Source organism: Gracilinanus agilis, chromosome 5 (assembly GCF_016433145.1).
Source record: "Gracilinanus agilis isolate LMUSP501 chromosome 5, AgileGrace, whole genome shotgun sequence".
Lineage (NCBI taxonomy): Eukaryota > Metazoa > Chordata > Mammalia > Didelphimorphia > Didelphidae > Gracilinanus > Gracilinanus agilis.
Genome location: NC_058134.1, coordinates 139,216,643 through 139,288,731, shown reverse-complemented (window position 1 = coordinate 139,288,731; position 72,089 = coordinate 139,216,643). Strand labels below are relative to the sequence as shown.

Sequence of the window (72,089 nt, the reverse complement as noted above, 5' to 3'; positions counted from 1 at the left end):
GTGCCAGGTGGTGAAAACAGAAACACTCTATTAGCAAGTTGTAGATATAAGAGAAATAATATTTTGGAATGCCAAGTCTAGCATTCCTATATCTTTCAAGGTTAACTTTTTTTTTTTAGAGAAAGCATTGTTCTCTTCTCACCTAAAAAAAAATTTAAAGTAATTAAAAAATACTTTACATAATTAAATTCCTCTGAAAACTTCCATCATCCTTAATGGCATTGAATGTGGCTCTGGGGTCTAGATAGCATCTGTATAGTTTCACCAACTTGACCATTAAATAATTTTTTCTTGCTGATTGTAACCGGTCACCCCAATATCTGTCATTCTTAATCAAATCACATAACGACTATGATGATATTATCTCAAGTGTTTTTACCAAACCCAACAAGATGTACAGGGTATAAAATAATGAAATTTCTCATCAACTAACTACCATTGACTAACGGAAAGTCCATACATTTGAAATATAGGATGCTTTGTCAGTTCATCTTAAGATAAAACAGTCAAGGCCACCACACATTCAGTTCATTATTGATGGTTGCCTTTTTAGTAACTTGACCACTTTTTTAAATGAACTAATCAATTAATTCAGTCACGACATTTGAAGTTTCACATAGAGACATGGTCGCAGACACAAAATATATGGAACTGAAAGAAAGGAATGTTTTAACAAATTTTAATTGAAAAAAGGTGTCATTGAACACCAATTTGGGGAATGAGGAAAATTCATAATACATATTAAATAACAACATTATTGCCACATACTTTCCCATTCTGTGGCAGCATGAAAGTTGTTTCCACAGAGATATTCTTCCTTCAGCACAAGGCTGAAATGCCTTTTGTGGTTACCCTTTTGCCTTTTTTACAGACCACACCTTCCCACTGAATTCTCTAAACATCAGAATTTTTGTCTTTACTTCTCTTCAGAAATCCAAAGGTTCCTCAGAATTCTTAGATGGCCTCCTGGCTGATGTCAATATGTTTCAAGCTACAAAACTTCTCTGCTCTATGTTTAAGACATTTCATATTTGTCTTTATTTTAAGTTCATTCCTTTTACTTTAGTAATAAGCAGAAAATATTTCATGTTTTTATTGAAGAAGATCCCTAGGAAACATGATTATTACTGAATCCTCCACACCCAATTTTTAAAGCATAAGATTAGGCTTCTTGTTAAATATTAGCATAATATTCTTTCAGAAAAGTGGAAGAATCTATACGAGTTTAATGAAGGGGTTGCTTTAAGACGATATTCCGTCTTCAGAAAAGAGAAAAGGAGAAATAGACAAGAAAATAGTGAAGCACAAAATATCCCAAGTCATGAGGGAAAACAGGTTTTCTTTTTACTTTTTTTTTTCAGAAGAAAAAGGAATGAGCAACATGTTTACAATTTACTCTGCTCTAAGTTGGTAGTAGACCCCATGTGTCCTATGAAGGTCCAAGGGATGGCTACTTGTCTGTCAGTGGCCAGGCCATTTTCTCTCTTTCTCTTTGGTCACGGTACTTTTGCCTTATCTGGTCAAATTTTGAACCTTAGAGAACCAGGGGTGAAAGTTCAAACTCCTTTGCTAAAATGTAGTCATTGTATAATAAAATATCCAAGATGATTCATTCAGTCAACCTAATATCTACTCATCAAGCGGGAGAACAAGCTAAGGAGGTATTATATCTTTCTCTAGCATAACACGTTAAGTGCGGCATTCCAATCTAAAAGGTAGAATTGTTCCTTTGAGTAAAATAATTAATGAGCCCAACAAAAAGGAAAGCTGTTACGAGAGAGACCTCTAGTGGCTAAAAAATGCAAGTGACCTAAAAAATGGGGGTTTTATTGTTCAGCTTGGCTCATCCTTAACTTAGTACTTTGTGTTGGTTAGGGAGGTGTTAAGGCAGCATCTTCAAAGATGGAAAACCAGAGTCATGTCCCTGGTCAAACAGGTGGTTCCTTTCCACACTAATTTCACAGACAAGAGACTTCAGAGAGAAGAATCCTAAAGAAGGCCAGAGAACTGAAATTCACAAAACAACAGGTTTTGTGAAAGGAAAGGCAGAAGAGACCCTCAAAGACAACAACAGAAAACCAGTGGTGGTGTATCTGCTAGGAAATCTGGCAAATCGGATAAGACCTTGAAATAAAAATTTGAGTTTAAGGAATTTCAAGATCATTTGCTATTACAACAAGCTATCAAAGCAAGCAAAAGCAATCATTTGAAATTCTGGAGGGCGAGGAGGGATTTCTCGGTCTTCTTTCCAATGTAACCCCTTTACCGAATGAAACATTTTGCATGGGTGAAGTTAAATTTATTTTAGTGAATAAATATAACATACAAAGGCAGGTATGGAGATGAGAAACACATAAGAGCGCCAGGGTACATTTTTTTCCAGACTCTTGCTAGATTACATATAGTTTCACTTGACTAAAGCTTCATGGAAGATTAAACTTCTTTTGTTCTCCATACAGTTCACATAGATCAGTTTATGACATGCAGAACAATTTTAACTACATATTAAATAGTACCTAATCTAAAATAATGATAAGAGCAAATATGAAGAATGAGGAGCATTCATTAGTTACCGATTCAGACTCCTGGGACAAAATTCCAGCTGAGTCTCTCTCCCCCCCACCAAAAAAGTTTGTTTTTTATGCCTTGCTTTTTGCCAAATAGGTAGTCATACAGCGTCTAAATTTAAATGAGTATTTTCCTCCTTAATTTCTCTGAACAATCACCCAGAACCACATAATTTGAGAAAGTGCTCCGGGCATAGGAAATAAAGCAGGTAAGCGATATTAATCTAGGACTCTGAGCTAATTTATTCACTGAATTACAGCTGCATTTTTTTTTCCTAAAGAAGAGTATCATGGCTATGGGAACTAGTGCCGCCAATTACAATTCCTTGTATAGCAATATTGTAAAATCATTCATTGCCAATGCCAATATATCATACTTCAGGCTTTTTGTTCACTACCGTAGACTTTTACAAACTGCCTTATTTGTTGTACTTTGTTTAATCTTTTTCATCCTAACTAGAGAACTGACCTATGAGGAAAGCCCAAATTTTTAGGGTTATTTTTATATTCTATTTTTGCCGTGTTCCTATCTCCATTTTTAATTTTCCCCAGTGTCTTTAACGAAGCTTCTTCAAGCTCTCCTCAGGATGATGAAATTTTTAGAGCCTATTTGCAAGGCAGGTTATTCACAGCCTTTCCATTCTTCATACTAATATATCTCGGTTAATGCTGAAGAAGGACTATCTTTCTGGTTGTTACCAAAGTCTGAACGTCCCATAAAACAGGACATCATAATTCTGAGGAAGTACGGTTCATGAATCTACTGAAATTTGGGCTAGGAGCTGGCAGTATATTAAATGAAAACTGGTGAGGGTCACACAAATTCTGTCTTGGTTGCCAGGATAAAATTGTTCAGCCTCTTACCTCCTTAGGTGACTGAAAAGAATAGACATTGATTAGAAGTTGGGCTTTTTTTTTGTTTTTTCCTTTCATTAAAAAAAATTATATATAGTAGCTGAATCAAATCTTTAGGTGGAGGTGGAAATGCTCTGAAAGGTAAATTCTTTCCTGGTTTGCTGAGGTTCACCCCTACCTGCCCAACTCCATGAAAAGCCATTTGGAAATTAAGAAATCCCCAAGTTTCTGTGGATTCTTCCTGGGGGAAAAATACCTTAATAACAATTCAGTTGTATTATAATTCTTTTTATGACTTCTTATTGTATTTCCATCAATAGGTGCATCTCTTGTTCTCAGTTTCCTTTGTGCCCAGCTATTCACCAGTTATTCCTGCTTTTCAGACAAAAAATTAATAATAGTAATAATAATTCCCACAAATAATCAAATGAAAGCAGAGCCAGGGATGGAAAGAAAAAGAATTCAAATGGTTCCCTCACCTTGATTGTCAAATTTCCACCCAATCAGCAATCTGGTTTTTGCTTAGGAGTAAAAGCCCAGAGGAGAAAGCAGGAGGGAACATGAAAGAGGAAGAGGGGGCAGGACTGAGCACCAGAATGTCCTTCTTTTCATTCCCCAATTTGATGCCCCCCCAATCATCTTCCAACTTATGTGATAATATAACAGCCCTAGGTCAGAGTTTCACAACCAACTCATCAGGAACTATCAGTATATTTGGGGGATCTCTAAACCAGCCCCAGCTGCCATGCTTCCTGTCCTACCTTTGCAACACATCGATTGCCATGAAGGCTGCTGGCAGCAGCACAAGCCAAGGATGTTTTACTATCTACCTTTAAGCAATACCCTTGCCTCCATTTATAGGAACTCACCCCTAGTCACCATCCAAGTACATGCATGAACAAAAATGCCCCCGAACAACCATCAATAGTAAATCTCAAGGAAAATACAAAGTAGGTTCTCTTCCCCATAAAATTGGGAATTCCTTTTCCAAATTTTTGAACACATACTCCTTTTCTTGAGGCTGCACGAGTGTGCCAATGTGTGTGAAAATGTAGTGAAATGACCCAAATAGGATCTGATATCCTTTCCAGAGTAAATATATACATAATATATAAGCATTTACTGTATCAATATATCTTTGTAGTCATCTTAGTTGTATATAGAGATAGCTCTATATTTATGTATCAGGTCTTGCCTCCAAAAATTATGTAACCACTGACATCGACTTAAGATACAATGGATGGAATGCTGGGCATGGAAACACATTCAAATTCTGCCTCAGATACTTACTGAGTGTATGACTGAACAACACACAGCCTCAATTTGCTCATCTGTAAAACAGGAGCTTGGATTTGATGACCTCTAAGATCCCTTCCAAATCCAAACCTAAGATTCTACGACTTTGGATCCTTAGTTTCCTCTTATGTAAAATTGATATTGTAATATCTGGTTGATAAGATTCAAATGAAATTATATAAGGACCTTTGCAAAACTTTATGCACTATAGTTCTTAATTATCATCAGTCTACCTTTTGTTTTCTGGCTGTGGGTACTGCTTACATGGCCCTTACTTAGATGAGAAAGTGAGGTAAGGTAATGATATTTTCCTTCAAAAAGAGATACCTCTGCACTCTGAGACCTTCTTCCGTTTCCCACACTTGGAGAGATAAAATAAGCTTCATGCTTTCAATAGACATTTATTTCTTATTGAATTAAACATCCATTGTGTGAAGAAAAGGAAGTGAGCTACAGGGAAAAAAAGCATTGAACTGAGACTCATAAAGACCTCAGTATTTTTTCTTCAATTTTCAAGAATTTATTAGCTAACATGTATCTAAGATGGGTCATGAATCATTTTTTTAGCACACAAAATGGAAAAGAAAATGGAAAGATAGCCAAAACATTATAGCCAAATGCATACATTTAGATATTGGCAAAATATACTCATACACATGCATATATATCATATATAAGTGTATATATATATGATATAATACATATATAACATCAGTATATATTATAACAAGTATAATATATGTATTAATATATTATAAATACTTACATGGGATATGTATTATAAAACTCTATCTATAACTATCTCTATATATACTTAGTCCATAATTACATGTGAGAATAGGAGAGAGGGGGCAAAGAAAGCCCCAGACAAGTCCCTCTTCTTTCTTTATTTTTTTTTAAAGCCCTTACCTTACATCTTGAAGTCAATACTGTGTATTGGTTCCAAGGCAGAAGAGTTTGAAGAGTAGGCAATGGGGGTCAAGTGACTTGCCCAGGGTCACACAACTGGGAAGTGTCTGAGGCCAGATTTGAACCTAGGACCTCCCATCTCTAGGCCTGGCTCTCTATCCACTGAGCTACCCAGCTGCCCCCCAGACAAGTCCCTCTTGATCTAAGGAAATAGAGCTTTTGCATTATCCCATAGAATAACAACTCTTTGAAGGTCTTGTGTTCTAGTTCAGCTCCTACATAAAGGAGCTGTATCCCCTTGCACATATATCACTCAATCTCCCCATTTTCAAAATACAGATGTCAATATTGGCCATCACAATGGTGGAGGATATTTGTGAACATTAAAAGACTTTCAAGAAATGTAAAATGTTGTACAGATGCAGAGTATTATTGCACATCTGATACAGCAAATTGCAGTGAGGCATTGTTTTGAGAGTCCCTTCAGTTGGTCGTAATAGGATTTTTCTTAGTAATGGTATTTGAGATCACTCTAGATTACATGTCAACCGCTTTGGGATCTTACTGTTGTCACTTTAAATTTCATGTACAGATGAATGAAGTTGAGTTATAACAGGGACTAACTAAGCAGACTTTTGAATCTCCCTAACCTAATTTCTTTTTCTTTGCCAATAAAGCATCTGTTTCTGATTAGTATTCAGCACCAAGATCTTTTAGGCTCCAAGTGATGCCCAGAATTTTTTGTTGTTGTTCCAGAAGCTGCCAGTGCTTAAGAGGAATGGAACTCTAAGGCCCAGAATCCAGGGCTTATTAAATCTCAAAGTACCAACTATCATTTGTTCATTCATTCATTTCTTCATCCAGTTTGCAATTGTTAAGGTGCCTACTATGTAGAAGTTTGTCAACAGGAAAATTTATAATGGAAGAGATATTATAGGATTTTGGATAATAGGGTTGATTTTTAAACAATTTGCTGAGAATAATTGTCTTCAAATTTCTTGCCAAGTAAAGTGCTAGACTAGGTGAAATGTACTTGCCCCATCTCAGAAGCAACTTTCTCTTAAACAATATTCAAACTTGTATTGAAAATTTCTAAAGTGATTTGGCAAGAAGATCATGCCACCAATATTAGACAGTTCTTTCGAGTAGAAAAAGAGTAATTTGGTTCAATTTAACAAAATAGTCATTAAGCAGAGCACTATTCAAGACACTGGGGAAGAATCAAAGGCTAACCAAATATAAAAAAAAATCAGGTTTAGAATTGATTCCTACAGCTAGAATGGATTCATAACAGCTTAAATTGCCTATTCTTTGAGGCATTTTCCATTGCTCATCCCTACTGCCTCCTCTTTACCATCATCCCTTGAACCACTAGTGTCTTCCCTCTGAGATATCTCCCATTTACACTGCATATATCATATATATTTATATCAGGTATATACATACGTATGTATATAATCGTTTGATTGTTGTCTCCTTGGCTAGAATAAGAGTTCCTGGGGCCAGGGACCATGTTTTGATCTTTCTTCACATACCCAGCACATACCCCGTGCAGAGTCACTTCCTTCTAAGTGATGACTCATCCTCTCATAGAGTTTGTGAGAGAGAAGAGGAAAGCTGGGTATAGTGTGACATGTATCCTAGATTTCAGGAGAGACAGTTTCAAAGAGTTCAGAGGAACCTATGTTCTTCAGTTCTCCAAGGGAGATCATATAAGGAGGGACGAGAAATTCTCAAAAATAAAATTCTGAAGATAAAAAGGAAAACAATTCCAATGAGAAATAAAAAAAGAGCTGCTTAAAGAGATGAATACAGATGTACCAGGCAGGTTAGATTTTTAAAAGCTATATACAAAAGGTGGAAACAAGGACAAATAACACAAAGTAAAGGAACATTTCAGGGGTCCTGTTTAAAAAAAATGTTTTCAGGAGCACAAAAGCTCAGGATGACCTGAAGAGCTATGAACAACAAGGAATTGCTTGTTTTAGCTATATGGGAGAGGAAATGGAGGAGCAACAAAGGCAGAGGACTGTTGCTTGGGATGAATGGGACAATGATAATCTCCAACATGGAGAAAGCAAAACTTCTTCCTTCTTCTTTTGCTGCTGCTTTTTCTATTAAGGACCATGACCCAAGAACTGTCAATAGCAGAACAGAAACAGCTATCAGGGAGTTGATGCCCAAGATAAATAAGGTAGCAATAAAGTAGGTCCTAGCAGCCTTTGATGAATTCAAGTTACCTGACCCAGGTAATTACCTCTTTAGTTACTGAAATAAATGGCAGATGTGATTGTTGAGCATGTCAGTAATATTTGAAGGATTATAGATTATGAGTGAGGTAACTCAGAAGTGGATAAGCACAAATCTGCTTTCAATTTTCAGAAGGGGGAAGAAAATAGGACATGGAAACTATAGGCCAGTAAGATTAATGTGAATTCTTTAGAAAATCCTAGAATATATCATTAAGGAGATGGTAAGTGAATATATAAGAAAGAAAACCAGATTTATAAAAGGGCTAGTCAAATAGCTTTGCCAAGAAATGTCATGCCAGGGTAGCTAGGTGGCCCAGTGGATAAAGAGAAGGTAGGTTCTGGGTTCAAATGTGGAATTAGATAGTTCCTAGCTTGATGACCTTGGGCAAGTCTCAACCCCCATTGCCTAGTCCTTACTGTTCTTCTGCTTTGGAAATAATACACAGTATTGATTCTAAGACAGAAGTTAAGGGTTTAAAAAAATAGAAATGATTTAATATCAATAGGGTACAAAGTCTCCAACGTAACCCTTTCAACTTTTTGTACTGTATAACATTTTTAAAAATGATTTTGTTGAAAGAATAAATGACATATTCTTTTAGTTTGCATATGAAACAAGGCTGGGAATGATAACTAATATATTAGGTGGTAGATTCTTGAACATGGGGTTTAATATAATGCTCAATTCAGTAGGACAAATGTACAATCTTATGTTTGGGATCAAAGGTCAACTTCAATAGTGAAAGAGAGAGGAGGCATTATTGGAAAGCAATATGTTTGAAAAAATAAGGAGATTTTAATGCAAGTTCAGTCTGAGTCACAGCCCAGCGTGAGAGCAGCAGCCAAAAGAGCTGATGCAATCTTGGCCCACATTAAGAGAAGAACAGCTTTCAGAAATAAAGTGATACTCTTTCTGTCTCTTTTCTGCCCGGCTCAGAACACATCTGGAGTGTTCTGTACAGCTCTGGCTGTCATAGTTTTGGATGACCATTGATAAATTGGAGAATATCCAGAGGAGTGCAATGGGGATGGTGAAGAGCTTTGAGTTCATGTAATTCATATAAGGATTAGGTGAAAGACCTGGGGATGGTTAGCCTAGAGAAGAGTGTCTTCAAATGTTGAAGAGCTGCCACGAAGAAGAGGGATTATATATGTTCTATCTGACTCCAGTGTACAGAACCAAGAAAAATAGGTAGAAATTACAAAAAACAAGCAAACAAAAGAAATACAAAAAAATGAAGCTTGAACTTTAGGGGGAAATTTTTCTCATAAGTGCTACTCAGAAGTTGAATGGACCAAATCAAAAAGGTCATTCCACATTAGTAGTCTTCAACGAAAGGTGTTATATGTTAGAGAGGGGATTTGTTTTTGATCTGGAATTGAGATTCATTCTAGCTTTCTGATTTTGTGATGTTCTAATATATTAATATAAAATATTCGCTCAACACTCTTAGAAACTTAGATGAAACAGGACAGACAGGAATCAGATTTGAGCAATTATCTATTGTGCCCCTCTAACTCTCATCTTAGAGTTGGAGTGGAAAAAAATAAATTCCAGTAATCTAGTAGTTCAATTCCTCTCATCTTAGAGGCAATAAAAGTGAGTTCCATTGAAGCTGAGGGATACACAAGGTTGTATAACTAGTTAGTATCAAGGCTAGGACTAGGGTTCAGTTCTTTCGCTGGATGATTTGCTAGATAGAATCCTAAACTAGGAGTTAGGAAAATCTTGGTTCAAATCCTGCTTGAGTCACTTAATAGTGACCATGGACAAGTCACTTAACCCAGTGTAGCTCAATATCACAATAGATAGAATATTGAACTTGGAGTCAGGAAGATCTAAGTTCAATTCTCACCTTAATATACGTTCTAGCTGTATGTTCTTTGGCAAGTCATTTAACCTTTCTGTAATATTTTTTCATGTATAAAATGAGAATAATAATACCTACCTCTCAGTGTGGTTTTGAGGATAAAATGAGGTATTTCTAAAGCTCTTTGCAAACCTCAAAGCACTATATAAGTGCTAGTTATTATGATTATTATTATTACTAATACTACTGCTACTTTACCTGTTGTGAGGATGGGATTGTTTGGGCAAGTTTGTTCTGGTACATGTTTAATAGCTTGTACTCCCAAAAGTAATCAAATATCTGATACACTTTTTAAGTTTAATACTTGTTATCAGATATGATATTTGTAAAGCCCTTAGCATAGTACCTAGTAGTACCAAGAGGGTGATAAATAAATATTAGCTATTATTGTTCATCATTATGACTTTTTTCTATTGTTTTCATAAGTCTTGGCAATCAGCAAAACAATAATTAAGCCCTGATTTGTAACATTTGCCAATTTCAGAGACGTAAATGCACCTACTGAAAATTTTACAGTCTGCACTCCTGACCTGGAATAATCTGGCTCAAGGACACAACTGTCTATAGAACTTGTTTTCTCATTTTTAAAACAATGGAGTTACACTAAAATGCTTCTAAGTTTCTTTCCACATCTAAATCTATATCATTCTACTATTCTTCCATTATACAAGTTCAAGTCAATGAATGTTATTCAGTTAGCTCGAGGGGCTTCCTAGTAGCACTAGAATCAAAGATTCTGTTTGCCATTTAAAACTCTTCATGACCAAGCCATTCCAGCCATTCTAACTTTCTTCAACCTTAGTCTCTTCCATAAACTGTAATAATCTTGTCCTTTGCTGAACAGAGCAGTCCATCTCTAGGTCTTTGCGGTGGCTGTTTCAAGCCTGGAATATTGTATTCACTCACTTTTTGTTCTTTGACTTCAAAACTTTATTCAAATCTTCTTGTTTTTGGTTTTGTTTGCAGGAGGAGTTTCCTAGTCTCCCCATCAGCTGTTAATGCTTCTTATTTTGTGGTGTTTTCCATGTACTATGCATATAACTTATAAGTCCCTCCTCCTCTAGGCTTTATGGAGAAAGGCGGTGATTGGTTTTTGTCTGCCTTTGTATCCCAAGTGTTAAACATTATTCCGGACTAATAGTAAACACTTAATCAATATTTTTCGATTTACTGACTGATTGATTAGCATCTACTACATAGGTACGATGCTAGACATTGAGGATTCAGGCTAAAAAGGAAAAGAGAAATTCCTATCTTCAAGGAGTTTAGAACCTACTGAAGGTAAGCAGCATGTATAAAATAAGGTACGGTACTAAAAAAAATCAAAAACAATGGCCAATCCTAGATAAAGCTACCAAAAAGAAATAAAAGATGAGGTGGTCCATTTGAGGCATCCTGTGTAGTAAAGAATTAAAAGGTGTTGGTTTTGGTGCTGGGAAGGATCAGACTTTTTTATTGCTTTCAATATGTAGGGATTTTGTAAAACTATAGCTGCATCTCAGATGATCATAGATTTAGATGTAACAGAGATATCCAACTCATCTGGTCCAGCCTCTTCATCGTATAGATGTGAAAAATGAAGCCTGGAGAGGCTCAGGAACTTGCTCCAGTCAGTTCCTTCAGATATTAAGTGGCAGATATAGAATCTGAACTTACGTTCTCTGAACTTTTAACTGTACCACAGTGCCTTTCTCTTGCTCCAACCCTCACGTAATACTGTTTGTTTCCCCAAAATTAAGATTTGTAATAGACTGATCCTTTGAGTAATAGAAAAACACCAAAGTCTTGATACCTGAGTCTTTGAGGTTGTAGGCTAGAAAATCCAGAACAAAGTATATTTCTTGCATTAATTCCTTTTTGAATGAAAAAATAATAATTAAAAAAACAAAAAAGAAAAATAATAAAGATGAGGATAAGGATGATATATGCTATGGATATTTAATCCTTGGACTACAGTGCTGACAAGATTATAAACCCTCTAAAGATAGAGATGCCATAATCATTTTTATATATCCAATAATGATTAGGACATAGTTGAAACTTAATAAATATTTGTTAAATGAATTACCATTGAGTTCCCAATTCCCATAGTGCCATTATAAAGCAATGGGCTTTGTTCCGCAATCCAACAAATCATACACTGCCTCAAAAAGGGTTGAAGAAAAATGATCCACGACAAATCCATCCCTTGCATCAGGAAGTGCAGCCTTTCCTAATCAGTAGACAAAGTACTTAATCGGTACTCAGTGATCCCTTGAATACATAGGTCTGGGTATAACATTTTCCTTTTGAACAACATTCAGTGGCTTCCAGTGGCTTCTCCAATTCCTGACTTGGATAGTCAAAATTCTCTACATTCTATTTCCATCCTACCTCTCCAGCTTGATCTCATACTACTTGCCTCATGTAATCTACACTCCAGGCACATTATATTATTACTGACCAGTCTAGAAATACATCCTACATTCTCCTTCCTGAGGCTTTAAGAAATACCATTTCCTGGAAGGTCTCCCTAGGTCTCAGTTAATAAAATCTCATACATACTTCAAGAACTAGATGAAAGAGTTTCTTCATATGGTTTCTCCTTTCTTTGGATTTCTTTGTAATATTTTTATATATTTGTTTTATATAGTTTTTTAAAAATTTTATAATTGAGACTAAATATTGATTCCAAGGGAGAAGAGTAATAAGGGCTAAATAATTGGAGGTAAGTGAGGACCTGGCTCTCTATCCACTGAGTGACTGGACTTCCTTTGTTGGACTTGGGTCTTCTGGCCAATCCTCTATCCACTCTACCAATGAATGAAAGAACATTTTATTGATGGTTGGTCAAGATCACCATTTTGGAAATAAAGACCAGGTCATGGTTACTGACTGTTTCTAATTGTGTACTAAAATAATGAGCTCCATTGTGTGATGGGTAAGGCATGCATTGGTTCTCACCAGGATAACTTAACCCTGTGCTATTTGTAGCCAAAGCACATAGCCTCAATGTTTTGTTTGGGTTTTATTGGGTTGACAGGATGCTCTGGATTTTATTCTCACATACCGAAAACACCATTTGTTTTAGTGTTCCACATATGACATCACTTTCATTCTCTAAACATGATTGTGCATTCCATTTGCAATGGAAAAATAAGCATGCAAAAGAAATATTTTGCTCCCATGCTTTGGTCAAACATTTTTTATACTTAGCTAAAGTTTGTACACATGGTGTTTCCAAGAATGCTTACAGAGGCATTTTCAGTTGAGGAAAGTTGACATAATGAATATGACCATTCATGAGAAAACCTAGGAGCTCCTTGAACATATTATTTCCTGTTTGTGAAACGAAATTTCTTAAACTTTCAACATCCAATAAAGCACATAATTCTGAGGGCAGAGATTAATCTATTATAATTTCTATAAAAATCAAGACATTTTTTCCCCAAGCCCAGCAGAGTTTGGTAATGAGATTGGTTTCCTTTTTTTCTTAAGAATAGCCATTGCGATCAGGAAAAATAAAAGGGAGAGGGAAGGAAATGCTATGTCAATAGGAGAGATAATGGAGAAAAGAGGGATAGGCAGGAAACAGAATGGAAGTCTGGTAAATGGGGGCGACTTTATAGCTTCCTCTTCCAAAGCAGGTCAAGTTGTTTCTTGGAGCTATTACTGTCATCTGAATGGTTTATGAGGCAAGCTAGCCCTGAATGGGTACTTGAAGGTGCCAGAGGGTAGATCTCCTCTAATGTAGGTTATTCATAATTATTCAGAAAATAAAAGGTAGTATGTGGTCATTCCTTTAAGTACTTTTAGAAAGCTCAGGTTACACCATTCTAGTAGTTGCCTGAAATCATTTCCTGACTTTCTATTTCCTTGAAAATAGGCAGAGAAAGTATTCATTTATTGTTGATGATTGTGTTGCCAAAAAACTACACTTCCCAACTATTTTTTAGAGCAAGGAATCCCCAGAAGTGATCCAAAGAAATGGGCATGTGATTTTTCTTTCTCTAGATTGTAACTTTTAATTCTAATTAGACACACTTACAGAATGATACATGAGGCGGAGTCCTATTTTGAAGTCCTTGACATACATTATCGCATTAAGTTGAACCAGGCAAGTTTTCCATAGAGATTTCTAAATCAGGTTTGTATATTTGCTTTAAGTGAATTCTACAAAGGGCAAGGGACAATGGGGGGAGGAAGCAAAACAATATGTTGTCTTTGGATATAAAATGAAATCTGTTTAATATCTGTCTTCTAGTTGACCCACAGCAGAGGCAGTTCTACTTCAGGGTCCTGATGGAAAAAACTGCTTCTTGTCATATCGCAGATATAAGAGATTTTGAAAAATATTTTCCTGTGATTTCTAAGATGTTTAAAATAATGGTGTACTCCTTTAGTGGCTATTTATTGATGTATTTTACACCATTTGTTAGCTATAATCTTCCATCATTTGAGTACATCGAGCCCTAATCTTCAACTCTGTCAGTCCCATTTTGCATTACAAATCATTTGTAGTTTTATAACTGTCATTTCCAAGGACATCTGGAAAAGATGGATTTATGAAAGGTTACCATGCATTCTAAGAAGGCCTAGAATTAGCATGACTTTGTAAAGGTTCTTGTAAATTGTGCAGCAGTCCTCACTGCCAATAAGCTGGGTTTCTTTTTTTCCCCCCTCTAGTTAGAGTACATTTATTTAAATATTAAGGCAGGGGGATGACCTTTGGCCTCAGAGATCACTATGACACAGCAATAGCACAATCTATTAGCTGTCAATGGAGTATTATGGCCTCGGCTCTCTCAAGACACCTATTTGTGGACAATGTTATAATAACCCTTCCATTAGGCATCCCCAAGGCAAATAACCTTGGCTTTAACAGAGTCAGTTTCAAATTCCTTAGAGTCACATTAAGAGACTATCTGGTTTGTGTCAGTTTAGGATCAACTACTCCTGCATTAGGTCAATTCAGTAAATTGTAAGGGACTACAGTTTTATTAGAATTATTTTATACGTGCCTACAGGTAACAATTAATCACGAAGATGTAAAAGGAATCCTTCACTTTATTTTTTGGTCTTTTTCTGAAACAGCATCTTTAAGAATTATTAGATGATTGCTTGAAATGGCATTTTATTCCTTACATATCCTTTTGTTGCTAGAACATGTACTATGTGACACAGTTAAGTGGTAAATTTCATCAGAACCAGTAAAACAAGTCCCCTGGCAACGTGAAATAAACTATCGCAAATGGAAGAGAGACGATAATGTTCTCCAGGAAAGAGGCACATGTATCTGTTTGAATGTAGTAGTGATGACAACACCAGGAGAACAATTTATACAATAATATCCCCGTAAACATAAACAGCTTTGAAAGCTGGAACATCTATCATCGATTAAATGGCCATCCATAATTCCAAAGGATTGATGATGAAATGTATTATTTACATGCTGGCAGAGAGGTAATAGATTTGAGAGTGTAGAAAATATATATATATGTATAAAATTATATACATATATAAGTGCAGAATATATATAAATAACTAGACAACTATATATAGTTGTGTTTAAGTAAATAAAATATATGTAAAATAAAATATAAAAATATAAAAAATATAAAAATAAAATATAAAATATTTATGTAAATAAAATAAAACAAAAATATAAATAAAATATATGTAAATAAAATATACAAATAAACACACAAACAACAAATTAATTAGTTGATTAATATATATGTATATATTTATATTTATAGTTCTTTAGTTATTTTTTTTCAGGCATATTCAAATCTTTATGATCCCATTTTATTTTTTTTGGCAAAGATACTAGAGTGCTTTGCCATTTCCTTCTCCAGTTCACTTGACAAATGAGAAAACTGAGGGAAACTGGATTAAGTGACTTGCCCAGGGTCATATAATAAGTGCCTGAGGCTAGCTACATTTAAACTCAAGTCTTACTGACTCCAGGGCTAGTGCTCTATCTACCATACTCCCTATCTGCCCATGTGTACACATACACTAATACAGAGACACAAGGCATACTTACATATACATATAGCCAATGAGGGAATTTGTTTGCTTGACAATGTATACTTGTTACAGGGAATTTATTTTTCTTTTCTTTTTTTAATGGGGTAGAATAAGTATAATAAGAAGAGAAAATTGATTTCTATTAGTTAAAAAATAAAACCTACAAAACAGAGAAGGGAATTTTGCATACATTTAAGATAAGATCATGATATTATTAGTCTTGCTCAATTAATTTCCTTTGTTATAAGAACACCCATAAATATGTGTAATATAAAAATAAATGTCAATAAACTTCAAAAAAAGCGAAGAAAAATAAAAGTGTTTTTTAATTTTACTATTAATATTTCCCCATGCCAGAGAAGTAAATCTGATTCTGCCCAGATGAAATTTCTGAATATTTTTAAATTAGAAATTATTATTTCTATCTCTAACTAGGCATAATCTTTACTGAACTGACAATATAGGGGAAATATCAGATTGAAATACATTTTTGTGCTAACAAAAATCAAGATCAAATTCTTTTTAAATTGCCTTCAAAAATCACAAATGTTAATCTAGGTTTTAAGAATAAACCAGTGGAAATCTGGACTCAGACACTTCCTATCTGTGTGACCCTGGGCAAGTCACTTAACCCCCACTACCTAGCCTTTACTGCTCTTCTGTAAATAGTATTTGTACATAGTATTGATTCTAAGGTGGAAGGTAAGGGTTTAAAAAAATAAAATGAAAAATAAACCAGTGGAGATTTTATTTAAATTCATTTTGCCCAAATTTTTCCTATTACTTGCTATTAAAATAAAAATAATTGATTTCCAGGGGGCTAAGTCATATTTTTTTCTGGAAAGGGGCGGTAGGCCAAAAATGTTTGGGAACCACTGGTTTAGATCAATGTAATTCTTATTAAAGAACAAAACAAGTGTATCAATTGTAAGGAAAAGATGCAAATTTAAGAGATTTCTCAAGGATATGCCACTTCCATAAAATTATAGGCTTAGAGTTGAAAGCATCAGCTTAAAAATTGGCTGGTCTAACCACTTCCTTTTACAGATATGAAGGCTAAGGCACACAGTGGGTTAAGCAACTTGCTCAAAGTCACATAATAAGTGATGAGACATTTCATCTGGGCATAATCAGATTTACTTCTCTGCCAGGGGGAAATATTAATAGTAAAATAAAAAGACTTTTAGTTTTCTTTGCTTTTTTGAAGTTTATTGACATTTATTTTTATTATGCATATTTACGGATGTTCTTATAACAAAGGAAATTAATTGAGCAAGACTAATAATATCATGGCCTTATCTTGAAGTGTATGCAAAGTTCCCTTCTCTGGTTTGTAGGTTTTATTTTTTTAAATAATAGAAATGATTTTTCTCTTCTTTTTATACTTATTTTACATTTATAAGCCCCTTGATTCCAGGTTCAGTCTTCTTTCCACTATCTCACACTGTCATCATTGTTAACTTTATTTGGATTATCATTATTTTATAGGAAATAGTCAATCCTGAGTTGGAATTATTTGAAAAGTAGCAAAGTCAATCAACAAATAAGATATGCAATGAACAAAGTGCTAGATTTAAATCGGAGGTCTTAGGTTTAGATGCTAGATTTTCTATTTTACTACCTACATGATTTCAGGAAAATTATTTAACCCCACCATTCTTCTGCTTTCTCATCCCCCAAATAAGGGGGTTGGGACAGATGATCTTCAAGGTCCCTTCCAGCTCTGAATTTAATGATCTCACTTACTGAGTTTTGCCTATCTGCATGGCACTAGGGTAGATCTCCAAATCTTCTAATTTTCTTTTTTATTCATATTGCCAAAGTAAGGAAAATGTTGGAATATTATATCTTAAAAAACAAATAAATATATGCTTGGCCTATTTGTGTCTTGAAGCCCTGAGGTGGATATCACAATTATTGATTTATCATATTTTGTATCATACCTGGTTAATTGTTAAGCAAAAAGGGTAAAATGATGACATACATTAAAACTTCAACCCCCATAAACAACACTTAGCTTGTGATTTACAGCCAAATCACGGTGCCCCATTTTCACTTGCTTCTGCCTCTTACATAGCAAGCTGGACCATAGGGCAGTGCATGGCATACTGCATAATAGAAGATGTAATTTAAGGGGTTCTATGGATGCCATAAATCACAAGTAGTCTAGCTGAAGCAGTTTATGAATGGTAGTAAAACACAAAGACTGAATTATATCATTAGAATTATGTACCCCATACAGGTATTATTATTTGTAGTAATTGAGGATAAAATATTTTATATAGATATACATGCACACATATATAAGTACATGTGTATATGTGTCTAAGTATAAACACACACATATGGAGAGAGATCCATTTGTTTGAATTGTTTGATATTTACAGATTTTTTTTAGTCCTGAGACAAAAAGGTATGTTTCAAATATAATATTAAAAGAAAAGGGGGAATGGAACATCTGTCATCTTAGGTGAGGAACAATCAATGAGCTTCTATTATGGGCCATAATAGTTATAATATATTCTGACAGGTCATCTATAAACTAAGTATTAGACACACAGAGGAAATTCCATAAATGGGTTTTTTATCAGACAAGTTTGGTTGTTTTGTTCAAATAAACTATTAAAAATCTTGACAAAACAAAGACTATTCCCAAAAGGTCCCAACAAAAACAGAAGAAAAAAATTATGATATTGGTCAATATGTTCATTTTATCGACCTGGTGCCAAACAATACGTTCAGATTTTCCCACTGAACTCAGTGGTCATTTTGATGTCAAGTACACCATAGCCTCACTGGCTGCTTTGGGTAGGAAGAAGTTGAGATGGTAGTGGCAATGATCACTCAATTATTTAATAATTATTATTGAATTTTAAAATTTAATAATAATTCTTTAATCATTCTAAGTACATCATTGAATATCTCAAAGACTGGATATTTCATTAGCACTTTAGGCAATGAACTAAATGCTCATTATAGTTTTCCCACTTTCCTAATCATATTGGAGTCTATCCTAGTGTGGACCATCAGGTACTTTGCATCTATGATGGATTTTCACACTTCACTTTTTATCAGTTTTGTTCTGCATATTTCACCCATACTATATTGTATTGATGAGACTGTGTTGTATTTACACTCTGTGGCCATTTCATCTTTATTTATTTATTTGTTTGTTGGCTTTGGGGGTTTTATTTAATTAATTAATTTAGGGTGTTTTGACATGGTTACAAGATTCATGTTCTTTCCTTCTCTCCCCCCCACCTCCCGTAGCCAATGCACAATTCCATTGGGTTTTACATGTGTCATTGATCAAGACCTATTTCCATATTATTGATATTTGCAGTAGGGTGACTGTTTAGAGTCAATATCCCCAATCATTTCCCCATCAAACCATGTGATCAAGCAGTTGTTTTCTTTCTGTGTTTCTACTCCCAGAGTTCTTCCTCTAAATGAGGATAGTTTTCTTTCTCATAAGTCCCTACGAGTCGTCCTGGATCATTGCATTGCTGCTAGTACTGAAGTCCATTACATTCAATTTCACCACAGTATATCCTTCTCTGTGTACGATGTTCTCCTGGTTCTGCTCCTTTCACTCTGCATCAGTTCTTGGAGGTCATTCCAATTCACATGGAATTCCTCCGGTTCTTTATTCCTTTGAGCACAATAGTATTCCATCACCAACAGACACCACAATTTGTTCAGCCACTCCCCAATTGAAAGGCATCTCCTCATTTTCCAATTTTCTGCCACCACAAAGATCGTGACTATAAATATGTTTGTACAAGTCTTTTTCCCTATTATCTCTTTGAGGTACAAACCCAGCAGTGGTATGGCTGTGTCAAAATGTAGACAGTCCCTTTGGTCACAGTTCCAAATTGCCATCCAGAATGGCTGGATCAATTAACAACTCCACCAGCAATGCATTAAAGTTCTGTGGCCTTTTTAGCATGTCAGTCAACAAAAATATAACATAAAAATTCCTACTATCAATCTTTTAGTGTTTATAGGGATTATGTCCTTAACAATGACCTCCTTGGGGATCTAGTAATGAAATCTCTGGGCCACACAGTTAAATATTTTATTCATTTTATTTTCATAATTTGAAATTGCTTTCTGAAATATTTCTATGAAATCTAAACAATAAATTACCATGTTTACATTTTTACAACCCTTCCAAACATTTCCTTTTCCAATTTTTTTGCCATCTTTACCTATTTGCTTAGTGTTAGGTAAAAGACCAGAGTAGTTTGGATTTGCATGTCTCCTTTTAGTGATGATATGGAATATTCTTTCATATGTTTCATATGGTTGTTAATAGTTTGCAATTCTTCTTTTAGGAATTATTATTTATTTTCTTTGACCACCTTTGCATCAAGAAATGCCATTTAGTCATATATTTCTGTAATAGCTAGCATATTTTAACATAATCTAACTTAGACACCAAACCCATAATCATGAAATGTTATTAAAATGGAGTTTTATACACCCACTTATTATCTGAGATATATTAATTTTATTAGTACAAATTTCCAAACTCTTGTAATCAGAATTATCTGTTTTATCTTTTGTAATTGCCTCTATCCTTTGCTTGGTTAAGGATACACCCCTACATATGTCTGTGAAAAACATATGGTCTGCTCTTTAAATGTGAGGGTAGGATTCATAGTATTCAGATCACATATCCATTTTGAATTTATTATGGGATATAGTATAAACTACAATCTCTCTTATCTTACATACAAGGAAATCCACTGCCAAATGAATTTTAAGAGTTGACACAAGTAGAAAGTATCAAATTTGGGGAATTTGCACCCAAACCTTTTGACTCCAACTTCACTTTAACTGTAGACACACAAGACGTGGCTTAGGGAAGGAACATAGACAGGTTAAACCTCTAGATCCTTCTGTTAGGAAATCCAGCAGGAAGACACAGAAGCAGATGGAGAAAAAAAGTCACCTGGGGAGATTCTTCCTGCTCACTCAATCATACTCCTCCTCTTCTTACTTCATCATTTACCCTGCAGCTATAGAATGACTGGTCAAGATTCAGAGATACTGTCAAGTACTTTTCTTTAAAAAAATCCTAAAACAAAGAGCTAAGATGAACTTGTTGGAAAATTGAATGCACTTCTTTCTCCTCTGCTCTAATGACATTGGTTAACTTGCTCTATATCCTATTACCAATGACATATGGACAGACAGCTGTATCAAAGCATAGATAAAACCTGCCTCCAAACCCAGACTAAATAAACTGAGGTAATTGGTAGTCATTGACCTCCTTCCCTTCCAAGACTTAAAACTTTTCATCAGAATTTTGGTCCAAATTTTAGTATTTGGTGTCCAGAAATATTTTCATTACATTTCAGGTTTTGTTTAAGATGTCTTGCTAAGTAAAAGTTATGTTGGTTTTTTGACTCTACTAAACATAATTATTCACTAAAGTCAAAGGGTGCTTACAGCTGCTTGAAGACTTAGAACAGGGATATTTCTGAAGGGAACAGGACATCATTTAGCAAAAGGATATTCCAGGTCCTTAAAAGGGACATTTCCATATAGTTACTACAATATAAGGTTTTTACTATCTGTCATTTTCCAAATCCTACCAAAGTTGTAATATATGGACCCCACTGGGACAGGGTCATTTTTCATCCCTTTTGTTACTAGATCTTTTTCATCAAGTGCTACTATTTTTCCTAGATGTCCCCAGAAGACCTACAGAGGAATAAGCAGAAAATGCAAAGCTTTAACCTGCAGACACTCAATAATAACAAATTCTTTGTAAATTTGAGGGCGTGACAAAATCACTTTAAAACTCTATCTAAGTCTTAAAGGTTTTCTGTTTTAAAATGTTTGCTTCTAGAAAATCCCTATAGAAATGAACTTCTGAACTTTTCAAATTGGCTTAAACGGACTAAGCAAGAGTTAGAGAAAATCAACTAGAAAACTGAACAAACAACAAAAACCCTTTTTGTTTTCATTTTGTATATCAAGATGACTTGAAGCCCTAAAGTCTTCCAGGGAATGTAATGATTGCCTTTATCAGGATACAGGATAAATTAGGCAAGAAGCATTCTAATCAAGTTTGTAGGGAGACCAGATAACTGCACAGTGGAGAGATTACCTGAGGAAAAGTTAGTTTTAATAAACACCTTTTGTTAACATGATAGCAACAGAAGGCAGGAAATATTTATTTATTGTTTCCTAGGCTTATAAATGCAAACAAAAAACCCCATAGCTCTCTCTTGCCTTAAGGAGATTGTGTTCTAATGAAGAAGAATAACACACAAAAGGCAGCTGAAAAGTATGGTAGGAGCAGAGATATCCACAAGAAGCCATGGTGTTGAAGTTTAAATATTAAAAACAAAAACAAAAACAAAACATAGTTGAAAGAGGAATAAATGTTGGCTATTATCGAGCTCTCCCCAATATGGCGGCCCCATGAGCAACTCATCAATGATAAAAGAGGGCCAACATAGCAGAGGGTTGTTCTAAGGTTAGAAGACTATGGAAAGACTGATGAGAAGGACCCAGGCTGTGATGGGAGCTCCGTGTGAGGATGCAGCAAAGGCACAGTGCTAAAGTTCAGAAAGTCTGAAGGTCAGAATTGTAAAGTTTTTCATCCAGCTTTTGCCTGAATGTTTCCAGTAGAGCAAACTTATGACCTCTCATTGTTTCCTCAGGCATTTGATTCTACTTTGGGATAGATCTAGTTAGGGTTTGGAGGCAGCCAGGTGGATTAGTGGATTGAGAGATAGGCCTAGAGTCAGGAAGACCTAAATTCAAATCCATCCTAAGACACTAGCCATGTGACTTTGGGCAAATCATATAACCCTGTTTGCCCTAATCTATTGGGGAAAGAAGATAGAAGACCCCTCCAGTACCTTTGCCAAGAAAACCTGATGAACAGAATTAGTGAGTTATGGTCCACAGGGTCATGGTCAGAAGCAACTGAAGGACTGAACAATGGCAAGAATTTACATTCTAGTTAGGACATTTTCCCTCTTTTTATGACTTACTCCCATTGTCCCCAATTCTGATTTTGACGCTTAAAAATAATGATTTTTCTATATTTCCATTTTTTATTTTTTTAATTTCAAAATATTTTATATTTCTATAGTGCTTTAAAGTATGCAAAACATTCAGTATTGATTATTTTATTGGAGCCTTACAAAATTGTGCCACATAGATCTACTACAAGCATTCTTATTCCCATTTTATAGGCAAGGCAACTATATTACTCTACCCTCCCCTTCCCCCTCACCAGCCTGACAGAAAACCTCTAAGGAGTCAGGATCTTGGGAAGCTATCCTAATGGGCTTTGGACTTGAACTTCCTTCTTCATCCTGTAAAATATACTTAGGACAGGGGTATTTCTGAAGGGAGCAGGGCATCATTTAGCAAAAGGATATTCCAGAACCTCAAGAGGGACATTTCCATATAGTTACTACAATATCAAGTTTTCACTATGTGTCATTTTCCATAATCCAATTCTACCAAAGTTGTAATATATGGAGGACCCCATTGGGACAGGGCTACTCTCCTGCAACACCTTCCTGTGATCGATTAGTTCTTCCAGCAACCTGCATTTTAAAGAAGGGCCCTAGCTAGGTATATTTTATTTATTGATAGGCATCTATGGTTTCCTCATTCTCCAGACTTCTTTCTGTTTCATTCCACAACATGAATATCTTCTTCCTCTGATTTTTAAAGCTTCCTTTTTCTGTGTTGTTTTCTCCTATTAGAAAGTAAGTTCCTTTCTTTGTGCTTCTATTTGAATTTCCAATGCTTGGCACAAAAGTAAGTGTTTAATAAAGGATCATTGACTTGGCTTAATTTGTTTGTGGGCACATAGGCAGAGGCAGGATTTGAACCCAATGCCTAATTTTAAGACCAATCTTATCTACAACAAGAAGAACAAAAATAATCTCTTTTTCATATGACAACTATATTATACCCACTTAAGTCTTCTCTTCACCAAGCTAAATAAGTATTTCCAGCTCCTTCACATGATCCTTGTATGGCATGGTTTCAAGGCTTTTCATCATCCTAGCCATTATCCTTTGGATGATTTCCAGCTTGTTAGTATCCTTTCTAAAATGTGGCACTCAGAATTGAACACATTGCTCCCGATGTGATTTTGTCTTTGTACCCCCAGGATCCAGTATGTTGCCTTTCACATCGTAGCTATTTAATAAAGGCTTATTGGATTGGACAAAAGAAGAGTGGGAAGTATTCATGAAGTGGATTTGCACCCAGGTATATGTCATTTAGTAAATATGAGAAAAGAAGGGTATGCATAAGGCGGACTAGAGATCAGAAATTTTTTCTTTAGTGTCCAATGGGCCAGAGAGTGGATATAATAGTTTATAGAAATTAAAATGTAATTTTAATCATTGACTAAATTTTTATAGAATTTTCTCATGGAATCCTATATCTTATTTGTAACATATATTGGGAAATTAGTTGGAGTCATATGGAGAAAATCCAATATAAAATTAATTACATTCATTATTTTAGATCAACCATAATTTTCATCATGTAAAATCCCTCGGGATGAAGTCAAATAGGCAACAACATCTCATCCTGATCCTATTTCTTAAGGATCTTGTACTAGAGTGAGCAACTTTTAGACATCCTGCACACATCAGGCTACTTTCACCCTTAGAGGATGGGCAATCCATTCCATTTAGGCTGATGTGATAAGGACAAAAGCAATGTGCCAAAAGCTTTGGCAAAGGAACAAGGATTTTTTGAAACACTATAGTCCCTGAATGAATGTACTTACAGTCAAAGACCTCAGAGTTGGGTATAACTTCCCTTTTCTTGTAGAGAAATGGTAGAAGGAGTACAACAATGCTTCCAGTCACAGAAGTTCTAAACCTCAGCATTTTCACCCATTCCTCACTTTTCCATCTACTCATCTATTAGTTGCTAAATCTTGCTTCTTTCTCCACAGCATCCTCCTTATCTGTTTCCATCTCTTTTCTCATGTAACTACCACCCTAGTTCAGATTCTCATCATCTCTCATCTAGACTATTTCAATAGCCACTTAATTGGTTTTCTTCCCTAAAGTCTCTTCCTTTAGGCATTTTCCACAGTAATCTAAGTGATTTTGTTCTCATGCCCGGGTTCTTTTATTCATTTGTTCTTTAATATTCCTATTACCTAGTTTTGTGCCTGTTAAGCACAAGTGTTTAATAAATCCTTGTTAATTCATTGATTGATTGATTGATTGATTGACCACAGAAGCCATGTGTTACAACCCATGCAAAAATCTGTTCTGTAACATTCTTGGCAAGTGTTCATCCCACATTCACTAGATCTCCAGTTAAAGGAAGCCCAGCCTACTTCTTCCTAAGGTCCATTGTATCTTGGGATAGTTCTGTTTGTAAGCTTTTACTTTTCTAATCTAAATAAGCAGGTTTATTTCTTTCACCTGATCCTTACATATCATCATCTTTAGTCCATCTATGGTCCTAATCAGTCATCTGATTGTGTCCCAGTTTGTTAATGTCCTAAAGTGTGGTGCTTAGAACTGGACATCTTACTCCAGATGTGATCAGACATTGATAGTCATTGGAACATCCCCCTCACAGAATAGTTCCATGTGGAATGCAAGTGCTGGTAGGACTTTTAGGAATTTTCCTCAAATAAAATTCCTATTATAATTTCAATAATCATATTTTGGTTTTAGTCATTATGAAATGTATATATTATGAAATCCAACTGTGTATTTTTACCTCATTCTCTTCTCAAGTTATACAGGAATTACTTCGTTTTCAGAAGTTCATTTCTTTAGATATTCTACAGATATCTATTATGCATCAATTACAAGCCAGCCTCTAGTAGGTGTTTTATGGGCATATTAAAGAGGAGATTATTCTTGTCCTTGAACGACTTATAGTCAGGATGAGCAAACCAGATGTGTATACTAAAGAGAATGATTAACTCAATAAAGGCCATCAGAAAAAAAAAGGGAGATACGAACCCAACAGGTCAGACTGAGTCACAAGATACAGGCCAGCATACACCTAACATAACAAAGGTGAATTGCTTCCATGGGAGCTAATGTTGGCCACTAGCTTACTCCATAACCCACTAAAATAGGACTTATCAGATTTGGAATATGACACTGATGATGTAGTTGTCGTTATTTGGTTTTTTGGAAGTTAAGGGTAAATAGTGTGCATACCACAAGAAGCGACCTGTTGCAGTTGGATAAGGTCTATAACTAAGAATTGAAGAAGAGATGAGATGGGAATTCATTTGGGTAATTTCACAGGACTTTCAAAGACGTTGAACCTGTTGCCAAAGTCAATTTTTAAAGTCCATTTAATTAATTAATTAATTTGGAATAATTTTCCATAGTTACATGAACCATGTTCTTTTCCTCCTCTCCTCCCACCCTCCTCCTATACGCAACAAGCAATTCCACTGGGTTTTACATTGATCAAGACCTAGTTTCATATTATTAATATTTGCACTAGGGTGATGGTTTAGAGTCAACATCCCCATCCATAACCCCATCGAACCATGTGATCAAGCAATTGTTTTTCTTCTATATTTCTGTTCCCACAGTTCTTTCTCCTAAGTCCACCAGAATTTTCCTGGATCATTGCATTGCTGCTAGTACAGAAGTCCATTACATTAGATTGTGCCATAGTGTCTGTGTACAATGTTCTCCTGGTTCTACTTCTTTCACTCGGCATCAATTCCTGGAGGTTGTTCCAGTTCACATGGAATTCCTCCAGTTCATTATTCCTTTCAGCACAATAGTATTCCATCACCAACAGATACCACAAATTATTCAGCCATTCCCCAACAGAAGGACTTTGAGCCCATTTTTAATGCCAAGAATCTCTCCAGTTAAAGTATATGACTTTTAAGATGCGAAATATTTCAATTCAGCCAATGTTTATCAAATATTTACAATAACATTGAGTCAACCAAAATTTATTTATTTATTCATTTTTTAAATCTTTACCTTTCATCTTTGAATCAATATTATGTATTGATTTCAAGGCAGAAGAGTGGTAAGGGCTAGGCAATGGCGGTCAAGTGACTTGCCCAGGGTTACACAGATAGAAAATGTCTGAAGTCAGATTTGAATGTAGGACCTCCCATCTCTAGGCCTGGCTCTCAATCCACTGAGCCACCCAGCTACCCCTCAAACAGAATATATTAAGTGCTTCAATCTATCAAGCACTATTCTAAGAAGTAGGAATGCAAAGGAACACAAAAAATAGCCTCAGTCTTCAAGGAGTGAGCTCCCAATCAAATGAGGGAGACAAAAAGCAAACAAATATGTACAGACTGTATACAGGCTGAATAGGAAATAATTAATAGAGGAAAGACATTGGAATTAACTGTAATGGGAAAAGATTCCTATTGAAGATGAGATTTTAGTTGGGACTTGAAGAAAATCAGATAAGTCTGAAACAGGAGATAACTTGAGGACTGGGGTTTAAAGTGACTTATTTTGATATTTCAGAAGATATTCATTGGTTAAGAGAACAGTACTATGAGTCAAATGAATGTTTATGCATACTGGGAAAGAATTCTAACCCCATTTTTGGATCAAAAATATATATCAATTCCCATGACAAGATTCAAATGTCATGTACTGGAGGAGGAGAGAAAATGTGCAATCTTAACCACCAAATGACCCTAGAGTCTGACTAGGAAAATCTCCTAACTAGAAGCCATATTATTCTGCCCATGGCCTTGGTGGCTAATAGAATGTTACAAATTTCTTTAGGTGATAGGGAATGAGAAGCAAAAAGCTTGTAAGACTAGGGAAGGTCAGGTGGGTAGCTCAGTGGATGGAGAGTCAGACCTAGAGATGAGAAGTCCTAGGTTCAAATCTGGCCTCGGACACTTCCCAGCTGAGTGACCCTGGGCAAGTCTCTTAACCCCCATTGCCTAGCCCTTACCACTCTTCTGCCTTGGAACCAATACAGAGTTTTCATTCCAAGATGGAAGGTAAGAGTTTTTATTTAAAAAAAAAAAAAAAAGAGAGAGAGACTCTAAGAAGAACTGAGTGAAGTGTAATGGCGGAGGGGAGGGAAACATGGAAATGATTCAAAGATCTTACAGACCTCTGGCAGCTGGGTGGTTCAATGGATAAAGTGCCAAGCCAGGAGACAGGAACACCAGAAGTCCGGAGACACTTGCCTTGTGACCTTGGACAAGACACCTAGCCTCAGGCTCCTCACATGTAAAATGAGCTGGAGAAGAAGGCGACAAACCATTCTAGTATCTATGCCAAGAAAACCCCAAATGGGGTCATGATGAGTCAGAGATGACTTGAAATGGCTGAACAACAAAACCAGATTTCTATTTAGGTAAAATAGTTTTATTGGCCCTGTAATAAAACTTTGTGAGAAACAAACTTAATTTTGATTTCTACATTAACTCTGACCATGTCTGGGATGTGCTAAAAGGGAAATTATAATGGGAACTTCTCTTCTAGGATTAACAAAAGGGAGAAAAATCTTCTACGTGATAGCATAAAATTCACAAAAATATATAGTAAATCTCCTCGGCTATCTTCTTCTCTAAGTTAAACATCTTTATTTTCTTCAAAAAGCCTCTGAAAGTTTGGTGTTTTTTCTCCTTTCCCTTGTTAGTCTTCTAACTTCCATATACCTTTTGGGATTCCCTCTGGCCTTGTCATAATTTTTATTTTTTTTCTCTTACCCAGATCTCTTTTCCAGAGGACATTTTATTCTCTCTTATGTCTTAAATGGATATGCATCCCTTTGACCAGTAGAAATACAACTTGCATTTTATGCCCAAATAGTTGTTACCTGCAATTAGAAGACACAGACAGAGCACATTCTCGCAGTTCCATTCAAAAATTCCGTTGCTTTCCATACTTGCTGGAATTGAGATTCTGAATTCTCTTGTCATGCTTGCTGCCAGCTCCTATGGTTAACTGCCATGGCAAACTTCCTGAATACTAAAACTGTAGCTGGGGGCTCTTGACTAATTGTTTTATATGCACATTAGAATTTTCTGCCTTTTTCTGGGACTCTTCTTGAATTTTTTACCATATGAAACTCCTTGCCACCTTGGTCATCTGCTTTTGAGCCTTAACTAGCAGATGTCTGCCTCAATCCTAATGGAGACAGAAAATTCCCTCAGCTTTTATACCAGCCAAAGTTATAACTATGTGAGTTTTTCCTCAATCAGGTCAGCGAAGTCCCAGGGTGGAAGTTCCAGAGCTGAAAGCATTAAGTCCTTCAAGGCATGTTCTGTGGTTTGGGCAGCAAGGTTGCTAATGAGATGGCCGGGGAGCAAAGTGAAGCATGACTGCAACCCACCTTGATAGAGCCGGCCAAGTGTTGCACTTACCAATCAAGACCACAGGGCCCCAGGCAGCCGTGATCTTTTCCCCCGTCCTGACTTCCTACAATACATATATTCTCTCCTTCACTTCATAGCAGCACCTATCTATGGAATGAATGAATAAAGCATTTATTAAGCACTTACAATATGCAATGCACTGTGCCAAACACTGGGAATAGAAATAGAAAAGTAAGATAGTCCCTGCTCTTTTGGAGCTATCATTTTATTTTTATATATTTCTTTGAATTGTTTTCTTTTGTACATCTTGTACAGGTACTGTTTCTTAAGGATAAAGATAACCTCTTCTTTTCTATCCTTTATAGCACCTACCATAGGTCTGGCTACATAATAGATGCACAATAAATGTTTGAATGACTGCATGAAAGAACTTTAGAAAAAGGCAAGTCATCTTTAGTATACTTTAGGAAGAAAATATAGTCTAGAGATATAAACAGGTTTCTAACACACTCATTTCAAAATGGACAAAAACTCCTCACGACTAATGCTAAATTTTCATTTCTGTTCAGTTATTTTCAATCATACCAAACTCTTTGTGACCCCATTTTGGATTTTCTTACTGGAGTGATTTACCATTTCCTTTTCCAGCTCATTTTACAGATGGAAAAACTGAGACAAAAAAAAAAAAAGCGATGTGACTTGCTGTGACTCTCAGCTAATAAATGTCTTGGACCAAATTTGAACTCACAAGGAGTCTCCCAGACACCAGGCTGCCTACTCTCTCTTCTGTACCACCTTGTTGCCCAATATTCCCCTGGTATACTGGTTTTTATTGAAATCATATGTTATCAGAAATCCATTGAACTCATAATTCAGAAACTTCTTACCCAATATCTTTTGTATGAAATTGTTTAGAACTTCAAAACAAATCTATTCTTCTAGTTTTGAGTACTGGTTCTTTGGAGAAGGCAAGTAAAACCTATTAGATTGTTTGGGTTGTTTTGTTGGTTTTTTTTTAGAACACCAACTTGTATTTTATCCTGCCCAAAATATAAAGTTATAGGCATACGCAGAGAACTAGGCACTACGATCACAAATAAAAAACTGTGATAGTCCTTGCTCTCAGAAAGCTAACTCTCTAATGGAGGGAGATATGATATTGTTGTTTAGTTATATCTGACTCTTTATTGCCTGTGGACCACAACATCCTTGGGATTTTCTTGGCAAACATACTGGCAGAGTTTGCCTGCAGATTAAGTAGGTTCTTCAGTGGATGAAGGTAAATAGAGGTTATGTGATTTGCCCAAGGACAGAGGCTGGGTTTGTATTCAGGTCTTTTTGACTATAGTCCCAGCACTCTGTCCACTGAGTGATCCAACTGCCCTGAGACAACACAGGAGAGTTCAGCTATAGAGCAGAGAGGCCAGTTTTCCTTAGGTAGGTCAGGGCAGATGGCAATGCCCAGGAGTTTAGGGACCACAGCAGCCAGGCAAGCAAAGCCCAGAGATCCTCTGCTGCTCTGGTGGTCTCTGCAGCACCCCAGATAGTAATAATTAAATGAGATTAAATATGTGTCATTCACAAAACAGAATAATTCCCTTCCAATTATTGTTGATTCTAAATGCTATATTTTGCCCTCCATGGGGTGATTAGGCACCTAGGTTTATCACTGCAAACTGAAAAACAAGGGGGCAAAATATGGTAGCAGAATCAGTTCATTTCCATTAAAGTTTTTATGACCATTTTAAATATTTTTAATGTAAATAGATTGGAAATTAGTTTAGATAAAGTATTTAGCAAGCACTTGCTGCTGTGGTAGAAATATAAATACAAGCAAAAATAAAGACCCTTCTTGCCCCTAAGAGCTTATATTTTAATGGTACATTAAATACAATACGTTAAAGAGAGCCGAAAAGCAAACGGGAGGAAGAATGGAAGGTAGCCACATGGGACACAATGAAAAGTTAATCCAGAGAGTTGGGAGCTGAACTGAATTAATAGTAAGCATGGCTGGCACGTACCCTTCCTCAAAGAGAGGTTCTGAACAGTAACTCACCAAATAGAGGAGGCATGAAACATTGTTGTAACCAAAAGTTATTTATTATATAGATTTCAAGAATTCAACGTTGAAAATACTATAAATACTAAAATCTTGAAACGAATCTTTGATCTTATCAGTTTGGGAGATTTGCCCAATGAAGATCACAAACTATGCAACCAATTATAAACAATTTTTTAAATTGTTTTAAAAAAGGGGGAAAGGGGAGCATTGAAGAAACAATGTTTTTGCCATGCAATCACAGCTTATTCCAATAATGAAGAAAAAGAGAGAGGCAATATGTGGACCTTATTGATAAGTTCAAATTTAAAAAAGCATGCACAAAAGCTGGAAGTAAAGATAGGTAAATGAGAAAGAATCTAAAAGATTGAAATACTCATTTAAAAACTAGGTCCAAAATTGTGATATCTGATGGTGATGGAATACTAATAAGCTGTATGAATGTAAGGAATGTGAGGAATGATGAACTAGAGGATTTCTAAATGGATTGGAAGAACTTCAAGGAACTGATGAAGAGTGAAATGAGCAGAACCAAGAGAATATTGTATACAGAATGTGAAACATTGTGGAATGATCAAATGTAATGGACTTTGTTACTAATAGTAATGCAATGATCCAGGATAATCCCAAGGGATTTATGAGAAAGAACTGTGGGAGTAGAAATGTAGAAGAAAAACATATGACTTATCACTTGTTTATATGAGAATGTGATTTGGGATTTTGGTTTCAAAAGATTGCTCTATTGCAAAAATGAATAATATAGAAATAGATAGTGATAATATTTGTATAACCCAATGGAATTGCTTGTCAGCCCTGGGAGTGGGGAGGGAAAGAAGAATATCATGTAAACATGGAAAAATAAAAAATAAAAATAAAAATAAACTGGGTCCAGAATTCTCAATATCATCTCAGGCTCATGATAAGAGATAAAAACAAGAGAAAACTTTGTTTTCCTTTATTATTCCCTTTCCTTAATCAGATTTTAGAGTTGTGATAGCTGAAATTCTGAAAGTAGTATTAGAAGAATTACAAATAGGTGTCTTGTGCAAGAATAAAGACAAGCAAACTTTTAAATTCAATTTTAAAAAAAGAAAAGTTAGTTCATACATTAGGGAAGTGTGATATTGATGTTTATTCCATATAAATTTCTAGAATTATGTATAAGGAATACCCGGTTTGGAAAAACTTAGAAAGGAAGAGATTGTTGAACTACATATAGTCCATATAGACTCATTAAGAAAAAAATTTTGCAAGATCATCCTCCTTTATTATTATTTGTATATGCTTTCCTTACTGACAAATAGAAACCAGAGGTATATCAGAAGAATTATTAGATAATGAATTTCATTAAGATATTTATGAATGTTTCTCATAATAGCTTTTGGATGAGGGATATGCAGTCTAGTTGATAGTAAACTTAGATTCAGATTTGGTAGAAAATAATATTAATGCATGCATGTAAACATAGAGGGTGGTCTCTAGCAGAGTGCCCACATACATTATCTTATCTTTTCAAGATTATTTTCAGTGACTTAAATGACAAAGACAAATGGTTGTCAAACTTATGAAGGGATTACTAATAACTTGGATGACAGAATTGAGTTTTAAAAGATTTTACAATCGTTAATCCATAGGTCACCAAAATATATAATATATAATAGGAATGAATACAAAATCTTGTATTTGCATTTTCACAAGTACAGGATAAGGATGGATGTCTTGATAATAATAATGCTATGCACATATACATATCTAATGGTTTAAACCTATTATTTCAGAATGGATTGATTTAGAGTCACGAATAGTTAAGTAACTTACTATTTAATACAGTTTGTCTCAGTTCCTTCATCTATAAAAATGGGAATAATAATAGCACCAACTTCCCAGAGTTGTATCAAATACTTATTGTAAGGACCTTTTCAAACAATAAAGTGTTACATAAATGCTAACTTTTATTATTATTATAATCATGTTAATTTTAGACTCAAAAAACTCTCCCAGGTACTACAGGTATTATTATGACTATTTTAGAGACAAGGAAACTGGAGCAAAGTTGTTAAGTAACTTTCCATTGGTCACATAGCAAGTCATTGTTAGAGACAGGGTTTTAAATAAGGTTTTCCTCACACCAAGTCCAGTAATCTGCTCAAGTTATGCTGAGACCTAGATGTCATAATGGATTCTAAGCTATATTTGAGTCATTAACATAATAAGATATTCAATAACAGAATGTAACTTCATACATTAGATTCTTCAGATTGATAAAGGATGGTCATGGTCCTCTGCCCTCTTTGGGAGAATGAGAGATTTGTCTTTAGCTGTGAGTTTCACATTTTAGGAGGGATATTGACTTGATGGAGCAGGTAAGTGGCACAGTGGATAGAGTGCTAGCTCTGAAGTCAGCAAGAATTTCTTGATTTCAAATATGGCCTCTGAAGCATCTGTATGACTTTGGACAAGACACTTAATGCTTTTTGCCTCAATTCCTCATCTGTAAAATTATCTATAGAAGAAAATGGCAAATCACTCCTATATCATTGCCAGCAAATGGGGTTCACTACTGAAATAACTAAGGAAAAACAGAATTAACAAATTGGAATATGTCCAAAGCAGGGTGATCTTTAAAGTGAGCATGATCCAAAACTATACCAAGGAATGAACAGTTGAAAGAAATTAGTGTCAGTAACTGGGAAAGGCAGGAATAGGATCCCTGTTGTCAATTATTTAATATATAGAAGAGAGTGAAAATTTGTTTCTGTTGGCCCTAGAAAGAAAGACTAAGACCAAAAGATGGAAACTATATAAAAAGTTTGCTTTGATATAAAGAAAATCTTTCTAATATTTAGTTATCAAAAAAAAAACCCTTTATGATGGGCAGTAAAGTTGAGCTAGTTGTATCACTAAACATAAGATTATTTTGTTCTAGATTTTTTGTTGATTTGTTCTAGACTATATTTGCGTACATTTTAGAGCCTTCTGGTCTGAAAAATCCCTTCTACTGATAAAGATCGACAATTTGTCTTTAGGTTTAAAGATTGGCTTGAGTCACTGAGTGATTTGGCCGTGGCTACACTGCTAATATAGTTACAGTTACACTTGAACCCATGTATTTATGTGTGTGTGTGTGTGATTTGAAAAAAAATCCATTTAATTAATTAATTTAGAATATTTTCCCATAGTTACATGATTCATATTCTTTCCCTCCCCTCCTATCACCCCCTCCCATAACCAGCAAGCAATCCCATTGGAACCCATGTATTCTTAACTCCAAGGCCATTCCTCAATCCATTACATATGCTGCCTCTCTTTAACAAAGAGAAATTTCTTCTAATTTAGAGCCACACATCTGTTACTTGTTTTCAAAGTTGCTCCTTTCTAGGTACACAGCCCAAGACTTCCCTGCCCAGGAAAGTGGTGTAGGTCCCTTTCTCAATCTACTCAGGGTTGGTCATCTGGAACTGGGCAATGGCACTAAAGCCATCTGTTGGCACTGGTTCCTGCATGGAATGACCTGGTACTTCTTTTTCTTTCGGTTCATAGCCTGTCCTTGGGTGCTGGAGTGCTCTGCCCAGAGGGTTTTTGACCAGACCTTCATTGTCCATAGGTCTCTTTATCTCTCTATGCTGACCCCAGCTAGAAAATGACTTATCATGACTTTTTTTTCTAGATTTCCTCACTATGAGTTGGTCTAGCACATTTTTCTAGATCTCTCTGGAGAGGTTTGATGGAGAGCTTACTGTACTGCTTCTTGTTATTCTGCCGACTTAGTTCGACCTCAAGATATAATTACCATTAAGAAAATCTGATCATTTTCTAGCTAAAGCTTTTGGTCAAAAGAAGGCAATGCCAGTTTGTCATGTATCTCTTCATTTATTTCCTTCCTTCTGTCCAGATATTTCATGGTACTTGCCAATGACAAGTTTCTCCACTCCTCAAATGTTCTTATCTCTGGTTTCTGTAATTTTCCCCATGGTTATATTTCTTAAGAAATGTTTCAACTCTGTTCTACCATTTTAATTTATTCTGATCCTTTTGAATAACATATACTCTCTCAAAACTTCAGTCTAGACATGAATCTCATTCTATCCATTTCCAGTTATTTTTGTGGTCACATTTCTCTTTTTGTCTGAGAATTTCTAGTTCACTTTGCTTAATCTTGGACCATGTTGTCTATCCATTTGGGGGTTTTTTTCTTCCTACATTGTAGCTAGTCTCTTTGGGACCTGGGTAGTAGAGTTACTAAGCTAAGCATTTCACTAGTTGTCTCATATTTACGAGCTGTTCTGTCCATTAGAAATCACTTGATCTCCTATTATTGAATTTCATTATTGATAAAATGGGAGTGATCATATTAAACTATCTACTTCAAAGGATCATTGTGGATAAAATATGAAACTTAAGTCAGTAATGATTGCGCCCACCATTCCTGCATTTTAAGCTATATTCCATAAATACAAATATCATTTGCAGTTGCCATCTTCTTAACTGTCTATGCACTTCCCCTACTTGCCTTTGTCTTTCAAAGTCTTACCTTTGGTTGGCAAGAGTGCTGAGAAAACATCACCTCTTCTCCTAAGTTCTTCAGTTTCTTGAATAGGATTTCCAATTCCTCTCCTAAATGATTGATTTTCCAAGATTAAACATCTCTACATCATGCTCAAAAAAAAAAAAAAAAAGAAAAGCAGTTTATTCTTATATTCATAGTATTTCACATTTGCTGCTTTCTCTGTGATATAGAAGAACTTAGGCATGCATTTTCCCACAAAATTATATAAACATTTTTCCAAAATATTATTTTTCCATAACTTGATTTCCTCCAAAAAATATATTGTCACCAAATTCACATTTATAAGCAAGTGATTTCCATCCTATAGACTATGGCATTGTTTTCGGCAATGTGATTTACCTTAACATAACTTCTTATTCCATTATATAAGGCTTGAGTGATTCACAAGCAATGTTTCCAATCCCACTTTTCTAGGCTTGTGAAACTTTTTAACGAAATGTTAGCATTTGCAGGCACCAGATGTTTTGACATAAGGAGAAGCAATATGTAAATTTTAATCCATGCTAGGAACAATAGCCCGCAGGCACCTTTTTCTTATTACATGAATCATATACATAACCACAATGTGGTGGATCATATCAAAATCATCACCAACTGGAATATAGTACTCTTGTCTTGTGGTTGCCAATTAATAAAATTGATATATATTTAACTTGATGGGTATCAGTGATTTAACCAATAAGCCTTATCATACTATATTACTGTAACTACTGAATAATTAGGTTGTGTCCTGAAGGTGATTAGTATATATTTTTTAAATTGCTGGCATTCTCTAATCTCTCATTGGTGGTCAACAAAAATGATGTAAGCACCACTTATGACTGGTTTTCATTTGTCAATATCACCAACTTGAATAATTTTCTTTTTTTAGTATTGGGTATCTTTCCTGACCTCTTCGATATCTTCTGAGTTGAATCCATATAGAAAATGTTTTTCTTTCAAATAATAAAAGTGACTTTGTGACAGCCTCAACTGTACCCAAGAGCATGACATTAAAAGGAACTTTTATTAGGATCAAAATCCCTTGTAATAAACAACAACTAGAAAGCTATTTCTTATAGACTATTTTGCCCAAAACTAATACAACTAAAGTAAATGTAAAATATTTATGTGACCATATAATAATATAAACTAAATGATACTAAAATTCTGATTTTTTCTTTCACAAAAAATATCAATTTTTATTTTGTTCCCTAAAAGTGACTTTTTTTTTTCTCTCCTGGTGACACGTTTAAAGTAGGTAACTAATTTGACATTGGTAAGACATGACCTCAAAATAAAATAACTGTCTGTCAAAGGGAAGGAATAGGAAAAAGACCAACTGAGAAAGAATACCAACCTTTACATGCTACATAGGACCAAAATATTTTAATTATTTCTGAGGTGGCTATGCATAGAACATATGTATTCAGTGTAGACTATGATTTAAGCAATACAGGGGAATCCTAAAGCAAAAACTCCCTATACTAATATATTCAGGCAACTCACACCAAGCATTTTAAAGAGTTAAGTGATCCTCTTATGGAACAATTAATATATATAAGGGGCAAGACTTGAATTCAAGTCTTGAAAACAAGCCTGGTAAGCTCTCCACTATGCCATTCTTCCTCTTAAACATATTTGTAAAATTGCCTAAAACATACCTTTTGATGTTAAGAATAATGCTCTATAGAAAATCTTTTTTTCAAATCTTTTATCTTTTATCCACTTCATTTTGAAATGTAATCATTGTACATTAAGAGGCATTTCTTTTGTGTATGTGTTAGAATGGACAGTCCATGCAGTCCTTTTCCATTTTAAAATTCTGTGATATCTATTCAATACCTTAATATCAGATTTTAAAGTGTTTTTCAAGTTAAAATAGGGTATCCTGGTTATGCTAGGTTTGGGGGAGTTGGGGAAAAGGGGTGTCTGAACATGTAAAGGTTTTTTTCAAATTTCACAGTATTATAACAGTTACACCACCATGCTTCCTAGCTTATTTGGCAATATTTTTAAACATTTGCCATAAATGAAAGTTTTAACAGCAGTAATAAACAGATGGCAAGAGATCCTATTAAAGAAAATATTGATTATTTTCATTGAGGAAGTATTAGATCATTCTGTGTTATCATGGACAAAGTATTTATCAGTTTTCAAGGGCTTCAGCATTTCAATATCCTCTCCGAAGCCTCAACCCGTGTTTTTCTATTACCTAGCACTGTGAACAGAAGAAGCCAAAATAAGACAAGTACAAAAACTCTTTTTAAAAAAATCTATTATTTAATTGAATATATAACAAACAAAACATCAGCACATTATAAAAATGCATTTTATAAAGATTGCATTATGTATTAAGGCAATCTATTCTTATACATTTAGAAAACAACATACTGTGTGATTTAAAATGAAAAATTGCAATAATTATAAAATTCTACAGTTTTATAATAACATAAATGCTTTCCCTGATCTAACCAACTTAAGTAAATTAAAATTACAGTCACTTTACATCAGCCATTCATATGTATAGCCCTATTAAAGTCAAAGATTTTATAATGGCATTCTTATTAAGATTAAATGACTGAATTATTTTTAGTCTTTTATGCCGTGAGCAACTACATTGCTGTTGATTTAAATGTTTGAATTGGCTGTAGCTTTTCAAACAATAACCACATGGTAGGCAGCAAAATAATTTGTTTCTTTTTATTGGCATACATATGCATTTCAAGAATTAAATGAGAGGATATTTTGATTCCCTTTCCTTTTGTGTCATTACCTTTTTGTTTTTTGCTCTATGACCCCTGCTTTCAAATATATGTTATACAACCCCAAATATTTTTCTCTTCTATATAAACAAAGACCTTAAAAAATTCAGAATAATTTTTTTTTTCGGAGGGTGGAACACAAGCTTAGATACACAGAAGCCTTTCACTTCTTGTTAAGGGCTGAGTCATAAATGAAGAAACTGCACTTTTTTCCAAAGGATTCATCAGTAGAAAAGGTACTGAAAATAATTTGGATATATGCTATTACACATGTAAATCCCTTGTAAGAAAAAGGTGAGAGAAAAAAAATTCCATTTATATATGTAAAGCAGTAGGCAGCTGTATCTCATTGCTAAATTGAATGGATACCAGGAAAGAATTAGCCCACCCCACCTTGGAATGACTGTCTTTGAGAGTTTCTCGAGTTGAATAGGATCCCTCTCCACCTTTCTCCTGAATCTCCCAGGAAAAATGGAGTGCAGGCCCAAGTTAGATACAGAATTCTTTTCTCACTTCCTGACCAGACTATTCCAGTTTCACCTTAAAATAAATCACACAAGTATTTAAAGTATGAGGATGCACAATGACTAATGAACCATGGAAGAGTTTCTACTATTAATCATAAAGAGTACATAATTTAAAGCATAATAAATCATTCATCAGGTCATATACACACCAAAAAAAGTTCATTATATAATGTTCTTTCTATAAACTATTGAAATCAGTATAATTTTAGGTTACCCAAATTCAAATTTTAATGCACTGATCTTAGAAAATTAGTTTTTTTGATGTGTAAAATTAGTCATTATGAAGGGGGTTTTCTTTGTTGGTTTTTGAGGGGTGGAGGACTTCACATAGTGTCACAGAGTCTCTGATTTTAGTGAGGTCACCCTGAAGTCTATCAAAGGTACATGTTTTTGCATATATATACTTTGTCCTTTTCAGATAAAATGTTTTAAAAGTAAAGATTTTTTTAGATGTGTTTTCATCTACTCGTTTGGTATCATTTCATCATTAAGTTGTTAATTTGACAACTAATATCTTGATTTATGTGTGAAAGACAATATAATTTTGTGGACTGAAATAAAAAGGATCCAGTTTCAAGTGCTGCTCTAACAAATACTAACTACATGACCATGGACAAGTCGTTTCATTTTAGTGTTCTAGACAGCCCTCAAAAAGTACAAATTACAAAGAGGTGTCACATAAACTCATTGGTGAAGAGCTTTCCCACACTAGGAATTCCTTTAGCAAAGAAATCAAAATAGTGTGGATAGACATTTTATATATGTATCTAGATGTAGAGAATGTATATGACTAAAAATATTATTTAATAAAAATTATTTATCTATTTTGACCAAAACAAAAGGAAGTATTTCTTCCAGAAATCAATGTCTCTTAAAAACTATAACCTAAAAGCCCATTCTCTGACTTTGATTGTCAGAAACAAAATTGAAAAAAATGTTGTAATCCTGAGTTATCCCCACTGACGAAACTCAAAGAAAATATGCAGAGCAAATCAAGGTGCTTACAGAAAAACATTTTAAAAGGTTTCAGTCTTATTCTCCTAATAGTTTAAATCCCAATATAGGGAAAGGCAACTTGAAAATTTGAGGTAGGACATGGAGAGAGAAGAGGAAGAGATAAGCCTATTTGACTTAACTCTGTACCTACTTCACCATCTCTTTTTGCTATTTATTCTTTGGTGTTCTTTTTTATACAGCCAGGTTCCCCCTCCTCCATACCTTCATCCCCCTGATCTCCATTCTTTCTTTTCCTTTCTCCATTTCACTGGCTTTGACACACTCCCACTCTTCCTTTGCTCCATCTTTAAAAACCCAATATCCATTTTACAATTCCTCCACACCAATTATAATCCTGCAGCAGCCACTGCCACCCTGTAGTTATTAGTGCCATATCCAGCCCTCTTTTGGGCATGCTCTGCTTTCAATTCTTTGTATTCAGTCCTTATTAGTAGTAGTGATTATGAGGAAGAACAGTTGCTCATACTAGTCCAACAGACCTAAGACGCCTTGAATCAGCAAAGGCAGGAGGGATGATGATGTTTTAAGACCGTGGGGCAGGAGAAAATAAGGGATGAGAGCAGGAAGCAGTTCCTACCTAGTGGGTCATTTTACTTATCATTCTAAATTATAGATTTCCCCCTTTTCACTTGGGAATGTCAAATTAATTGCCAGGGCAGGTTTTCAATAGTCAAGGTAAATGAACTATCATTTATTAAGTGCCCACTATGTGACAGACAGTGTGTTAAAGATATTTCATGAAACTGAAGACTGGTTTTGTAAATAAAAATAGGACCCTGGAAATAATGTTAAAAGGATAACTTCTTACTTCGTTTTAATTCTTGTTATCTACTAATTGGAAGATGTAGGATGAACCTATCTTTAAGGTCCTTTGAGGAAGTTAAGCCCATTGCCTGTCAATCTAAGACCTGGTTTAGAATTTAAAAATTTTGGAGGTGAAGTGTGGGGGAAGAGTAGGGGAAAAGGGGTAAAATGGATCATAGAGACCAAGTGTAACACCTTTATATTGCCTATGATCTTAGTTCCAGAAACATTCCAGTCTCAAAACATAGACTAAACAGTATGACATGCCTGTATTTTCCAGATAAAGAATATATATTCATTCACTCACTCAATACAACAAATATCTGTAGAATCCCTACAATGAGTGATAAAATAAGATTGGTTGAGTCAATTGGTCCCTAATAGATAGTCTTGTGATTTTGTAATTTGTAATAATTTTCTGCTTTATCATAGCTAAACTCTTCTTCTTTCAAGGTCTACTATAATTTCTTTCACCTAATCTATGAAACTTTATTTCCTAGTATTTTCTTAAATGCAACCGTCTCTCTAATCAAGTCAGGAATGGCATTCTCCTTCCCTCTGTGCCTTGCTTATTTTATTCTATCTCCCCTCCAAAATGTATTACACTCCCACCTAATTCTTATCTTCCCCAAAGTCTACAAATCAAGGTGCAACTCTTCCTTTAAGACGTTCTTAGTCACTATAACTTTCCCTGGTCTTCCTTTCTTTTGACTTCTATAGCAATTGGATTTTCACATCTTGTATTTCACATCTATGTCTTTCACATCTTAATTACATTTGGTCCCTTTTTGGTTCATGTACATTAGACGTATTTTTCTAGAGTATATTCTTCTTGATGGCAACGAACAAGTGTTATACTTCCCCCTCTCTCTTTGTGATGAATTGACAAAGTTCTAAGCATTGAATTCTTGCTAAGTACTCAATAAAAAATGTGCTTTAGTTGTTTAGTTAAGGGAACTATGCTCCAACCTTTTAGCTTTTTTGGTAGCTCAATCCTTAAAATCTAAGAGCCACTCAGGAGATACAAACTTGCATGAATGAAATAGCACAGTAACTCAAACTTCAAAAATTCTCCAAGTGCTTTTAAATGCAATACCCTTCTCTGGGAATGGATAGAAATAAATTGAAGTTTCAAAATCTTTGGTTCACCTAGTAATATCATCATCTCCATCAAGGACTGTTTAATTAATACCTAATGTTAATCACAATCATAACTTTTGAAAGATGACCTAGTAAAGAACAACTTGAAAACATAATTTGATACTCATCAAAATAAACTTCTAGTCATAATTTAATGGCATAAATCAACCACTTTTCTTTCCCAATAAAGAAAAATTATTTCTGATATTGACTAAAAAGTCAGAAAGAATAAAGAGAAAGAAAACAAATAGCACCAACATTCTTTTTAAAACAAACACTTTAGAGATGATGTGATATAAGGTCACTTATTAAAATATGGTTATCATGAGTAGTGGAATGGGAAAATTATATATCAAGTTTCTTTGTTCTAGACTGAATGTATCTATCATCAACTAAACTGTGAGGCTTTGAGGCTAAATGAAATGAAAATAGCTAGAAGAATGAAGAACAATTTGTTAAAGTGCTTGGGAATTTTCAGCACTGCTTTGGAAAATGTCCAGTGTTTACTGTAGATTTAATTCTAATTATCCAGGGGCAGATGTTCCATTTTGTAATACGCCTCCATTTGGCTATGGGCTCTCATTAGCATGTCCACCAGAGGGCAAGGGGGAGCCAATGAACCATAAATCTGTCAATCTAGCTGCTAATAAACTGATTTTATTTTTTAAGTTGGGCAATGGGCAAGATAGAAATGAATAAGGAGTGGTTTCTTGGTTTTGTTGACTGTAATTGATTCTGTCCATAAGCACTTAGCTCAGTTTCTACTTTCAAACTTCAGTGTGCTACTAACTCTAAAGTAGAAGTCTATTTCCTATGTTTATTTCTTAGATATAATTTTCACACATCCTTTCCTGGGAACCATTTCAATATTGGTTGAAAATTGCCGAAAGAAAGAAGTATCCATGCAAATGATATAACTTTAGCCAAAAATATTTCTCCAACTTAATTTTTGCATCTTCGAGCAGTCTCCTTTGCTTCAAAACTCCTCAAAACCCAGCTTGCCATGAACAACTTACTGTTATAAAAATTAAGCCTCAGCAATATACCAGACTCAGAGCATAATCACATAGCACCAGCATAGAATTTCTTCCCAATATGAAGATCAGGTCTGTTCAGTTTTTTTCCTTTCTTTTTTTATAGCTCATCTCCATCATCTGAGCTAAAACTACTTCTCCTACTGCTCTCTTTAGATACTGTAGGTGAAGTGGCAGAGAGCAGAGGATCTGTTCCAAATGGAGATATTGAATCATCCAGTAATATATCATCCAATCTTTGTTCCTCTTTCAAGGCAGCACTAAATGATAAATCAGTAAAGTGTGACAGGGGATAAGAAAAAGCTGTGGATCCATCGCAGAGGTCAGTTCTTGATCTCTGAGCCAGAGTCAGTTCTTGGGAATAATCTACTGAATTATCCTCCGGATAGGTCTGATGATTGGAGGTATGGGCAACCAAATCAATTGCACTGTGTGGAGATATGACGGGCAGACCATGTGCCCGAGCCTGTATTTCCAGTTCCTGTAGTTAGAAATAAGAATTCAATAAGTACTTTCAATATAATAGTCCCCCAATGGGATCCATACAATTAATAGGCATTCATCATATGAGCTATTGTGCTATTAAACATTACAATATTAAAAATTGCAATTCTACCCCCACCATGATAGAAAGCAGGCTATTTCTAACTAAAAAGAAAAAGAAAAAGAAGAAAAAAAATCCATCTCCCTTCCTCCCACCAATCCTGTTGTTCCCTGGAACCCCTAGAAACCCAAGATAATCCCATATTTCCACAGAGCCCCTTGAAGGTTGTGGAAAAATTGATGATTTATTCGTATTGAATAACCTCCCACAACAGTCCTGGACAATTTTATGTAAAGCTAGCAAGTACTTTACCTGGCAAATATGCATGCCATCTTAAGGGGAAGAAAAAAACCTTGAGGGGTAAGAATTATGGAAATCCATATTCGGGTACCTGTGTCACATGTACAGGTGATGAGTGACTTAATATTACCTGGCACAACATACCCCGAGGCAAGCCAAACCATCGGAATGTTATTAAAGGAAAAAAAGAAGGGGAAGAATTTAGTGTCCGATATTATTTGAGAAACAAATGTGGTACTTAGTATAATATACACATACACACACACACATACACACACTGTGTGTGTGTGTATGTGTGTGTGTGTGTGTGTGTGTGTGTGTGTGTGTGTGTGTGTGTGTCTTTTAGCTGGAAATATCCTGTGTGAGTGGGATAGTGACATATTCCTGAAATTTTGTGATTAGTCCTCCAGATGCATATATTCTCCCTTTTAAGGTCATCATGGTTTTGGATTTTCTAACTAAAACCCAACTGAAACAAGCTGAAACAAGCTGCTCTATGAACTTTTGAAGGCATTTCAAATTGTCCTTCATGGAAGAGGGAAAAAAAAGTGAATAAGGAAAAAAAATAAATGAGTCCAATGAATAAAACCGAGGACAGGAAAAATGGTGCATAAGCTTCGTGGTTCATGGCAACATTCATATAAAAACCTGAATTCGAAGGAGAAGCTGTCGGTTAACCAGCTCTAATTTCTTCTGCCTGTGTTCTAATTCTCGGGCTCTCTGTTGTTCTTTTTGTAACCACTTGATGTACTCCACTGATGCTTTTAAAATAGTTCCTTTGTTCCAGCGCATATCACTGCAGAAGGTAGAGATAACCTTTTCACAATTGTGCATGTCAGCAGAATTCATAAGAACTTACAAAATCTTTTACATTAATATGAAATAATGATTTACATGACTATTATTCACTCTTAGATATTATTGCTTCTGAATAGAAATTTTAATAGAATAGTTAAGAAGCCCTTATATAGTAAAATTAATCCCTGAATGAAAATAAGTGTCAAAAGAAAGTAATAAAGTGACTTTTTGTGGGAGAGCTAAATGCAATATCATGATTCTACCATTACAGTTTTTATATTTTTAGTGAAAATTGCTTTTATTATTAACTCTGAGATTAAAATCTATGTGCAGTATTTCTGCATTAATGAACTAGGAAATGTACATTACTGAGGACTTAAGCCTAAATTTTTTAAGATCATTTCAAATATACTACTCTCTTTACCTGACTTTCTAATAAGGTTGCTTTTATGCTTGTTAGAAAAAAATAATAAAAAAAGGTCCATACTGGTGCCGATTCTCATTGATTGTGTAACAGACAAACCACACAGTTCAGTGATTTATTATTATATTACTAATAATGCAAAACTTTCTTAAATCAGTTAACAAAACTTTCCTTACGAACTGCAGCAAAACGATTGAAAATGCTAGATATTTATTTGAGATCAGTTTTGTAAAGTGCTATAAACATAACTGTTTCAAATCATGGAATTGTAGAGCAATCAGAGGCCATAGATGAGGTTAGCTTGCCCAAGCCTCTTTTAAGGTGAGAAACCTGGGACCCAGGAAGGTTGTGATTTGTCCAAGGTCAAGTACATTAATTAGTGGTAGAAATAGCATTAAAACCATAGCTTCCAGATTCCGAGTCCAATTTGCTTTCCAATAAACCATCAGGCTTCTCACTTTCTGTTAATCTTTCAGGTTTGCATGATGGAAATGTGCATTTTATTAAAACACATATATTTTTATTACAGAAGAAATTCCAAATCTGAAAACATGGAACAGACCATAGATTTTAATTCCTGAGAACATCTATCAGTAGAGTCAATGCCAGATGAGTATTTGCATGCATGCACTGGAAAGTAGGCATAAATTGTATCATATTAAGCAGATCTAGTGAAATCCCTGGCTAAATTTCTAGCTGATGGGACAGTAGAAATTTTTTTATATAAATGCAGCATAAACAAATAAGACAATAATGAAATAAAATTAGATTTCTTTCAGTGTCCATTTTTTTGAAGCATAGTAGATTTCACTCCTGTAAACTATACATGAAACACATTGAAATATCATATATAGTCTTCTAAGGTTGAGTAGTGATGCTTAGAATGAATGCCATCTGGCTTGCAAATGAATTTTCTGTGCTATGTATAAATAGTATGTAGACAATGACTTTAGCTGTTACAAAAAGGAAATTTAAAAAAAATCAATGTCATATGAAAGTCAAGTAATTCCTAGGGTCCCCTTCTTTATAAATTCACTGGGACATTATAAGGGTATGTGGGAAAGACACAATTTCTGTAACTTTTTGGAAGCAGAATTTTTTTTGGTCTTACCACATCACCTGCTTCCTTGATCTATCGTGGTACCACACAAAGAGTGGTAATGTCACAGAAGTCTGAGTTGGACTATTATTCCTACTACTTAATACCACCTGTACCTAACCTTGGGCAAATCACTCCTCTTCCTCATTAATAAAATGAAGAGGTTGCACTAGATGGTTCTAAGGTTTCTTCCGTTTCTGAACTTATTATCCTAATAAAGGAATATTGACCACTTTTAGGTTATGTAAGGGAGGACCTGTGGCTGAAAAATATGGTAGACTCTGGAACTAATGATTTCAGTATGAGCAAGAGAAGTCACAAAATGTTAACTCTTAAGCCATCTCCTCTGCTTTATGTTGAAAAAAAAAAAACTCCTTTGCTGACTTAGAAGCTTTATCTTATGTGGTTTAGATGATGGTAGGAACTATATAATTGTGGATAAGAAATATAACTACTCCTTACCTTCAACTCTTTACAGGGTTACCAATTACAAAATAACTTCAAAAAACACAAAGCTTGAAATTGGTTTAATCCTCAATATCCCTTTCTTGAAAAAGGGGTTTTCAGTCTGATTAAGAGATTTTCATCTGTCAATTAAGGGAATTTTAAACAACTAGTAATTAGAGAGTGGTATCTGATTGCTTTGAAAAGTGAAATCTCTTATAAAACAGTGCCTCAAGATGACCATGAGGAATAAATAACTATCTAGGAAAAAATTGAAAAATAAAATATTTCTTTCACCCCTTCACCACACCTCAAATTTAAAGTATTTTTCAAGATTAAAAGTATGGTTTTGCTAGCACCACTCCCAGCTTTTACACTAATGCAAAATTAAAATAATTTCTAAAGATAATCCAGGAAAATTAAATCAATATCATGGTTTTAAAATAATCAATTTTATAATGTACACATTATGGCGAGTGTCTAATATCATGAGGAAAGATCAACTAGCATAGTGAATGAGGATTCTTTTTTTACTTTGCCATCATATAAACAACCTCAGAAAATAAACAACAATAATTGAGGAAATCTCTAGAGATGGAAAAAAGCCTTTTCTTTGTAGGATAGTTCCCATATGACAAGTTTAGATGGTAGAGAGATTGCCAAAGAGTTTTTTCATTAGTAAAAGTATTGCTTTGTGGCATTTTTTCCTTCCATGTCATGTTTTTCACTTATAAGCTTTTCTGCTTCAAACTCAAAGTATCAAAAATGGTGCAATGAAATAATTCTTCCCATAGAGTCAAAAGGTCTAAGTTCACATTATTGGCTCAGGTATTTACTGTCTACATGAATAGGGATGTCATAATTTCTCTGAGCTTTGGTTTCCCCACTCATAAAATTAAGATTATGTATACCAACAGAGTCAGTGTGGCTTAGTGCATACAGAACTTGCCCCAGAGTCCAGAAAATCTAGTTTCAATTCTTCCTTCTGGGCACATACTGCTTTTATGATCCTCCAGAAAATAATGACACCCTTCAGTACCCCAAGCAACTCACTCTACTAGAGGTTTCAAACAAGGTCTTTATTTGCATCATAGACATTCTTCACTGGGACCTCTCTATACCAACAAAATTACAGGTGTTTTTGTGTGCATGTATACACACATATATTGTGTATACACATCTGTATACATAAATAGATGTGAAATAAACTGGAAAGGTAGTTTGGAGTCTGAATGTGATAGGTTATGGATAATTGAATGAGTTTCGATTTCACTCAAGAGGAAACAGAGCTCCAATCAAAGTTTTTGATCATGGGAAGAAAAAAAACTATCCTTTGGGAATATTGAATTAACAGAGAAATCAAGAGCCAGTGGTAATTTTGGGGAAAAGTTAATAAGTTGGATTTTGGACATGTGGGGTTAGATGTCCAGAAAACAGTTGGAATGGTATGGTGTCAATTTCTTAACCCTTCTCAATTCTTTATGATAATAATACCCATTTTCTTACTCTTCCTTACATCTGATTCTACATCACTTCAACTCTTTCTTTTCACTTGCCCCATTGCTGAAATACTTCCGTTCCTTAACAATACCTCCTAACTATCCTCAAAATTCTCCTAAAATCCCACATTTTTCAACCAGTATTTTCTTAGCCTTCTTAATGCTAATGCTTTCTTTCCAAAAATACTTTCTACTTAGCCTGTATCTATATTGTATGTGTATAATTATTTGCATGTTGTCTACTCCATTAGAATGGGAGTCCCTCGAGAGTAGAAACCATATTTCTCTCTTTTTTTTCTTTTTTGCATCTCCACTATTTAGTACACTGATTGGTACATATATAGTAAGTATTTAACAAATACTTGTTTGACTAACTTCTCTCTAAGATAAATAAGTCTCAAGACTAAAAAATCATTTGACTGTCATGATACTTAAAGTAGACATAGGCGCATGCCTGAGCAACTAAGCACAATTTTAAAGTTAGTAGTCAGTCTTTATTCCCCCACCACCATCCTATTTTCCCAGGTCCACTGAGTCCCAAGTTTCCTGACTTTGAAACTCATCAAGCCTCCTCATTAGCTCATGATGTTTCACTCCAAACTCCCTCCCACCCTGTTTTCTATTCCTTCTACTTTTCAAAGGAGTAAAAAATAGTATCTAGATAATAATACATTAATTAATATTCATTAAAAGCTAAAGGAGGGGACAACAAGGTGGCTCCGTAGATTGAGAGCCAGGTTCAAAGATGAGAGGTCCTGGCTTCAAATATGACCTCAGACACTTCTTAAGTGATCTGGGCAAGTTACTTAATCCCCCTTGCATAGCCCTTACCATTCTGCTTGGAACCAAAACACAGTATTGATACTAAGAGGGCAGGTAAGTGTTAAAAAAAAAAAAAAGGCTAAAAGAAAAGCCTTCTCCCTGTTATCTAATCAGACTTTTCTTGGTTCCCCTCTCAAATAACATGGGAAAATTTTACCACTGGCTACAATACAACTTTAGATAAGGCTGTGGCAATCTTGTATAGTATTATAAGTAGGAAGGAAAAGAAAATTTTTTGACCTGGTACAAGTATGACACTCTATTTCAGAGGTGGATATCACAGAGTAAATTATTTGTTGATTGTGGTTTGGTATCTACTATGGTAGTGGAGAGACAGACACATATCCTGGGATAGAGTTACCCAGGTATTTCTGGACAGACTCTGACATAGTAGAGAAGAAAGTGCAGAAGACCAAGAAGTGCTCACCGCAAACTTCCATTTGGAAGCTTTTTTAAAAATATATATTTGGGGGAATTTTTTTACAATGTCTTCTATTTCTTATATCATCAAGGTTGTCCCAAGTATCTGTCTCCCTCCCATCCACCTAGAGCCAACTCATAATAAATAGTACTTTTTAGAAAGGAAAAATAACTAGGACAAGCAATTGGAATATTGAAAAAGTCTGAAAATATGTGCAATGAGTTCTCCTATGAACTTCCCACCTTCACAAAGTAATGGGTTGGGGATGTCATTTAATATCTCTTCATTTGTTTCCCACTTGATCTTAATAATTTTATTACATTCATTTTTTTTATTTTTTGGTTTGTAGCTATTCTTTCCCCTTATATTGTTGCAGTGTGGGGGCAGCTAGAGGTGGTGTGGTGATAGAGCAGATAACCTGGAGGCAGGAAGACCTGAATTCAGATCCAGCCTCTGACACTTAATAACTCTGTGGCCCTAAGTAAGTCAATTAGCCTCTGCTTGCCTCAGCTTTCTCATATGTACAATGAAGATAATAATGGCACCTATTTCCCAGGGTTGTTGTGAATAAAACTGTAAAATCTTGAATGTAGGAAGTTATATATAAATGTTACCTATTTTATTATTGTTATTATTGTTATTATTACTGTGTATATTGTTTTCTTGGATCTGCTTATTTCATTCTCCAACAATTTCACATAGATCTTTCCATGCTACTCTCTATTCATTTAGACATGTAATTTCTTATAGTACAGTAATATTTCATTAAATTTATATACCACAACTTGATAGATTGTTCCCCCAAGTGGTGGGCATCTACTTTTTTTGATTCTTTGCTATCACAAAAAGTGCTGAATTGCTTCCTATTTTAAAAAATTATTCTTAATAGGTGCTAGCTTTATTGTTTCTGTAATGCTAAAAGCCTTCAAGTGCTATCAGCACCCATTAAATTCAGCACCCTGGGGAGTTACCTTGGCCAAGTAACAATTCTGAGGGATTAGAATTAGACCTGTAATTTTATTGATGTAGACAGTTCTCAAGTGAGAAAATTCCTTCTTTAATATACATTAAAACCGTCTTTTCACCTTAGTCTTGAGTTTTGCCTCCTAGATGATTCACAAGTGGCTTGCTTAGGCTCAAACAGCCAAGGTCTATGAGAGGGAAAACACAGGTCCTCCTACTACTTCACCATTCATGTTTTCTCTCTGAAGTAAAGGAAATATTTGAGGCTCAAATAGATGGACTGGTTAATGGCCTTGAAGCTAGGCTTACATATGAAACCTATGAGGATGTAATCAAAATATTTATGATTAAACTAAAAAAAATGTGCCTATATATGAAATAAAGCAACAGAACTAATAAATTGTTTTTCCTTCAAAAATATACAAACAACCTGAAATGTTTAGAGTGCCATTCCTTTATTAGCATCCCATTCAGGCATGTATTTTTATGTTAAATTTACTTGCCATGTGATACAAAATGAGTTTAAACCATCATTAATGGGTAGCCTCATTTTACTGTGTATTAATCTACTGTCCTTTTTTTCCCTAAGTAAATCTAAATTTTAAATTCAAATTCACCACACCATCATGTAGCTTTGTATTTCTCCTCCTTTTTCCCTTTTTTTGTGCATCTTTGGAGTATTCAATTATAAAATAACAATCAGACTCATGTAAAAATTATAGGCAATATGGTCTAATGAAAAGGGAACCTCAACTGAAATCTAATATAATCTTGGACAAATCACTTATCATCTCTGGGTCTTAGTTTCCTCATCTATAAAAGGACTGGGAAGGTTGACTAGATGCATCTAATAGCTTTTTGAGATTGAAATACCATAACCCTATTCCATGTTCTTCTGTAAGTTTACTAACATTAATTTTTAACATTTTAATTAGTTCTGGTTTTGATATGTTTATATAAATTCTATTAGAGCAATTAGATTCAACAAGCATTTATTAAGGACCTATTTGTTAGGCATGGGGCCAAAAATATGAAAACTTTCACAATTTCCTTACTCAAGAAGCTTTCATTCAAATGGTTAAAATAGGACATAAAATCATATCAATATAATACAACATGGAATTTGATGGGGGGGGGAGGGTGAGGAGAGATCAAAAGCTTTCTTAAAAAAAGAAAATTCAAGGAAACAGAAGCTTCTTTTAGTTTATGTTATTGGGGGAGATGTGATAGAAGAGAGGAGATCTACTTAAGATCTCAAAGGAAAAGAAAGATTTCAATAGCTACATATGAACAGAATCTATTGCAAGAAGGGATAAATTTATAGACCTTGAATAGTTACATGTTTTACATGTAACAATAGAATATGTTAAACTCTTAGATGTAGTCCATTTAAAAGTTCCATATTGATAGTTTCCTAAGACTATGTAAGAATAACATAACCAGTTGAAAAGTAAAGGCTTTATGGAATAAACTAGCTTCTTAGGTTGCAGAGTACCAAAACTTGGCTACTAAAACTTTACTTCATTGTTTGACTTACAGGAGTTAAACACATAAAAAACAACTTTTCTCCCTCCTATATCTCCAGATCTTTGAGACAACTAGGCAGTTCAGATTTTCTCCAAAATAGCCCGACAATATTATTGTTGATGTACAGGATCATTATCAAACAGGTTAAACTAATCCACCTTCCCTATAACATTAAGTCTTCCCATTGGGATTGACAGTATGTTTCCAGATATAGAAATCCACTAAGACCTAGAAGGAAATGACCTACTCATTTCCTAGAGACTTATAAAACAATGCTCAGTGATGACATTGACCATTAGCAGCTGTCAGCCTGGAATGGATTTTTTAAAATGGTTTCTATAATATCCTTATCTTTTCCTTGAGCCACCTAGTTTCCTAGTCATTGGTTCTCCCATTTTTTCCAGTATTGAAACCATAGACATTATTATAGAAATGATTGTTGAACTCACGGATCATTAGACTTTGGAATAAGAGTGCCAAGCTCCTTGATTCGGTAATTAATATTGTACCTTCTTCTTCTTTCAACTATTAGAAAAGAAACATTATTGATTATTCTCATTAAATCAGAGTGCAGTTGTAACTAGATATAAACTTTTTTGAAGACTTCTGAAAAAAGTAGGCAAAGATTACGATTTTGTCATAAAGAGGTATAGACAAAAAGGGGGAAAAAATGGATGTGATAGCTCTAGAACCAGAAATATCCTCATACTGGGTATTATTTTAAGAATCCCCAAAAGGTATTTTTCCATTATTTTTTTCTGTACCATGTGTAATCTAACACCCATATGAGTTTTAACTTTGTGTGTATATGAGAATAGGTGTCAATATATACACCTATTCTCATATATATATATAAATGGGCTTGCAAAGGCAGCAACACTATAAGGAATAACATTTTACAAATGGAGCTCTTATCCAAAAATATGTGAAAAAAAGAAGATAAACTAGTCATTTAATAAGAGTGATGGGTTATCATTAGCCAACCTATGTGCTCCATTGATATATTCACGACATTAACCTATAACCTAATACCTGCCTTCTGGGAGGGGGGGCAATTGGAGAGAGAGGAAAAAAAGAATGAGATGTAGATTTTTGGATATGGGTAATGTAAAAATATGTTTCTTTTGAATAAGCAATTTATTATTTATTATACAATTACAAGAAATCACATGTATTTCATCTAGTTATCTAATTATATGTTTATGTTATATATCTGTAACATAATGTAACATATGTAACAAAATATGTAATTGTATTATGTTAAATGTTGTATTATGTTTTATAGGATCTTGCTTCAGATCCTACCTCTGCTCCTTACTACATTAAGACTTTGGAAAAGTCACTAATACATCCTTGGTTTTCTCAGTTTCAAAACAGAAGATTGTATTAAATTATCCCTTTCTTCTTTAATCTATGATTTTAAAAATAGAATAAAGAATCTTCTATAAAGGAAAAGGAGGGAATGCATCAAATCCCCCAAAGTAGATAAATAAGACATTTTAGAATTATTTGGATCTGTTCTTGAGAACAATTGGATCAAGAAAACTTTTGAGAAGAGCAGCTCTCTTAGTGAGCATACTGCCTAAAGCAGGGGTCAGCAACCTTTTTGGCCATGAGAGCCATAAATGCCACATTTTTTAAAATGTAATTTTGTGAGAGCCATACAGTGCTCACAGTGCATGCTCCTGTAACAGCGCCTGAAAAAAAATTGACTTTATGGCTCTTGCAGAAAGAGCCATACGTTGCCGACCCCCGGCCTAAAGCAAATCATTACTAAATGATTTCATCTTTAGAAATATCCCACCAAAATATCTCTAAATATATATCACAGTTGATTCTCAACTAAATGGTCTTTCTTTTTGTATCGCTGTTTTTTGTTTTGATGGGCATAATTTGAGAAAGGGTTAAATATCACTACTTAAAAATTTAAGAGAAGAAATGTTAAAGATAAGCCTAAATAACAAAAGTAAATTATTTCACAGTGCATCTTAACTAACAAATATTAGTATAGCCAAACATTCCCTTCATATATAGGACATATTTCAAAGGATAAGGTTCAGTTCTTGATAAAAAGGCTTGGTACTATGTCAAAATATTAAAAATGGCTTGAAGTTCCTTCATAATCTGTTAGTTTGATATTTTAACTCACCTTACACAAAATATCAGTTATTAGATGTGTTCTGTAAAATTTCCATTTTGATGGTTAATTAGAAAGAGAAATCTAGCTGCCAATGTTATTCAAATATGTCTTTAATGTTGAATGAAGAGTATTGGGAAATGTATTATACTTTCAATAATGTGTGGAAAGTGTGTATGTTTTCAATGTTCAGAATAATATGTTAAATTTATTATGTTGTAAAGATAAGTTATATTCCAGTGGATGAAAAAATTTTCACTACTTTATAAAACAGCTGCTATGACACCCCATAGCAGCAAACTAAAACTCTTAAGAGTCATGTACCAATATTGTTTTAAGTTAAATAACTCTTGCTTGATATCTAAGTTCCCAAGATAGAAGAAAATAGTAGTTATTAGCAGCCTACTTGATGGAGAATTAAGAAGTAAGTGTTAAAATAAGAGAACCTAGTACTTCCCAAATGTATTCCCTTTCTGATGAATGAAAAGAAATGAGATAGTGATGGTTCAGCAACATGTCCTGACCTCTGATTCCAATGAGCAGTTGAACCAAGTCCAGAACAGATGCAGAGAAGAGTATTCCTTTATTAGTACTAAGAGTAAGAAGAGCCATTTCTTAAAGAACACAGTATGGTACTTTAGTTCATAATTCAAGTAACAGCTATCTCACATTAGCTTATCCAGGAGAACTGTCCAACATGAAGTCCTTAATGCTACAGGAGCTTCTGTTCCTGGGGCTAATGTCTACTTGTGCTTTGAAGAGAATGAGTCATTTTATAAGTCTCTGAATACATCAGTGTGGCTGTATGTTTCAACATCATTTCTGAGTGAATTGTAATTTGTGTTGGTGGTGTCTATAAGAGGAGGTCAGGGCCCCCCTCTGAAGTTCTTTTCTACTGTGGACTTCTGTGAATCTGCAATTGGCCATGACAGTATATAAACTGCAGAGATGGGAGAGGAAATGTAAGGCCGGAGTCAAGAGAGTTCAAATTTTAATTAAATATACTGAACTGAGCCATGAGCTGCCATTCTTCACTCTAATGCCAAGACTGCAATATGTCATCATTATATTCAAATTTGAAACATGTTTTCCCCATAAAAATTCAAGCACATGACCTTCAAAAAAAGAGAAAAATTACTCTAACTTAGAAGAAGCCCTCGAATTATTATAATCTTTCCCACTAAATGGTGTCTCAGTTGGCTTGGGCCATTTACTAAAAGAGTTACTTTAAAAAATTCTTGAGTAGGTCAGTTAATAATGAGCACATAGTCAGCTAGTTTAATAGCAGTTTCTACTTCCAGTTTCTTCTATTTAATGCTCCTAAACACAATGCTCCAGGTCAATAAGAAGTAATATAAGAGGATATCTTTAATCACAATGTTAGTATAAAAATGAAGTCAATGCAGTCCATAGTATTGTTCTCATACCATCCCACCTCCAAATCCCTTCTGCCATTATCATCATTTATAAGCCCACAGGTTATAGTTCCTGTGTTTCTCTCTTCTATCTACTATTAGGAGCTAGAAGAGCAGCATTTAAGTTTTACAAATCACTTTAAATTTATTCTTATTTGTATGCTATGTAATAGACAATCAAATGTATTTGAGAAGAGTTCCAGTGTTTAGTCAGCCTATGTTTCCCATACTCTTAAGTCTCCTAAACTTTCCATATGCCCTGCAATAGATCTTTCTCTTTTTAAAAAAGGGAGTTTTATTGATATCTTTTTTTTTTGGGGGGGGGGGTTTGCATCTCTATAATTTTCACTTGTATTCCTCACTCTATCAAAAAAAAAAAACCATCCCATTTAAAGATGAGTATTTTTTAAAGCCTAAGACAGTAAGAGGAAAAAGCCTACATGACTTACCAATACATCAAAAAGTCTGAGAATGTGTGCAATCGGTAACACTTATAGACCTTCTATCTCTGTAAAAAAGTGAGCTGGGAGCATCTTCTCATATCTCTTATTTTGAGTCCTGCTGTTTCTTTATAATTTTGCAACATTCACTTTTGATTGGGTATCTGAATGTGTTTGGTTATTCTTATCACTTCTATTGGAGTTACAGTATATGTTGTTTTCTTGCTTTGCATCAGTTCATATACATCTTCCCATACTTTGTTGCATTCATCATTTCTTACAACATAGTAATAATATTCCATTATATTCATGGACTAAAATTTGTTTAGTCATTCCCTAATTGATGGGCATCTATTTTATTTCCAATTGCTTGCTATCATCAAAAGTGCTACTATAAATATTTTAATGAAGAAGCTTGCTTTCTTCTTATCAATGGCTTTTTCAGGGTTTAAACTCAGTAATGAAATCACTGGATAAAAGAATATGGACGTTTCAGTCACTTTATACATAATTACAAATTGCTTTCCAAAACGGTTCTCCCAATTCACTACACTACCAACAATATACGAATATTCCTCTCTCCCTGCAATACTTACATCACTGACTGTTGCCATTTTTTGGTAATCTTTGCCGGTTTTCAGGATAGGAGATAAAATCTAATAGTTGCCTTTGATTTGCATTTCTTTTGTTAGTGTTTCATATGACTATAAATAGTTTTTAGTGCTATTTTAAGAAAAAAAAATTTTCTCCTCCTTTGACCAAATATCACTAGGATTAGATCTATATTTACTTGCTTATTCTTCTAGCCTATTTCTTTTCTTTGGATTTGTTGCTGCTGGGCTCTATGCATTTCTGGGGAATGTGTGGTCTGAGCTTCCTTTTACATCTTTTTGCTGTTTACAGTGTTCCCAAGATGATATGACCCAAGGTAAGGTTTACTCACATCCTTCTTGGTCTAAATTCTGCAAGTTCCTAACCCAGGCTTCTGTCTGTTGGCTTGTTCCTGCATGGAAGATGCAATAACTTGTGGCTAGACTCCACCACTATTAACCCACAAAGCTCTATAGGTTCAGATTGACTGAAGTGAAGATTCTGTTTTAGTCTGGGGCTCCTTGTTATTCTGTTGAATACTTGTATACTGGGCTAGAGACTAAAACTGAGTCTCTTCTCTGCCCTTGAGAACAGAGCCACACAGCTACTTTTTGGTTCTGAAGACTTTTCCTTGCCCGTTACACAGATGGGACCCAAGATTGCCATTGCTCCTGCCCCCTTTGGATCTGTGACCCAGATATGGATGAGTGATGGCTGCCATTCCTGTAACCTGGGCTAGTTCAGGGATCCCTGAGATCTCTTCCTGCCCAGTGCTCAATCTATGCCCTCTTTCAGTCTCTGGATTCTGTAATACAACTGCTGGGAGTACTCCTGAATATATCCTATTCTCATTATCCCAATGCCTTTATCTGTCTCCCTCAGTTGCCCTGGTCTGAAAAAAAAAAACCTCACAGTGATTAATTATGTCTGGTGTGTTTTTTATGAAGGAAATATGGTGACAAGGAAGGCAATGCTATTTACTTTTACTCCACCATCTGTTTCTAATTGTTTATGCATCTTGAATACCTATCCCTTATCAGAAAAATCTGACAAAGATTTGTTCCCCTTCCATTTGACTTCTCTTTTTATCTTAGGTGGATTAAATTTTTGTAGAAGTTTCAGTTTCATTAATCAAAGTTATCCATTTCATCTTTTGTAATTGCCTCTATCTTGTTACCCATAGCTGTGAACGATCTGCTCTTCTGATATATTTTTTAAATACTATGACCTTTAAAATTAAAATCACATCCATTTATAATATATTATTGCACATAATGTTGGTCTAAGCTAATTCTGAAAGACTATTTTTTATAGTTTTCCCAACAACATTTACGAAAAAAATTCTTTCCAAAGTTATTTGTTTTCCACTTTACTAAAAACTGGTGTGTTAAATATCATTGTTTCTGTTTCACCCTGCTGTAGTCTATTCCATTCAGCCATCTCTATTTTTAAAACTATATCAATTAGTTTTGATGTTCGCTGCTTTATATTTCATCATTTTCCTTGCTATTCTAAATCTTATTTTTTTTAAATAAATTGCCATTATTTTTATCAAGTGCTATAAAAGATCCCTTTGATCATTTGAATGCTATAGCATTAAAACTGTAAATTAACTTAGGCACTCTTGTCATTTTTGTTCTATTGGCACTGCCCAGCCATGAGCACCAAATATTGCTCCAGCTATATAAAAGTTCTTTATTTCTTTAAAGAATGCACTGACAACACCTCAGACATGCATTCCTGGAAGTGAAGTTAAAAGTTAATTTCTTCTATTGTGGAAGGCTTCTAATCTCCAAACATTGTGAGGACATGTGATTTGTTGATGGAGACCATCCTTTATTTCTCACCTCTCACTCTTATCATTTTGTTGAATTTGTTTGCTAGGACAATGAGCTTTCATGCTCATTTAGTCAAGCTCACTTGAGAACTTAAGTATACTGTACATTAGTTATGTATTATGAAAGACACAGTGTTGCCAACATACTCTTTAAAAATTATCCTGTTTTCTCAATTAGCTATCTATTAGAGGATACAATTGATCAAAATGCAAGCATGAGCTATATTTGCAGGGATTACACTGGGGAAAGGACTGTGATATCTTTAATATCAATAGAGGAATCGGGTACAGAAAGAAGAGATGGTTAAAATTCTTTTACTTTAAAAGATTGCAAATTTCCAAAGGCAGTTTTATTGGTTAGAAACCATTGCTTCAGTGAGCCATAATACAGTTTAATAAAAGTAAATACATTCAACTCAGCCATACACACTTTAACAGAGAAGTGATAAAGAAAGGTAAGCAGAATTTTTCACTAAACAAAAAAGTCTTGATGCTTATTTTGAGTATCATGTGTAATAAAATCCCAGAAATTTGCTGTTAGAAAAAAAGACATATTCTGTGCAAAGTTGTCATAACCAATATAATTTCATGAAAATTTCTTTAATTTATTAGAACCAAACATTCTTGTAAAGTCATGAAATTTTGTTGTAATGTTTTATCTACTCTTTCATCTATTATGTGCCACCTCCTTTCCATCTTTACCCACCACAGAAAAACAGCATCCTGTAATATAATTTTAGCTATCATTCTGTTTTTATTAACTTATCTAATGATATTATACAGGACATGCTTATATAGGTTTAAATATTTTTATTACAAGTACAAACATTTTTCAACATTTAAAAAAATTTCCAGTTTCAAAATCTCCCTCCCTCCTCCACCTATACAATTAATTAATATTCATTTGACATGAAGTAACTCAAAGAAGAGCATTCAAAAGACAGCATAGTATTTTAGTTCCATCTATTTAGTTCCATTTAGTTTTCAATCTGTTTACTTTTATTAGAAAAATATATATACTCACTGAGATTATGATTGTCCTTTTTTTGCCTCTCTTTTGCCAGAGCCCGAGTATCTGTTTCTGATCAAAAGCAATATTATTAAAATATACTTTGATTCTATCTGTTTGGATAACTTTACTTAATGTACTTAATAATATAAAAAGATTAAAATTAAGTGAAATTATATTTTCTTAGATGACAGCACTAATCATGCATTTTAACTGAAATATTTGCAAATTTAAAACTTTTATATATCATAATTGAAATTCATAGAATCTCAAAGGTCCTATTTGAATCACAGGGGCTTAGAAGACCTATATTCAAAAAGGGGAGGGGGCTTTCCCCCTTGCTCTCAAATATATAATATTATTATTATTGCCACTTAAATTTTCCAAATAAATCTATATTTCTACATCTCTTTGAATTGAATTTTATTTTAATTTCATGGCCCTCTTTTTGAAAAACTCATTAGAATTAATCCAAGAAATAACACTAAAATTCTAAAATTTTTAGATAAGTATTACTTCTTAGAAAAATAACCCTATTGAACTAATATTTTCATGTATTCTTTTTTTATTGGACAAGTATTTTAAAATATACTTATTTGTACATAAAAATAGAGATATATACGTAGATCAATTTATCATGTTAGGCAGGCTATGCCTAATATGCCTATTTATGGCATTGAGACTCAAAGGGAGAAAAAAATTATCACGTCCTTAAGGAATTAAGTATAATTTTAATGTCAATATTTTGAAGAACATGCTGAGTCACTAAACTAGGAAGTCAGTGTAACCATTTAATTTTTTCTATATATTTCCATTGTAAAACTAGAAAAAGATCAAGAAATATGGGTACTGGCTCTGAGAATAACCAGAATTGAGAGAATTACTCTTGTTCTCTGGCTGCATTTCTTTCTGTGCAATATTAATAACAGAAGAGATGAACTCTAAGTTCTTTTTAGTCTCTAGAAAGTAGAAGTGATTCTAAATTCCTAATTATTCTTCATATTTTTTGGTGTAATGGCAAAATGCAAATGAAATAAGTGTCACTTCAAAAGAACAAAATTAATTCATTTGTTCATGACACTAAATAATCATTTGACAAATATTTTTCACCAATTTAACTTTTTGTTTGTAATCTAATTTTGTTTTGCTAAAGTATTGAAATAGTTGAAAAATGGAAAACTTCTTTCAGTTTGTTTTAGGTGGAATGATGTAGGTTTAGGAATATGCAGTTCACCCCCCCTGCCCCAAATAGCTCAACCTCCTTGTTGGGTCAGTTAATAATGCAGTGAAAAACCTATGTGGCAAGAGAGGGGAAAGAGCACACTGAGTTTTATCTAATTTAGCTGGCTGAGTTGGTGTGATTTCAGCAAATATATTGTCAAAAATTGACCTTTTGCTATTTTCATTTTATTTATTTTACTGTGATTTAACCATTTATCCTTCAAAGGAATATTCTATATGTCTGTTCTGCTTTATTTTTAAATTCAAAGTTATTTTGTTTTCCCAATTACATGTAATAACAATTTTTAACATGTGTTTTCCCGAAATTATAAGATCCAAGTTGTCTCCTTTCCTTCCCTCTTTTGGAGATGGTAAACAATTTGATATGGGTTATAAATGTATTAATCTGTTGCTATTTTTAGAAGGATATAAAAATAGCATTTGCATTATTACCTGGAGTTTCCCTTTTCACAGGTTGACTTCTTGGACAGGAGGCATTGGTAAGTCCCATATTAACTGGTGAAATCTCCTGACCACCATTGTACACATCCAAGATGCTTCCAGATAACTTAGTGCAGTAGGGAAATAAGAAAAAAAATGTATATGTACATATATATATATATATTTTTTTTTCAATCAGGATAGGTTAATGAAATCAACCCCCACTGCTACTTCTAGTATAATTTTAACAAATTTTCTATTCATTACGTTTTGGTAAATCTTTATCAGATAGCAATAGAATAGAGGTATTTGGAAGGATAAAACATAACCTAGAGGATGAGTATTTTTCTATGGAGGCTAAAAGACAAGCTCTGGTGCTCATGGAAACCAGTTGTTCTTGAATGTTGTTAAATATGAGAGTTTAGATCTATTCCATAGCTTAGCTAAAAGTAGGAACAATTAGGAATCACAGCTTGATAGAAATGAATAGGCACATCAGGATAGATGGAAACTTCATTGCAAATCAAGTTAAAAGTGAGGAAGATTTCTTGTAAGGATTTGTTAAAATGCTATTTTATTTAAAGTATAAAATTATTGTATTAAATAAATGCTTAAAATATTACTTTAAATACTAAATAAATGCAATCAAGCATCTCGTGTTCAAAAGGAATATCACATGAAGTTAAAGGAAACTTATCTTCTTTTCTGAAGTTCTATTTTTCTTGTTATAAACAGTTCTGTTGCAGATAAACTCTTGGCTAACATTTTCCTACTTATAATAAATGTATGGTCCACCCAAATGGAGCAAAACTATGTTACTTAAGGTCCTTCCAAGAGAATGATTCTGCAGCATGCCATTACTTATGCTCAATTTGAAAAAGCCACCAAGACAGTATTAGAAAATCTGTTCATGTATTTGAACTCCCAAGAAAGTTAATTTCAAAGCATGCCTAGAATCTACTGCGACTATTATTGAAGAATAAGCTGTATTTAATATGAAGGATCTGAACGTTAAGCACATTTCCGTCTTAAATAGCTAGATTTCATTTTATAAAGTGAACCAAGAGGGCGCAGCTGGGTAGCTCAGTGGATTGAGAGCCAGGCCTAGAGACAGGAGGTGCTAGGTTCAAATCTGGCCTCAGACACTTCCCAGCTATGTGACCCTGGGCAAGTCACTTGACCCCCATTGCCTACCCTTACCACTCTTCTGCCTTGGAGCCAATACATAGTATTGACTTCAAGATGGAAGGTAAGGGTTTAAAAAGAAAAAAGAAAGTGAACCAAGAACTGGACAAAGAACAGACTTCCTTCATTCTTCACAATCTAGGCATGGTCTTTTTTTGATTCATCTATCCCCCTCTCACTATCCACCCATATCTCTTCTCTCTTTTCACTACTAAAATTCAAGAAAGCGTACTCTCTTTCCAATTTCTAACTGCAGTCATAGTAAAACCCACCATTCCTGATTTTTGTTGAAGTCTTTTCAATCTTATTTCCGAGTCCACCACTCAACTGAAATTGCTTTCTCAAAGAGTACCAGTGGTTTAGATATCACAGCCTTGTCTAGAACTCATCCTTTTTGTCTTTTCTGTGATTGTATATATTGTTAAGACTAGAAGATCACAGATATAGAATGTTTCAAATGCCTCTTTTCTTCCCTGGCCATCTCACATTCTACCTATCCTTAGTCTATCTCATCGGATCTCTAACTTTCAAAATGATATTCAAACCTCACTTTTGACATCAACCTTTTTTCTGATACCCCACCACCATTAGTGCCCTCCCTCCCCAAACTACCAGGAATTTATCTTGATAGTATCAAGTACTCAGCCTCCCATCCCAGCCATTTCCACAGCATATCTTCTCCACTCTGCCAATCCTCTTCCCTTTCTCCTAACCAAAATCTTGGACCATTCTGGGCTTTGATTGGCATACTTTTTTATTTATTCTAGCTAAATACAGATGTCCACATCACTTTGAGGCTATTTCCAAGCCATGCTACTGGGTGCTCATATCTCCTCCCCTGCTTTCTAGTTCCTCTTTTGTATAGTGTCCCCCAAACCCTATAGGATATATGCTTCTAGAGGGCAGAGATTATCTTTTTTGCTTGAATCTATATCTTTAGTACTTAATATAGATCCTGCCATCTATACTATACAAAACAACTAAGGAATGCTTGTTTTATTAATCTGCTTTGTATTTTTGGGAAGGTATACACTTAGACATAGGGGCAGCTAGGTGGGACACTGGATAGAGTACTGAACCTGGAATCAGGAAGACCTGACTTCAAATATGGCTTCACGTACTTACTAGCTGGGTGACTCTGGGCAAGTCACTTAACACTGTTGGACTCAGTTTCCTCATATGTTTAATGAGCTAGAGAAGGAAATGACAGATCACTCCAGGATCATTGCTAAGAAAACTCCAAATGGGCTTATGGAGAGTCAAACACAACTGAAATGACTGAACAATACTTAAACATATAAGGATTATTTCTGCATTACATGTAGGTAAATTCTTTGAGAAAATGACTGTTTCATTTTTGGTTTTGTACCATTTGTGGTGATCACAATGCCTAGCACTTAGTAATACCTAGTAAATTTGCTGTTTGATCATTGGAGTTGAAGGCGACTTTTGCAAATTGTCCAACATCATTCAGGTTTTAAGGGGGAAAGCTAGGATTTGATTCTATGTCCTCAGAATTCAAGTCTAATGACCTTTCCAGTGATCCATGTGACTTGGTTTCCAGGGTAAAGTTCTTACAATTGTTCTTGGCTTCATCATTTAAGTCTCCTTTTTGACTATGTCATTCACCTCTTTGTCTCCAGCCCCCCATTAGTATATGCCCCAAGCTCTGACCTGAGTCCTTCTTGCTTGTTTTTCTTCATTCTCTCCTTTGGTGATCTTAATCTAATTTCATAATTTCAATTATCGAAGCTACTTAGATAACTCCCAAGACTTTGTATCCAGACCCTTCCTCTCTCCTTAACCTCCTCTCTGAAAATTCACTCCCACATATTCTACACCCTCAAATGTGTTCTCAACATCTTTAACTGTATTTCTAATAGGCCAGTCAAACTTGAAATATTCAGACGAATTTATCATCTTCCTCCCAGGCTCAAAACTTGAAACCTCTTTGACTCCTCTTTATGCTCTTCCCCCATATCCAACTGGTCATGAAGTCCTGTTGACTCTCTGCATCCCTCTTTTTCCCTAGTCACATCACCATCACCATAATTCGGACTTCATTTCAACTTCCCTGGACTATTGAAATGTCTTCCAGATTGTTCTCTTATCTCCATTCTCTCTTTTTTGCCAAGTACATCCTCTACACAACTACCAAAATAATCTTTCTACTATATAGGTCTGACCACTTCACTCTTCTGTTCAAAAACTATGAATGGCTCCCCTTTACCTTTAGGGAAAATGGAAAATTCTTAGTTCGGCATTTAAGGCTCTTCATAATTGGACTCTAACATACATTTGCTATGTTATTTCATGAACTCTACAAACTGTCACACTTAGTATGTAGCTATTCCCTAACCTCAACATATTGACTCCTCTCTTTATGCATTTGCTTTCCCTTTAATACAATGCATATGACAGAACTTAACCCAGTTTGCCTCTGTCTCCTCATCTGTAGAACAATTTGGAGAAGGAAATAGTGAACCATTCTAATATCTTTGCCAAGGAAACCCTACGATAGAGTCACAAAGAGATGAATATGACTGAAATGACTGAACACAAACCAATATGATAGGAAGGTACTTTCTTCTCATCTCTCTGTTTAAAGAATTTTATTATTATTATTATTCTATTACATAAATATTTGAATAAATATAAAAATTATAATTATAATTATATAAAATTAATTATAAAAATTTAAATATATATTACATGTAATATAAATTTGTAAATATATCATGTAATATTATTTAATTTATTCCTTCTTGGCTCACATTGAAAAATTTTTCTTTTCCACATACCCCCCTCAAACTCCCCAAATGAACCTCACTTTTATATCATATATTCCTAGAACAACTCATCTGGATTTCTCTTTTATTCCCAATCTCTACCCATTTATTGTTATACTTAACTCTGCCAAATCATATTCCTACCACATATTTATCAATTTAATAGGGTTTATTATTCTCCCTTCATGGAGAAATCATGGCATTTTAATCTTTCCCTTCCCAGCACTCAACACAATACCCTCTCCATAGTAGGTATTTAATATATATTTGTTCATTTAAATCATGCTTGAAGAGGATTCTCCATTTTCAACATTTTACATAACAAAGTTTTACAGTGGAGGCAGCATGTCATAGGAAGACCTCAGACACTCACTAGGTATGTGATATGATTTTGGACAAGTAACTTAATCTTTGCCTCAGTTTCCTCAATTGTACAATGGGTATAAAATAGCACCTATCCCCCTAGATTGTTGTGAGGATAACATGAGATCATTTGTAAGCTTTCTGCCCTTTAGTCAGCATTGTATAAATGCTTAATCCCTCTCCCCGCTCCTGCTCCTCACACATATTGCCTTATGGCCCTGGAAAAATTGCTTCACCTCATAGGACCCTAACATGAACACTCCAAGTTGCCAAGAAGATGGTGAGCCTCATTTGGTAAATGGAGTTTCCTCACCTGTAACTCCCTATACTAATGAAATCCAAGCTCCAATCTCTGAAATAATAACAGACAAAGATGAAAAATGGAGAAATCAGGGCATCATGGATAGAGAACTGGCCTTGGAGCCAGGGAGCCCCGAGTTCCAGTCTTGCTTGAACACTATCTGGATCTCTCTGAAAGTCATTTCACTTTGCAGCACCCGAAGACTATGAATTTTACAGAAGGCGACTACCTGAATTAGAAGAAGTTTCCTCAACTGGGAATTCCCTGAAAATCAATAAAAGGTTGTGAGTCTATCCTGGTAAGTTTGTAAAATACTTTGCATATGTTCTCTCATACTAGTCTTCACCATAGCCTTCTGATTGATATCCTCACCTTAAAAGATGAGTAAACTGAAGCAAAGAAAGGTTAAATTCCTTGGCCTGGGTCACACAGCTAACAAAGCATCTGGGGCAGAATTCGAGCTCCTCTCAGTTCCAAGTGCAGTACTCTTCCACTTAGATGCCTCTATGGTTTTCTGAATTCATGCTCTACCAAGTGCTGAGTTAGAAACGCTACATTTATGGGTCTGAAAAGAAAAGGCCCAACTAAGCAATATCTGGAGAGATGTATCACCACAAGAGTATTCACTAAATAATGATTTTTCTCCTATAGCTACCCATAAAAACTAAAATCACCTAATCACAGACAATGTGATCTAATTCAATGCAGGGAATTCCCATAGTGATACTAACATAAATCTTTGAAATCTTAAAGGTGAAGTCACAAGTATCTCTCTATTCTAAGGTTCCCATGATCAAAATTTTAATTTATTGATGTAATATTGCCTCTTCTTCACAATTCAAATTTATTCCCTGTTTCATTTTTTTTCCCATTTAAATGAAGATAGACTTTTACTGCCATCATAATCAACATCAGCATAATATCATGATTGTGCAACTTTAAAAAAATTTATTCAAACATATTTGGCCCAATATTGAATATTTTATATTTAGGATATGTTCTCACTTAGGAAAACTTAAAATTTTGTCATTAGGCTATTTTAAATTTTCTTTTATTTCTGGGAGCAGTTCTCATGAGCTCCTTAGTCTCCTTTCTCTTCTTTGGCAGAAGTTGCCTTGTCTGTCTTTATTCTTTTATAGAATATGGTCAGACTCTTCTCATTGACCTCTGTAGATTTGAGCTATTCAATTCAACAAACATTTATTAACATATACCATGCACTGGGAACTTAATTAATGCTTGTTGATTTAAACTATCAAAAATTTTGCCTCAGACAGGAAGTCTTGAGTTCATGTCTGGCCTTGACAAAAATGGTTGTTTGGCCCAGGCCTTATGCATTCAAAGACTAAAAGAAAAAAAAAATTGAAGGAGATTTACTGCTATTCAGGAAAGATATTAAAGGTTGGGAGAATAACATGTATATGGATAAATATAAATTAAATGAAAAATGAATACAAAAAAAATTGGGGGAAGGGATAGGAAGATCAAGTTCAAGAAAGGGAATATATATATATATACATATATATATATTTATGAGGTGCCACTTGAAGTGAGTGTTAAATAAAACTCTAAATTTTACTAAATCCAAGATGATTGATCATATGTTAATTTTCCACNCATATATATATATATATTTATGAGGTGCCACTTGAAGTGAGTGTTAAATAAAACTCTAAATTTTACTAAATCCAAGATGATTGATCATATGTTAATTTTCCACACATAAAAACAAAAAATAAAAATTACATCTCCCAACCTTACCTCTCACATGTGCTGGAGATAACATTTATAATGCTCTACATCCCTGGAGGTCTTCAAGTTGATGATGGAGTATTACTTGTCAAGGCAGGAATGAGAGAGCTAAGATGGAGGACCACTTGTCAAGGCAGGGATGAGTGAGCTAAGATAGAGGACCACTTGTCAAGGCAGGGATGAGTGAGCTAAGATGGAGGACCACTTGTCAAGACAAGGATAAATGAGCTAGATCATCACTGAGGTCCCTTTCAACTCTGAAAATCTATATGATACATATTTTGCCCAGATGTCCCATAATTAACTCAAAATTAACATGGACACAGAACAGTTACCTCTCTCATTTCCCTTAAAACCTCATACCTTTTTCACTGCTCCCATTTCTATTAGTGCGACCATTATTTTCTAGTCTGCCCAACTGCTAACTTATTATTTTTTTAATTTTTACTCTTTATCTGCTATTCATAGTGGGTCACTGAGTCATGAATTTTTTTTTCATTCACAATGTCTCTCAGATTTGGGAAGATAAACTAGAGGTATGAATGGAAAGCCCTATGTTCTCCATTCCCATGATAACAGAGTTCATTCATGTCTAATTTATGGTCTGATAACGTTCTTCCTGCTCTCAACTCTTTCTCCCTTCCAAGCCATCCTTAATAGTAGAAAAATAATTTAATAATATTTTAAAATCACCAACTTTATCAAGTTACTTTTCCACTCAGGATGATAATATGATTCTCTATTGGCAATCACATCAAATCTAAACTCTCCCTAGCTTTCAAGGTCCTTTATCACCTGGCCTCATCTGATCTATCTATCCACATCTCTCCTGCTCCTCCCCAACATTCAGTCCACTCTGGTCAGGTCACTCTTTGTTTAATCTACTAACCTTGATGCAAATGTCTTCCATTCTCCCTTCTACAGATGAAAATTCCATTCACCCTTTAAGTGCCAATCAGGGGAAGTTGCACCTCCATTAAAAAGGCTTCCTTGATTATTTCAGTCCATTGATCCTTGTCTGCCTCTTAAATTTCTTTTTCATGTATTATATGTACCACAAAGGCTAGTGATTATTTTTTCTTAAGATTTTCATTTTGTCTTTAAGTTTTTTAACAACAAGGATTATTTCTTCTACTATTGTTGTTTCCCAGAGAGCACTTTAAAATGTAGTGGTAGAGGATAAATACTCAGTAAACAATGAATGATTGATTGAAAGGATACATGATAAGGTCTTCAGACATAATGCATCCTTTGTCTCCCTGAAACACTGAGGAGAAGGCTGATTGGGTTTTTAAGACTGTTTCTTGGCTCCTCAGCTTTGCTTTTCCACTGAAGATACAGCCATACTATTACAGAAAGGGGTTGATGGGAAAAGTTAGCATGAGGCTATTAGGTTGAACAACTGGGGACATAAAAGGAAGATAAACTACAAGCATAAATGCAGAACTCAGTAGGGGAGCATGTACATGTACAATGTATGCATACATGAAAAGCTTAGCTTTTCAAAGATTAACACATTTTCCTTTGGGGCTCCTATTCATTTAAATGCAGTAGACAGTACTTTTACAGTTTTAGGATGCACTGTTGAGTTCAATCCTGCCTCATATCTGTTTGCCAAAGCCAGGCTCTGAGGTTCAGATGATAAACATTGAACAGAGAAGGAAGGCCTACTTATTTTTTTGAGTACAAATAATGCATAAAAAATCATAGAAAAGCAAATTTTAAAAACCAATTTCTTTCCCTTATAGTCTGAGTTGAGCCAAGAAAATACAATGTAGGAGAATAATAATTTTACTCACATTCTTTTAACTTATATATGCTTATATGTACCTTATGTATGTCCAATATATTTATTAAATATAGGCAACAAAATGTAATTAATTTAATATTTAAGTACTTGAACAAATAGCATATAGTTCCTTCCCAACGTGAATCTAAGTTTAATGTTTACTCTTTAAACAAACAAACAAACAAAAAGCCAGAGCAGCATGTTACTTTGGTTCTAACAAGCTTATAAAAAATAAAACATAGACTTTTAACATTTTCATAAAATAAACAGCACTAAACTCAATCAATTCAGACACGAAAACCTGTTAATAGATTTAGCCTCTTTCCATATGCTCCATTAACCTGTTTTAAAGATAAAAAATTGTTTCTAAGATTTTAAATTTCAATTCAGCATTTACTGCACTTTTCAACTCAAAATGCTGCAAGATATCCAAAATGCACTTGCTCACCAGTCTGAACTTTGGAGAGTCTATAACCTTCACAATAGCAATGGCTTTTTCTTTCTCCTTCACCATTCTCTTTGCCTTAAACTTGCAAACAATAAGTAGAAAAGCAAGACTGAAACTCCTGCACTAAAGTGAACTTTGATTCTTCCTTGGACTTTAAGACTAATTTGGTCTAGAATGTGATTGACAAAAGCTTCCTCACTAATGTTATGCACATTTTCAAGTTACTAAGCTAAGCGGAGGGGGTTGTTAATATTTACTCAATCCCCATCCTTGGAATGATTTTTGAACTATAACAGTATACTTAGACTGTCAAATGCCACCAGAATTTACATATCCCTGGTTGAAGAAATGTAAGATGAAGATATGACTATCTTGGGTCAGCAGAATTACACTTACTTCAGAAAAAAGGAACATCTTACTGGCTGTCGTAATGTGTGGCAACTGCATTTCCCTCATCGTAACAAAATCATTCTCACTGAGCCATATAAAAGGGAAATATTTTATTGATTTGATATTTGTTTCTAATAACTATGGAATAGTATTCCTTCTGGAATGAGGAAGTCTGTGAAAGTATTTAACATCTCTCTTAATGGATTCTAATTATTCTCTCTGTATATATGCATACATATATATATAATATTGATTATATATTTGCTAATCTAGGGGACTAAATTTCTGACTCATCCCAGAAGCCAAAGTGGCCAAACTGTTGATTCTTTTTGATTACCTTAATGACTGACAGACAATAATAATTATTTAGTATTCACCAAATTTCTATGCCAATTGGTCTGTGACAGGTAAAAGACTACCACTGGGGATCTCCTCACTACTCTCCAAATAAAGTCATCTGTCAATTGGCAGCTATGTGAAAATCTGACCTTAGGCTTCATGAACAAAGAAGAAACCATTCCTTGAGGTCTCGTTTTCTTATATGAATTTTGACAAACTAACTCTCTGATGAAAATAATTAATTCCTTCTGAAACAGAGTTGAGAATTAATAGTTATGTGGTTATCATCAGTAAGTGGTCATTAAAATCTCTTGACACACATTCAATTTATAACCACATCTTCCTTTTTTTAGTGTGCTGACACAAATACTTATTCAAATATCAACATTTCCATTAACAAATAGAGACATGGGCAATTTAGCCTGGAAATAAACCTCCAGAAAGCTAAAGAATGACAGTCACTAAGGAATGAACAAAGCCTTCTCTTCCTGCAGGCTCATTGGCACTGCCTCTTATACTTTTTTTTACTTTATTAAATACAATTTACTAGCCACATCCTCTTGCTATTCCATTGTATAGTTCTGACTGCAGCAGAACAAAATTTTGCCAGCAAGCGTATGCACACCTAAAGTTGGAAAGAGCCTCAGAGACCACCATGTCCATTTACCATCCAAATTATGCACATCATTTCCAATAGTGTCCCAAAGCAGCTATTTTTTTGTAAGAACTTCAAAAATCAGTGTAATACACATGTGCTTAACTTATGACTTATTGCCAGACTAAATATGAAACTCACTTTTAGGCCATCTATTTACTTCAATCAATGACTCAACAAGTACCTATCAAGAATGTGCTAAGTGCCAGGTAGAGTTCCTGTCCCTTGGATGATTTTCACATAGAATATTATATTCCAGTTCCTGCTATCCTAAATTCTAACTTTGAGGTTAACAAGAAATTGACATTTTGGGCTTATGCTAATGGATTGGCCTAGTTTATCCAAATTTGTTTTTATCTCCCAATGAAATGTATTTCTATGTTCCAAAAAATACTACTCAAAGTTATGATTTTTAAAAAATAATAGTTACTCTCAAATATGTCATATTGTACATGTATACAAATTTACAATAGGCAATAATAATCTCAGCTGAGAAAAATTGTTTATATTCACAGAGATGAGTCATGCATTTAGCATCTTTTCAACATTGCATCCTTCATAACAAATCCAACAAGTGAATATATTATAATTAAGTCCTACTTAGAAATCATTTTCAAAGAAAGAGAAAATCAAGGTAAAAGCATTTTTCTTTCCATGGAACAGGATATTTCAAGTAACAAAATGTATACATAGAAGGAGGAAGTTTGCAAGAAATTAAGCCAGATTTTCTTTAATCTATAAGCTGAAGAAGCAATAAGAAATGATATTTCCATGCCAGAAAGTTAGATTTTCAGAATTTAGCATGTCCAAATTCTATCAAATTCTATTTTGCTTTAAGTGTGAGGAGAGCCTAAAGAGAGATTCTCTTGAAATAACAATCCCTATTAAAGTTGGATGGATTACTAGGCCAAGGAAACAAAGTTTGAGCATAAAACTTATCCTCCCTACCCCCCAAAAAGCCCCAAGTTTAAATTCTGTTGATGGTAATTAAGTGCTTCAGCAATCATTAAATTGCCAGAATAAGAGTAAGAGTAGAGAAGTGTAGGGAGACAGGAAATAGGGTATCTTCTCTTCTAAAAATTAAAATATTAAGGGGATTTTTTAGGAAACTTTTTGAGGATTCAAAATATGAATTTATGGCCCTCAAAACTAAGCCAACATCCCTTGTTCAAGGAACAAACCC

The 72,089-nt window shown here is 34.6% G+C and overlaps 1 protein-coding gene across 1 annotated transcript; it reads right to left on the bottom strand.

Moving 5' to 3' along the window:
* Nucleotides 1–42,281: 42,281 nt before the first annotated feature.
* On the bottom strand, nucleotides 42,282–69,598 carry TFEC (transcription factor EC). Its single transcript, XM_044677251.1, has 6 exons — nucleotides 69,523–69,598; nucleotides 60,908–61,022; nucleotides 59,249–59,305; nucleotides 52,254–52,329; nucleotides 44,456–44,603; nucleotides 42,282–43,444 (listed from the first exon to the last, which is right to left on the bottom strand). Exons 1-6 carry the CDS (start codon nucleotides 69,586–69,588, stop codon nucleotides 43,064–43,066), a joined length of 843 nt encoding a protein of 280 aa, XP_044533186.1. The 5' UTR covers nucleotides 69,589–69,598; the 3' UTR covers nucleotides 42,282–43,063.
* Between the last annotated feature and the right edge of the window lie 2,491 nt (nucleotides 69,599–72,089).

What these genes read in the sequence shown, in the direction of transcription:
- TFEC (XM_044677251.1), bottom strand. Translation starts at nt 69,588, where the DNA reads ATGGTGAAGGAGAAAGAAAAAGCCATTGCTATTGTGAAGGTTATAGAC. An exon ending in TGTGAAAAGGGAAACTCCAG is followed by an intron (nt 59,306 to 60,907) that starts GTAATAATGCAA and finishes GCTTTTGATCAG; the next exon opens with AAACAGATACTCGGGCTCTG. An exon ending in AAAGGACAATCATAATCTCA is followed by an intron (nt 52,330 to 59,248) that starts GTGAGTATATAT and finishes CTTTTCTAATAG; the next exon opens with TTGAAAGAAGAAGAAGGTAC.